Raw genomic sequence first — 72089 nt, forward strand, 5'->3', positions numbered from 1 at the left:
ATGAAACCATAAAGATTAATACTGCAAAATCATCTTCCAAATAAACTTTAGAACGTAAATAAATAAATCTAAAAAAATTGCAAGATAAAAACCGTTGGAAACAGTTATGTGTACTCACAATAATGGCTATTCCAAACCCTAGTTATCCTTCTTAAAACACAAGAATAAATTCTCATAAGAAGTTTCCTAGACAAAATAAAGACAAGAGCAATTAATCATCATCGGAGATCATCAAAGTGGCTTGAATCTTATCCATATCTTCCTTGATCTCAGGAAACTTGGTAGCAACCACACAAAGTTTTTCTTGCACACATTTTACCTTAGAATTGATCTTACACACACCCTTGTGAATTTTATGAAGAAGATTCAAGGTGGTGGGATCACAAGAACCATCAAGAGTATCACATCTTTGTCTCTTGCTTGCATTCTCCTTCATATGTTTGAAGGTACAAGGACGAACAAGCTTGGGAATTCCAATTGAGTTGCCAGTAGGAGCAATAGAATGAGTGCGAAAAATTTACTCAATCAAACAAGGATAGCCTAACTTCTTGTTGGAAAAAGTCATCGAAAGCATTTGAAGAATGATGAATCCACAAATGTCGAGACTTGTAGTACCCAATTCAAGGAAATAGTCTAACTCCGCAAACTCACGACTCCACCGAGAATTCTCAATTGTGCAGGGACAAAGATTAGATATACCAATTTTTCCAAATTCCATCAAGGCGAAGCTAAGATAATTGGTAGGAAATTTTCCTTCAATCCAATCAACACTCTCACCACAAAGACCATTAAGAATGGTTTCATAAGACGGTCTTTCTCCACTTGGCCTTGGAAGGTGAAAATGGCCCAAACAGATTTTAGTAATCTTTGAAATCAATTCTTTATTAACAAGAATCCTTTCTCTATTTAGCATGGTCTTGAATTCCATGTCCTCAGGATTACATTATGGATGTTCGCATAGAAGATTTTTGTAAGAGTATCAAAACCTTCACCAAGACCATTAAAAATGTTTCCAAGATTAAAATTTTCAAAACAAACCAAATCTTCTTTATGACAGCTAACCAAATCCAATTTCTTTTCTAGAATAAATCCACTAGAAGAAATCCTTTTCAAAGATCTTACTACTATAATCATTGACAAATCTAATTCTAATAGAATCTTGATTTTGAGGTATAGTCATGCTAGAGGATAAAAAATCCAAAAGTTTTTGAAGCCTTCTTTGAACCCTTGAAATTTTCCATGAGACCTAGAAATTGAGAGTACTAGAAGAAGGAAGTACTTACTTGATTTGCTCCTTGAAAAGGAATAAACCCTTAGTCACTTTTGAGTCTCCCAAGATAAAATCTAATGGAGATGATACATGAACCCTAGAAAAGTTCACGTACGTTTACAAGAGAAGGAAGAAGAAAGGTACGCGTACCATGCTTCTTATAAACCCAAAGATGGGCTTGGACCCGTTCATGAACCGCGACCCACAAAAGAAAAGTAAATTTTTGAAGACGTTCAATAGCCAAGGTTCGCACACTAACATGATCTGTATCGTGCAGTAAAGGGATAGTAGAAAGACTATACCACATTAAAAAACCTTGGGTAGAAGGAGAGAAAAAAATTGTCAAGGAATTTTTTCTCAAAGAAAAAAAAGATTAAAAAAAGATTAACCCAAACACACAACAAATAATCAAACCGGTACTTGCCCCATCTCAAGTATATACAAATGGGATAGAGCCAATCTTGTTACCAAGTGGAAAGATATGCAGAGAAATTCTCATGCAACTTTCCCGGTTGATATTTATGAAATGTACCAGAAGTATAATCATAGTAATGATGATACTCAGGGTTAATATAATTTTTTGAAATCTTTTTCTTATGACTAAGGAATGACTTTTTCCGACAATCGGAACCTATGTCTAACTCACCCGAACTCTTTTTTATCAATTTCACATGAGTTGGAAGTAAGCATTGTTCGTACATCATGAACACATGATTTGACAGGTACAGAACTTTTATCAGAACGATTCTTTTCCTCAATCGAATCAAGTTTTTCTAAGAATTTGAAAACGCTTTCAAAATCTCTAAATAGATCTTTGTCAATTGATCCATCACGGTAGTATTCCTCAAAAAGATTAAGAGTTAATCTAGTGAGATTCCATATTTTTGAGCGTTGACATTTTTTTTTCTCGAACGATTTTTCTTAGAAGAAGTTTTAATTTTTCCTTTAGACTGTTCCTCATCATCTAAGTTTTCCAAAATCTTAGATGGAACAAGATTATCATGAGAGACCATAGTTCTAATAGATAATAACTTCTGAACAATCTTTAAGGAATTCTGGCGTGCGTTACAGATGCCAAGAGCAAGTTTTCGAAAGAAACTTCCCATAGGGACAAACTTTAGAGATCACTCAAACACAAACTTATTAGGTTTATAGTGTTTTCCTTCTCTGATACCAATTGAAAAAGCGGGGGTCTAACAACCACACCCAATATTTCGTTATGTAGTCTGTATAGAAAACTCCAATGAAATTCCAAGAGAATCAACTAGACAGTCAGACTCAATCACAGAAAAGTATCCAAGAGTTATATCTCTATTTATCAAATTAATCTGCAATCGAACAGATAGGAATCATTGAGCCGGATCGATATGAGAAATAACTTGGATGGTACCAAAGACCAATATCCAAGTGTTAATCAATTCTTATCCAAGAATAAAGGTCGGATTAACCAATTGATTGAACTACGAATAACCTGTGATATTTCAATTATACAAACAAATATAATGCGGAAAAAAAAATAACACAGACACCAGAAATTTTGTTAACGAGGGAACTGAAAATAGAGAAAAACCCCGGGACCTAGTCCAGATTGAACACCACACTGTATTAAGCCGCTAGAGACACTAGCCTACTACAAGATTAACTTCGGACTGGAATGTAGTTGAGACCTAACCAATCTCACACCGATCAAGGTACAGTCGCGTTCCTTACGCCTCTGAATCCCAGCAGGACTCTACGCACTTGATTCCCTTAGCCGATTTCACCCACAACCAAGAGTTTCCACAACCCAAAGTCAAAGACTTATAAATCAATCTGTCTCCCACAGGTTTTTCTTTCAACACAAAGAGATTTCGACGAAGATTTTTACATTCAGAATTTTTTGAACGTACATATTCTTCTCGATATTTAAGAAGAGATTGTAATAAAGTATATCCACAATCATAACCTTTAAAGAGTTTTCTCAATTTTTTGTTTTCTTGACAGGGAGGAGTTAGAAACTCAGTCAAGCAGGATGTTGACTTCTTTTTCTTCATGAGGTTGTCAAACAACTTGATATATTGGGATACTTTCTCATCAATATTGTTTTCAACATCTGATTCAGTTCCATCTGAAAGTTCATCCAACTGTTCTTCCAGACGAGACTCCCAGTTATACACTGTTTCAGGTGAGGAAGAAGATGTGAGAGATTCCTTCGAAGAATCAAAGCTTTGAACAATGTCAGAAAGTTCCTGAACTGGGGATGAATCATTTGAGACAAAACTGTCCATAGATTCAGATTGCTACAAACACCGACTTATGAGGTCTTACCGTGTTTTCCTGCTCTGATACCAATTGAAAAAGAGGGGGTATAACAACCACACCCAATATTTTGTTCGGTAGTCTGTATAAACAACTCCAATGAAATTCCAAGAGAATCAACTAGATAGTCAGACTCAATCACAAAAAAGTATCCAAGAGTTATATCTCTGTTTTCTCAAATTAATCTGCAATCGAACATATAGGAATCTACGAGCCGGATCGATATGAGAAATAACTTGGATGGTACCAAAGACCAATATACAAGTGTTAATCAATTTTTATCCAAGAATCAAGGTCGGATTTACCAATTGATTGAACTACGCACAACCTGTGATATTTCAGTTATACAAACAAATATAATATGGAAATAAAAATAACAAAGACTAGAAATTTTGTTAACGAGGGAACTGAAAATAGAGAAAAACCCCGGGACCTAGTCCATATTGAACACCACACTGTATTAATACGCTAGAGACACTAGCCTACTACAAGATTAACTTCGGACTGGAATGTAGTTGAGCCTTAACCAATCTCACACTGATCAAGGTACAGTCGCGTTCCTTACCCCTATGAATCCCAACATGACTCTACTCACTTGATTCCCTTAGCTGATTTCACCCACAACCAAAATTTTCCACATCCCAAAGTCGAAGACTTATAAATCAATCTATCTCCCACAGAAAATTTTATATAGATAGAGAAATCTGTCTCCCACAGAAATACCTATGAAGTTTTATTCCGTCTTATGATAAATCAAGGTGCACAGGAACCAACTGAGAATCTGGTCTTATATTCCCGAAAGACAGTCTAGAAATATCAATCACCTAAGAATAACTTAATTATATGGTAGTAGAACAAGTTCTTGTAATATGTATCACTCCCCCTTAGTCAATACTTCATCTCACAATGAAAACCACTCCCTCTTACATAATGATCTGTAAACCATATGTATGTAGTGTGAACTACAAAATAGCTCTCCCCATTTTTGTCAATATAAATTGGCAAAGGTACAAAAATTATGGGATCATAATGAAATTCTCATAGAGATACTTCATGACTAAAAGAGAACATATCAACTTTGTTTCGATGATTTCACATAGTCGAAACTTATTGTATTCACCAAGGAGTTAATAAAGATATAAGATGTCTGTTATAATATTCCACAGCCGTACTCCCCGCAAAGATTTGGAATTTAAGCACAAGTTCAACTAAGAACTCTCCCCCATAAAATGTCATTCACAAAAGGAACAACAACAGCGACCTTACTTTCACAAGAAAAGAAAGATTTCTTTGGACATTAACAAATCATATGAAACATGAATTTGTATCCAGAAAACTCGAATAAATTAATCTAAAAGAGAAACTCATAGATTAAATCAATAGGAAATGCTCAACATAAGAAAACTTACGGAGCCATACAGTACTTTCACATAACGTGGATCCGGGAAAGATCAATACTGCGGAATATTCAAAGGTTCATTATATTTTTCATCACAATTTGCATAATGATACCGTAGACTTAACCTTTGACATATAATTCAAAAATTCATTCTATTTTCCATCAATATTTGCATAATGACACAATAGACTTAAATTTTGAGCATATATAGAATAATCACAGTTCATGGACGTAAACCACATATCCCGTATAAAAAATTATTTTTGCAATATATAAAACAAACCAATAAATATTAATACTGCAAAATCATCTTCCAAATAACTTAGAATTTAAATAAATAAATCTAAAAACATTGCAAGATAAAAATCGTTAACAATAGCTATGTGAAATCACAATAATTGCTATTCCAAACCCTAGTTATCCTTCTTAAAAATACAAGAATAAATTCTTATAAGAAGTTTCGTAGATAATAAAGAAAACTAAGAACAAACTGAAAGACTTCAGACATAATCGACAACTAGAGATCGAACATAAGCAAGATCTGTAAACTTCATCTCACAATGAAAACCACTCCCCCTTAGTCAATACTTCATCTCACAATGAAAACCACTCCCCCTTATATAATGATCTGTAAACCATATGTATGTAGTGTGAACTACAAAATAACTCTTCCCCTTTTTGTCAATATAAATTCGCAAAGGTACAAAAATAATGGGATCATAATGAAATTCTCATAGAGATACTTCATGACTAAAAGAGAGCATATCAACTTTGTTTCGATGATTTCACATAGTCGCAACTTATTGTATTCACCAAGGAGTTAATAAAGATATAAGATGACTCCTACAATATTCCACAGCCGCACTCCTCACAAAGATTTGGAAATTAAGCACGAGTTCAACTAAGAACTCTCCCCCATAAAATGTCATTCACAAAAGGAACAACAACAGCAACCTTACTTTCACAAGAAATGAAAGATTTCTTTGGACATTAACAAATCACATGAAACATGAATTTGTATCCAGAAAACTCGAATAAATTAATCCAAAAGAGAAACACATAGATTAATTCATTAGGAAATGCTCAACATAAGAAAACTTACAGAGCCATACAGTACTTTCACATAACGTGGATCAGGGAAAGATCAATACTGCGGAATATTCAAAGGTTCATTATATTTTTCATCACAGTTTGCATAATGATACCATAGACTTAAACTTTGACATATAATTCAAAAATTCATTCTATTTTCCATCAATATTTGCATAATGACACAATAGACTTAAATTTTGAGCATATATAGAATAATCACAGTTCATGGACGTAAACCACATATCCCGTATACAAAATTATTTTTGCAATATATAAAACAAACCAATAAAGATTAATACTGCATCTTCCAAATAACTTAGAATTTAAATAAATAAATCTAAAAACATTGCAAGATGAAAATCGGTCACAATAGCTATGTGAAATCACAATAATTGCTATTCCAAACCCTAGTTATCCTTATTAAAAACACAAGAATAAATTCTCATAAGAAGTTTCCTAGGTAATAAAGAAAACTAAGAACAAACTGAAAGACTTCAGACATAATCGACAACTAGAGATCGAACATAAGAAAGATCCTCAGTTGCTTTCTTCAGTTCAATCTTCAGAAACTCAAGATTCTTTGTTGCAATTTCAAGTTGATCACGAACAACCCCAAAATCTCGAAGAAGATTTCCAACCAATTGAGATGACATCTGGACTGGTTGATCGTTTTCTTGATCAACTGCATGAAAGCAGGTTATGGAAACATGGTTCTCATAAAATCAGCAACGTTGCTATCTTCAACTCTGTCTTCCATTTTGCATCCATCCATTGCGCGGTTCATGATATCTTAAGATGGTTAATTTACGTTATTGAGCGAACATTAATCAGAAGAATAACTTTAATGAATATATATATATAGGGAAACCCTAGTGTCATATATTTATCTTCCCAAACACGATAGTGTTGGAACCATACGTTCGGTCATGAACCATCTGCATGGACCGTCCGTGGTTATGAACCAAGGAACTGGTGGAGATTATTTTAGAAGAATGTTTTGACAAAATATAAAAACATATTCATAACAAATGACATAACATCTTTGCTAATGGAGCACTAGACATTTGTTGACAGACAACAAATCAACTGTCTTAAGGAAGAGAGAAGAAAAAAAAAACTTGCAAGCAACAAAGAAAAATAACTTATGAATTATTGATCATTTAGATTGCCAAGAGTGATAAATAACTGGAGCAAGACTCAATGTTGAAATGATCCTTTTTATTTTATAAAATTTTTATTAAGTGAAACTACAAAAAAAAAAAACTACTTTGTCAAGAAGATGATATCTTCTTGAAATTCATGTGCTTTCTCACACGGTCTCAAAGAGGACGCACAGATATAAACAGTCAAGTTATAATATGATGAGCATTTTGCTCATCAAGGGTATTGACACACTCACTTTTTATTTCTTGAGAATCGTTTGAGGAGTCGATAGAATTAGTCTCAAGAGAATTAACAAGAGGAGGAAACGAAGTACCTGATGCTGTTGTTTTCTTTTCCTTCTTGATTCTGCGCTTGAGTCTATTGATACTGATTTTGATTTCTGAAACACGATTATTGATGTAAATGTGTTCAGGAACGTTATATGTTTTTGGCCCAATAACCCCATTAACCATTAAAGGAGAGTCTAATATTTTATTCTTTCGTAGCCGCATCTTTGGAGCATCTACATAGTCATTTGTCCTTATAACATTAATTCTTTTACAGTTGTACAAATATTTAGTGTTATTTTTACCAACAAGAATTGGTTCATCACAACACTTCTCTTGTTTAAAAGTTGGACAGTTAACCCCAACAACATGAGAATAGGTTTGATGACTTCCTTAGACATCCATACAAGAATGTTATGAAGTTTTTCATTCCGCAGACGGAGCCAATATCTTCTTTCAAGATGACTTTTGTTTCCGCAGTAATAACATCTGAGAGAGACGTTATTAACTGATCTCATATGAGCTGTATTCGGAGGTTGGTGATCATGATTCTTTGGAACAGCTGCTGCTGAAGAAGGTTTTTCACTAATGCTATTAGCACGAACAAAACTAGTCACATTAGTACTTGGAGCGTCTATTCCTTCATAGCCCAGTCCTCGCGTATCACGATGACTTTTACATTCTCCAAGCATAATAGATAATTTTGTTGAGCTAATTTTAAAAAAATTCAAGTTTTCTTCCAGTGATTTGACCTTGTTGAGAGCAACCATTAGGTCAGCCTCTAATTGTTTTTCTCGAGAGAGAGGAAAACGCTTTATCTGTCATTGAAAAAAATTTGTTGAGAGATGCACATTTCTTCAGATTCTGCAAGTTTTTCTTTCAACACAAAGAGATTTCGACGAAGATTTTCACATTTAGAATTTTTTGAACGTACATATTCTTCTCGATATTTAAGAAGAGATTGTAATAAAGTATATCCACAATCATAACCTTTAAAGAGTTTTCTCAATTTTTTGTTTTCTTGACGGGGAGGAGTTAGAAACTCAGTCAAGCAGGATGTTGACTTCTTTTTCTTCATGAGGTTGTCAAACAACTTGACATATTGGGAGACTTTCTCATCAACATTGTTTTCAACATCTGATTCACTTCCATCTGAAAGTTCATCCAACTGTTCTTCCAGACGAGACTCCCAGTTGTACACGGTTTCAGGTGAGAAAGAAGATGTGAGAGATTCCTTCGAAGAATCAAAGATTTGAACAATGTCAGAAAGTTTCTGAACTCGTGATGCATCATTTGAGACAACACTGTCCATAGAGTCAGATTGCTACAAACACCAACTTATGAGGTCTTAGCGTGTTTTCCTACTCTGATACCAATTGAAAAAGAGGTGATGGATCGGATAACCGACTTTGTTTTACCGCAAGTGCACGGTGTCCAAATTGTAGACAACAACAAATGTGATTCTTTCCCACGAGGAGTGTAAACTACTTCTAACTAATACTATTAGTTTCCTAATCGATAACAATTCAAGAGGAAAGTTTCTGAAATTTATACTAAAAAATAAACAAATAAATTGGATGCAAATGGATGCGATGAGAAAAGGTTAAGGATCCGTGAATCCGTCATAGGCTAGGTTTATTTATGTTATATCTCAAGAGTATCAATTTTACTCAAGTAAAGTGGCAACACCTGGCTACTTATACATGGAAGATATGTCGTTAAGAACTCTTGATAATCGATTATGGATTGTCTCATCTCGACCTAAAAGTAGAACTCCTAATCCCTATGTATACATGGCATACAAAGTAAAAGAACGTTCGCAAATCTAATATCAGCCAGGTCTCAATGGAGTTGTTCTATAACTCTATGTAGTATACTTGGCATAAAACATGAAAAGATTTATAAGAACAAGAACTAATATCAGATACTCAAACATCAATTAAAGCTTTTGATTTAAATAAACTCTTGTTCAAAACATTAATAATCTAGCCTATAATTTCATCCTTTCACCCTAACAGTAGTTTAGCAAATCATGGGTGTCTCAAAAACCATAGAAATTGATAGAGAAAATAAACTAAGCATCCCAAAAGTAAGAAAACTCAAAACCTCGTTTCTTCCCTGTAGACCGCCTCCCCTCGTCTCTGCTTTTAGGTATCTATATATGCATCCCAATACTCTCTTTGTGACTGCTACCGGCACCTGCCAAAGCCCAGTACAGGCCAGTCCATTACCAACTCCAATTGCCAAATCCAAGCACAGCACCAACTCCCTGAACTTCTGAATTCAGGCCATACTGAGCACAGCACCAACTCCCTGAATTTCTGAATTCAGGCCATACTGAGCACAGCACCAACCAATCACCTCAAGTGCTCTCTGACCATCTGAACATTACCGACTCCCAACTTCACAATCTTTTCAAGTTCGAGTACAGCACCAGCACCTATTTTATTTCATTGCGACATTTTCTCAAGCATCAGACTCACTTGTCTCGAGCCAGCAACAAACCTTCTTTGCTCCACTGATTGCACAGCACTGCCAACGTGGTTTTCATCTCCATCAGTTAACTCAGTCACAGCATCAGCTCCATTCTGTGAACAGTTCTAGGAAACTGATTCCATCTCCATTTCCTGTTCAACTCACGCTCAAGGTCGATCACCACTGCCTGTAATTGAGTACTGAATGTGAACTGATCATTGCATCTCCATTAACACCAAACATACCCCTGAAATCCACTAATGACGTTGTTACTCACCACCACCATTAGCATCAATAGCATTAGTTTCAACTGACTCTTTCTGCAATTACTTGACAAGCCAAATCTCATTGCAGTAGCTGCTGCTGAGAAGAATTGGTTTTCATCTTAACCCCACAACACCACAGATCGAGCCCAACATCAAAACAATCAGCCATTCAAACCACATGAAAGACCTCCACAGATTTGTTGTTGATAATACCCGTCGGAGTACATCATTTAACCCCCAAAGTTCAGACCTAATTCACATCTCGAATCAAGCAAATTTCTTCTCAATCGAATATCACGAGATACAATTTCGATCTAAACTTGGATTGCATACAAGACTCCCTAATTCCTTCTTCATTTCCATCTCAAATTTCAGATCAGTCCCACATTTCAGACCACCAAACACCACCAGTAACTGCCCATCTCCGCTTCCTTGTTGCTGTCAAATCGATATGCCAAGAGTAATGCAGATTCTCATGAAACAACTCCCAGAAATTCAATCACAGTATCATCCATTCCCATTCTATAAAAATGCTGCTAAGGAAAGAGCTTTGTTTGATAAGAAATGCAGATTTCTTTTGCTCTGAAGAAGAGGATAACATTCCATAAGCCGCTGGTGGGATTGTGGTGGAGGAAGTGGCCACGTATCACTTTTCTTCCTTGCCTAAGCCGCTGGTGGATTGACACGCTTGAATACACCAAGGCAATTCCCTTGGTTCGTTTCCCTAATCTGTAGCCGTGAATGGCTAGTGGCGCGGCAAGATGAATTGATGGCTTCCCAGTCCACTAGCTCATTTATGTTAAGCTCTGGCTCCTCTGGTATTGTGAGTTCGCAAACTCCATTTAACCCATTTAGCCATTTATTCTCTGGACGAATGGATTACACTTGTAATTCTTATAAAAGGCTTAAAACGAAACCATTAGCTGGCTCACGAGACCTAGCTAGTATAAATGTGGGTATAAAAATGTCGCACTTGCGTGCTTATCAAGAGAGGGTACAACAACCATACCTAATATTTCGTTCGGCAGTCTGTATCCAAGAGTTATATCTCTGTTTCTCAAATTAATCTGCAATCGAACAGATAGGAATCTGTGAGCCGGAACGATATGAGAAATAACTTGGATGGTAACAAAGACTAATATCCAAGTGTTAATCAATTACCATCCAAGAATCAAGGTCGGATTTACCAATTGATTGAACTACGCACAACCCTGTGATATTTAAATTATGCAAACAAATATAATTGGAAATGCGGGGGTCTAACAACTACACCTAACAATTCGTTTGGCAATCTGAGAGGACTTACTCCAATACACTTTCTAGAGAATCAACTAGATAATCAGACTCAATGTAGATAAAAGTATATCAAAGAGTTTAATATCTCTAACTTTTAATTCAACCTGCAATCAACAAATATAAATTTGCGAGCCCGATTGAATATAATTAAGAGTAAACTTTAACGGTATCAAAGACTAATGTTCAAGTGTCAATCAATGTAAATCAACAACCAAAGGTTGGATATTCTAATTGATTGATCTTAAAGCACAACCTGTGATATTTCAATTATATAACAAAATATAATGCGAAAAAGAAACAACACAGACACCAAAATTTTGTTAACGAGGAAACCGCAAATGCAGAAAAACCCGGGGACCTAGTCCAGTTTGAACACCACATTGTATTAAGCCGCTACAGACACTAGCCTACTACCAATGAACTTCGGACTGGACTGAAGTTGAACCCTAATCAATCTCCCACTGATTCAAGGTACAGTTGCGTTCCTTACGTCTTTGATCACAGCAGGATACTACGCACTTGATTTCTTTAGTTGGTCTCACCCACAACCAAGAGTTGCTACGAACCAAAGTCGAAGACTTGATAAACAAATCCGTCTCACACAAGAAAGTATCTAGGATTGAATAAATCTTTCTCCCAAAGAAATACACAAGAGTTTTTGTTCCGTCTTTTGATAAATCAAGGTGAACTGGAACCAATTGATAAACCAGACTTATATTCCCGAAGAAAAGCTTAGTGTTATCAATGACCTCACAATAATTTAAATCGTATGATGGCGAAACTAGATATTGTGGAATCACAAACGATGAGACGAAGATGTTTGTGATCACGTTTTATCTTGCCTATCGGAGAAATTAATCTCGAGAAAATCTTAGAGAATATAGTACTCAAACGATAGAATCAGGCAAGATCAGAACACGCAACTACAAGAGAAATAGTTGGGTCTGGCTTCACAATCCCAATGAAGTCTTTCAAGTCGTTAACCTACAAGGATTAGGAAAACCTAAGGTTAAAGGAGAATCGACCCTAGCTTATGCAACTAGTAACACACATGAGGTATGGGGATTAGGTTTCCCAGTTGCTAGAGTTCTCCTTTATATAGTTTTCAAATCAGGGTTTGCACTCTAAGTTACCTTGGTAAGAACGTATTCAATATTCACTGTTAGATGAAAAACCTGATTCAACCAAGCTAATATCTTTCAACCGTTAGACCGAACTTAGCTTGTTACATACAAATTAAATATACCCTCATTTAGGTTTATGTAACCCAAACGTGTACATCCATGTTGGCTCAACAATGGTCAACCGAAGTTATCCATATGATAACTCTCATATCAACCATATTCATCTTATCCATAACTAGTTCAAATGACTCAAATGAAACTAGTTAAAGAGTTGTTCAATTGTTATTTTCTCATAGAAGTATACAAGAACACAACCGAAACAAAATTGGTTTGATTCACTCGAAACAATTCATGAACATTATAGTCACGGTTTGCAAATATTGCAGTCCTTATTATATAAATGTTTAAGTTCATGTACACAACCAATTTTAGAAAGTAACCCACTCAAGTACTCAAACGGGTACGTATACTTGAGTAGCCAGAATTGAGTTTGGTTATACCAGTACGCATACGAGTGCGCATACTTCAACACATTCCAAACTCCAGCAGATTTTCACGGACGTGAACTTTCCACCAGTATGCGAGTACGCATACTTGCCCAGACATCAGTAACCACCAGTACGCGGACGGGTACGCATACTTCAGGTTCCCGGTTTTGGACTTGTACACTAATGTGATTAACACACTATGTTTATATCCAAACATGGTTACATGATTCTAAACTCTTTATTTCAATCATTGAAAATTTCTTAGCGGACGTTATATAGTTGTTGTTCACAAACTATTTTTCGTCAAAGCGATTTTCAAGTTATTGAAATTATCATAATGAAACATTCCAAGACAACACCAAATGATTGTATCACACAAACCATGTAAGATGTAACTCGGCAATTTTCATATGATCTTATTCGGACTTTCTTCACGAATATAAGATGAATTCGACCAAAGAAAAATCTTGCCAACACATATTCCGAGAAATATATAAGCGAAATAAATTCAGCCAGAAATCTCAAATGTCTATAATAGAAAACTATATCGTAACACGACTTATGTCTCAATATAGGAGATAGAGTGGAAATAGACTTTCCAAGTGATAGATAAGTTTCTGTCTCTACATACCTTTTATCGATGAAGTTCCACAAGCTCCCCTTAGTAGTTCTTCGTCTTCAAGAGATGAACGCCGTGAAGTCTAAAGCTCAACTACACAATCTATGTCCTAGTTCTGAGACATCTAAATAGGCTAGAAATCAAGACTCATAGTTTTTATCACTAACATTGACAAACATGCTTGAGATAGCAACGCATGCGAGTTCGACCGAGCAATGCTCTAAAAATCTCCCTCTTTGTCAAATTTAGTGACAAAACTATCAATACGTATGGATTACAAAATAAATAAAAACTTTGTAGCTTCTCATCCAAATGCTTGATCTCCTTGGCATCTTCAACATTACTCGAAATCTTCGTCACTTCCAAGTACTCCAATGATTCCAAAGGTTGTAAGTTTAGTATCATCGTTGTTGAGGATCTGTAGCGATAACAATGAGAAAACAAATTCTTTGGATCATTGTTATACAGTGTCATAGTATTATTACACATCATCAAAGTTCAATTGCATCACAACTTTGACAACAATACTATGGTGATATGTATTACTCCCCCTTAGTCAATACATCATCTCAATATGAAAACCACTCCCCCTTACATAATGATCCGTAAACCATATGTATTTGTAGTATGAAACTACACATTAATTCTCCCCCTTTTTTCAATACAAATTGGCAAAGGTGCAAAAACTAGTGTGATCCTCATGAAATTTCCATAGAGATTCTTCACGACCAAAAGAGAACAAACATACCAACAAATTTAGATGTAATCATAAAGCCGAAGCTAAATGCATTCATCAAGGAGTTTATAAAGATACAAGATAACCCCTATAAAATTCCACAGCCGCACTCCCCACAAAGATATGTCGATTAAGCACAAGTTCATAAACGAACTCTCCCCCATAAAATGTCATTCTCGAGAGAACAACAAAGGCGACCTTGCTTTTACAAGAAAAGAAGGATTTCATTGGATATAACCAAATCACATGAATTTGTATCCAAAAAATCAATAGAATTAACCACACAAGATGACCAATTCAATTGCACATGCTCGACATAAGAGAACTTACGGAGCAACACTGTAAAAACACAAAGATGTGGATCCGGGAAGATCAATACTGCGGAATAAACAAGAGTTCACTCTATTTTCCACTACTATTTGCACAATGACATAAAATAGACAATTCTTGTATACAAAAGTCCATCCTTTCTTCCATCAATATTTGCATAATGACATAAAAGGATTAACTTTTGCAATTGTCAAAAGTTCATTCTATCTTTTATCAATACTTTCATACCGACATAAAATAGAGATAACTTTTGAACAAGTATGGGACAGTCAAGGTTCACGGACATAAACACCATATCCTATAACAATTTGCAATATAAAACCATAAAGATTAAAATTGCAAACATCATCTTCCAAATAACTTAGAATTTAAATAAATAAATCTAAAAACATTTGAAGATGAAAAAACATTTGGAACTAGCTATGTGTAATCACAATAATGGCTATTCCAAACCCTAGTAATCCTTCTAAACAAATACAAGAATAAAAATTTTCATAAGAAGTTTCTTAGACATTGAGACCTCTAAAGAATTCTTTATCGTCCCCGAACTCCTTGTCGTCAACAGCCATGGGAACATATGGTTCGTGAAGATAGGAGTCAATTCCAACAAACCTTCTAGGCTGATGATGTCGAACCAGGGCCTTCTGAATTTCAAGAGTTCTCATAACAATAGCCTTTATTTGCTGAATATCCTTTCTTGTATCATTCAACTCATCAAGAACACCAGAAAACTTATGAAAATTTGAAGGAACATCTCTTGGCTTCCTCACATTCTTTCTTTTTCTTTTCAAAGACAAAGATTTCTCTTTTTCCTTCATGATTGATGGCTTAACAATCATATTAACATCGTTTCCATCAGAAGACATGATGCTTGGAGTATCCATAAGAGTACGAGTTGTGAGAGGAAATAACAATTTAAAATCAACAAGTAGTCTCAATATAAAATGAGTTCCAGAGAAGGAAAAAGGAATGTAGGGTTACGCAACCTTTAAACAGGTTCGTACACGAACAATCCACAACCCTAAAAAGAGTAGAATTGTTGAGAATAACCCTCCTTTATTGATTGACACATAATTCCAATTTAGCAAAAACTAAGAAAAGAAGAAAAAAAAACTTTTCCTAAAGCCTGAGATGTGCACAATCTTGTCTCTTTTGAACAGGAACATGAGACAAGATACACTAAACAACACAATCAAGTTGTGATGCGGTGAACAACAATCTGTCCACCATGTTCCTTTTGGTAGGAATTCATAGAACCCTGTCTATCAAAATGTTTAGACCATACTTTCTTTTCTAATGGTCTTATCTTATCTTTGAAAACTAACTTCTTCGAAGAAGACAAAATCTTACATACCTCGGCAGTTTTTTTAGCGAGTTTAAGCTTATTTGCTAGTCGATTTGCTCTTCGTTGAAGTTTGTTGACATAAAACATTACTTGAAACACTTTGAAAGTTCATGACCCTTGAGTGAACAATAAGAGAATGTCAAAGCATATGATATTCAGATGCCCCGGATGTGCAAGATGATAGACACATGGAAGAACCTGAAAAATCAGACAAAGAGTTTCCAACAGAAAGGTCAATTATTTCTTCCAGACTGGTTGAGTCTTCTTCTGAAAGAATATCAAGATTGATGTATGTATTGCTACAATTATCAAAATCAATATTTTCACAAAGAAGTGCAACACTTGATTTTTCGTCTTCATTGGAATCATATTGATCAGACATTTCATCAAGGGTTGCACCTAGACCTTTGTTCCTTGTATTTTCTGCGGTTTGGACACTCATTTGCAAAATGACCGAACCCTTACACTTAAAGCATTGAGGCATATCCTCGTCATCAGTCTCATTAACATCCTTGTTTTTAGGAGGAATGCGATTGTGAGGTTTAACTGATGACCTGGGTTTGTCTCTGGAAAACCGTTTACTTCTCTTCAATAGAAGATCTCTAAATTGTCTTGTGATCATAGAGACTGACTTATCAAGATATACATATGATGAATCAGCCCCAAAAATATCATCCTCAGAGACATAAAAACTTTTACTTTTATCAAGTATTTTAGTGTTCTTTTGTGCTTTAAAGGCAACATCCTTACCGATTTTGGATGTACGCTCATGATCAAAGATCTTAAGCTTCCCAACCAGAGTATTTCTGGAAAGAGCATTAAGGTTATTTCCCTCAACGATGGCATGCTTCTTAGAATCGTATCTAGATGGCAGTGATCTGAGAATTTTCATCACAATGTCATTTTCAGGAATAGTCTTACCCAATGCAAAAGATGCATTAACAATTTCAGACACTTTGTGATTAAACTCATCAAATGAATCTTCATCTGCCATACGAAGTTTTTCCCAATTGGAATTAAGGTTTTTAAGCCTAGCTTCCTTTTCACTGGTATTACCTTCAAATACGGTTTCTAAGATATCCCAAGAATCTTTAGACCGAGTGCACGAAGTCACATGGTGCTGAAGATCTAGGGTAATGGCATGTATGATGGCATTCAAACCGTCGGAGTTTTGCTTTGCGGCAAGTATCTCAACAGCGTCATATGCACCAATATCCTTAGGAACGGTCGCATTTCCAACTGCAACAATGGGAGCATCATAGCCATTAACAACATAAAACCATGATTGAAAATCATGCGCTTGAAGAAAGGCACGCATAGAAATTTTCCACCACAAGTAATTAGAGTCATCGAAAACTGGTGGTACGTTTATAGAGATAGCACTTCTGTCCATCCTCAGATTGCTACAAACACAGACTTATAAGGTCTTTAACGTGTTTGCCTACTCTGATACCAACTGAAAATGCGGGGGTCCAACAACCACACCCAACAATTCGTTTGGCAATATGAGAGGACTTACTCCAATACACTTTCTAGAGAATCAACAAGATAGTCAGACTCAATCGAGATAAAAGTATATCAAAGAGTTTAATATCTCTAACTCTTAATTCAATCCGCAATCAACAAATAGAAATCTGCGATCCTGATTGAATATAAGAGGAGTAAACTTGAACGGTACCAAAGACCAATTTTTAAGTGTCAATCAATGTAAATCAACAACCAAAGGTTGAATATTCTAATTGATTTATCTTAACACACAACCTGTGATATTTCAACTATATAAAAAAATATAATGCGGAAAAGAAATAACACAGACACCAGAATTTTGTTAACGAGGAAACCGCAAATGCAGAAAAACCCCGGGACCTAGTCCAGTTTGAACACCATACTGTATTAAGCCGCTACAGGCACTAGCCTACTACCAATGAACTTCGGAATGGACTGTAGTTGAACCCTAATCAATCTCCCACTGATTCAAGGTACAACTGCGCTCCTTACGTTTCTGATCCTAGCATGATACAACGCACTTGACTCCCTTAGTTGATCTCACCCACAACCAAGAGTTGCTACGACCCAAAGTCGAAGACTTGATAAACAAATCTGTCTCACACAGAAAAGTCTATAGGATTGAATAAATCTGTCTCCCACAGAAATACCCAAGAGTTTTTGTTTTGTCTTTTGGTAAATCAAGGTGAACATGAACCAATTGATAAACCAGACTTGTATTCCCGAAGAACAAATTAGTATTATCAATCACCTCACAATAATCTAAATCGTATGATGACGAAACTAGATATTGTGGAATCACAAACGATGAGACGAAGATGTTTGTGATCACGTTTTATCTTGCCTATCGGAGAAATTAATCTCGAGAAAATCTTAGAGAAGATAGTACTCAAACGATAGAATCAAGCAAGATCAGAAAACGCAACTACAAGAGAAATAATTGGGTCTGGCTTCACAATCCCAATGAAGTCGTTCAAGTCGTTAACCTACATGGTTTAGGAAAACCTAAGGTTAAAAGAGAATCGACTCTAGCTTATGCAACTAGTAACACACATGAGTTATGGGGATTAGGTTTCCCAGTTGCTAGAGTTCTCCTTTATATATTTTCCAAATGAGGGTTTGCAATCTAAGTTACCTTGGTAACAAAGCATTCAATATTCACTGTTAGATGAAAACCTGATTAATCCCAAGCTAATATCTTTCAACCGTTCGATCGAACTTAGTTTGTTATACACAAATGAAATGTACCTTCATTTAGGTTTGAGTAACCGTACCTAAACGTGTACACCCATGTTGGCTCAACAATGGTCAACCGAAGTTAGCCATATGATAACTCTCATATAAACCATATTCATCTTATCCATAACTAGTTCAAATGACTCAAATGAAACTAGTTAAAGAGTTGGTCAATTGATATATTCTCATAGAAGTATACAAGAACACAACCAAAACGAAATCGGTTTGATTCACTCGAATCAATTCATGAACATTATAGCCATGATTTGCAAAGATTGAATTCCTTATTATATAAATGTTTAAGTTCATGTACACAACCGATTTTAGAAAGTAAACCACTCAAGTACTCAAACGGGTACGTATACTTGAGTAGCCAGAATTGAGTTAGGTTACGCCAGTACGCGTACGTGTGCGCATACTTCAACATATTCTAAACTCCAGCAGATTTTCACGGACGTGAACTTTCCACCAGTATGCGAGTACGCATACTTTCCACCGAACTTTCCAAGTAATTTTAGTAATTATTCACCTATTCAAAAGGACGAGGATTTGACTAGAAGTATCCCTGTTTTAGACGATGTAGTATCTCCTTTTTGAGAAGCCAATAATGGTTTAGAGGAAAGAGTTTACCCTGAGAATATTGTTTTAGAGTCTAGCGAGTTAAAAACGCTAGTCTTAGAAGAAGATAAACTCGTAGAGATAAGTGAGGATGTTGATTGTAACTTAGAAGAATCAATTGACTATTTTCAAGAATCTGATGATCTAGAAATTAGGGAGATTGTGACTAGTCTATCTAGAGACACTGAAAACTCTAAGTTTGGAGGTGATTATCACTTTCCTAGTGCCTTACCTTTAACTCTCAGAAAGTCCCCTCACTTAGGACTTGATATATGTGCCTCAACCATTGTGCCAGGATACCTTCATACTAGATATCCTGAACCTAATGATTTACAGGAAGAAGTTCAGTTGTTAGAAACCCATCCTCTGGTTGATGTGGTTTACCCAGGCGATAGTACCCAAATTGACTTTGTTTTCCCACCAAATATTTTTCAACCAATTGTGGGAACGCATAAGTTTCATATGTTTCAATTATTGAGTTTTGAGACTAAACCTAATTACTTTAGGAGATTAGGGTCGACACATTTGTTTAAGGAAGACCACCACGTTCGTTATGGTCAGCTGTGTAAGTCAAATTTGATTGACTTAGAGGATCCCCAGTTATTTAGGTTACTTTTATGTGCTTCTAAATTCTTAGTTGAGTATTTCCAGACTCTACAACCTGACTTTCAGGATCCTGCCTTTGAGGAAGTCCAGCCGATGAAAACCTTTTATCTAGACCCAGTTATAGAACCCGAACCTGAACCACAACTAGATATTGTTATCTTAAAGTTAAGTAAGGGTATGTTCGGTATCTTCATGGTCTATTGCAATTTTCTCTTCGTTTGGGTAACACTTTTTGATTCAGATGACCCGCAATTATTCCGGCTGCTGCTATATGATTCTTCGTGCTGACTAATCTTTTCTTAATCTGGCTGAAGACTTTAAACTTAGCACTTCCTGGGAGGTAACCCATGCTCATGCAACACGATAATATCTTTCCTTAACTATTTTGCTTCAAGTGGTAACAATTTCTCCTTGTTCATGCTTTTAATTTTATCTTTAGAACATTGAGGACAATGTTAGATTTAAGTTTGGGGGTATGGGAGAAACTTTTAGTTGCAATAAATAAACTCCAGAGCTTAGAAATTTATGCTTATTAAGGTTGGCACTAACCAATCTAAGTGGATGGGAACATCTTGGTTGTAGGAGTTAAGGAACCAATCTGATTAGATGGAAACATTTAAAGAGTCTATTCATAAAAGCACAAAGCTCAGGTGTTAGAATTAAAAAAAAACATGGTAGTTTCGCCATATCTCGTTGAATCCTAATCCTTCTATTTTTATTTTTTTAAGTGATTTGGTGGGGCACACGATTCAAGTTTTTACCTTTGCTAGGGTGGAATAGAGTGATTGAGATATACAAAAAAATAAAAAATAAAATGAGACCAGACCATTAGACCACCGGAATAAATTCAATAAAGTCGACCACTGGTGCCCTTGTATATGCCAGTTGTGTTGACCTAGAGTTATGTTTATCGACCACTGGTCCCTTTGTATATGCCAGTTGTGTTGATATTAGTCAGACCGGTATCTCAGTCCATTAGGATAGGTTCACCTTGGAAGAGGCCTTCAGACAGATATGGGAAACACCGTTCACTTTTAACCATCTCTTTATCCATCTTCTTAATCTTTCCATGTGATTGGTTGACTCCGGTTATGATGTACAGAAACTACCTGAGTAGAGCTCTGTCAGTTATATATGAATTTTAGTATGCTGAGTACAAACTCGTGTACAACAATTGGAATTTCGCATCAGGGTACTTCCTCCTGTAGTCAATGAGAGTTTGCCAACCAAGAAGATTCTTTAGTGCTTTCCAAGGTTCTGCGTAGATAGCTAGGGTCTGGAGTAAAGGTTTTGTGGTACACCTCTGGTAAACCCTCCGGAGACAACACTCCGCCACTAGGGCCACCTAGTGGTTTAACGGCTTGCTGCACGTGCTAAGTGTAGTCATTTTTATTTTCTAGATTAGATTTGCTCGAGGACTAGCAAATAATAAGTTTGGGGGTATTTGATAGACACATTTTTTTATCTGAATTGTCCTCAGTGTCTCTATTGCTAGTGCTTGATTTTTTACTTATTATGGTGTTTTTATGTTTGTGTAGGTGTTTTTGGAGAAATACACTTGTGTGGAAAAAGTTGCTCAAAAAGTGCTATTTGGACCCCTGGAGGACATTTGTTGTACAAACCCCAAATTTGGCTAAGGGACACCCAAGGTTATGCGTAGCCCAAATTCATCCTCAACACCCATCTGCTATTCGCACCCCAGAAAAGGATAGGGGCACTTCATCTTCAACATTTCAAAAATAAAAAATGGAGGGAAAAATATTCATTTCACTGGCAGAATTTCGATCGGATTTTGGAGGTGTTTTTGTGCAATTCAATCGCTGAAACTTCATGGGTAGATGTGATTTGTTAGAACAAAGCTGTTACGGGTGTTTGTTTCGATCAAATTTGGCTAGATAACCCAAGATATGAAGTCAGAGCATCACGGGTTGGTTTTCCATTCCGAGTCCTGATTGAGTGACCAAGAGATTTTCGCGTGGCTGCTGCAATGACTGGATGCGTTGAGAGTAATTTGGAGTGGGGAAACAACGTGAGAAGCTAAATCAGGGAAGAAAATATTCCCAGAATATTTTTCATCAAGGCCGAGTTAAGAGAGAATTATCTTGAGTTATAGCGAGATTTCTTGGTGCTACTGGATATATAAAGGGTTCTGGTGTTGCAGAATAAAGGACGGAGAGTTTGGGGTCGAAAGGAGAGCTCAGGAGGCGTGGATCAAGAGTTTTCAGAACTCTGTTTCTGCTGCTGCACCAAGAACACGAAGAACAAAAGACCACCAGAGGAAGTCGTTTATGCTACAGTGACAACGACAGCCACACGAGGGTCGCAGAGATACAACAACAACAGTTCTTTTTTATCGTTCTTTGCAACAGTGTTTTGCAACAATTATAAATGTTGCAAACACCCGATTTTCATTATTTTCTCTCCATTTCATCTTTGTAAACAAATTTTGAGCATGAATCAATATTTTGAGCAAGTTTACACAATGATGAGCTAAACCCATCCTCTGTGGCGACGGAGGAAGCTATTTCGCCAATGAAATGTGGTAATCTATATTTTATTTAATTTATGCAATTATTATATGATTATTTGCCTTGATAAATAAATATATAAAATGGTTTTTGTTAAGCAATTGTTATTTCAATTGATGGAGCATGCTAGCCTAGGGTTTTGATGTCCCATACTTTCGATTTACAATTGTTATTTCTAAAAAATCAACTTTTGCAATATTAAGAATCAACTTGAATGAAGGATTTGCATAATTATAATTAGAAACTATAAATCACTTTGATATTGGTAATTAGTGGAATCCATAGCTCCAATCTTCTCCATATTTTTCATATCACTTTTATTTAAGTTTTTTATATTTTTTATTTAAAATTAAGTCTAAAATCTGCTTTCACAAGTCTTGAACGAATCTTATCACTACAACAACTTTGAAAAAAACATCACTTGTCACATACAAATGAAATATACTTCATTTAGATATGGATATACTTCATTTAGATATGGGTAACCGTACCTAAAACGTGTACATGAGGTTGGCCCAATAATAGTTAACCAAAGTTAGCCATATGAATACTTTTTTCTAATCCACATTCATCTAACACATCTATATCAACTATGATGATCAAAGATACTCAATGGATCTAATTATGTTCTTCATAGAGTTGTTCAATTGTTCATATCTTATAGTAAAATACATGAACGAATCGAAGCAAAATCGGATTGATTCGAAAAAATCAACTCATGAACATTTAAGCCACGGTTTGGAAAGATTACATTCCTTATTATATAAATATATTTGTTCATGAGTATGAAATCATACTTTACCGATTTAAGAACTTGAACCACTTAAGTTTACGAACGGGTATGCAAACTTAAGTTCCGGACATTAGTCACGGGCCAATAATTTGCAAACGAGTACGCAAAATTTAGCTCCGAACCTAACTCAGTTGAAACCATTTGCGAACGGGTACGCAAACTTGGTTTCCGGACTTCAAAAAGTTAAATCAGTTTGTGAACGGGTATGCAAACTTAAGTACCCTGACTTAAACAGTTGAATAAGTTTGCGAACGGGTATGCAAACTTCCGGTCCTGAATGCTATCAAAACAGTTCATACACTAAGTACACAAACCGTAATGTATCCAAACATGGGTTTTAGCTCTTAACTCCCATTTCAATCATTGAAACATTCTTAGAAGACGACAATGGATGTCTCACACACACCATTAGCTAATAAGCAATTTTCAAGTAATCAAATGATCAATACAAAACTTTCCAAGTCGACATCAAGTCTCACACAAATCATGTAAGATGTTTAAAGGCAATTTACACATGATCACCTTTTGACATAAAGTCAAGAATAATGATGAATACAACTAAGACAGAAAGTTACCAGCACGTATTTCGAGAAATAGATAAGCAAGTTATACTCAGCTCGAAATATCAAATGTGTATGATACGAAAGACTATATTGTATAAGACTTTTGTCTCAATAGGAGATAAGTAAGAATAGAATAGACTTTATGAGGATAGATAAGTTTTAGTCTCCATATACCTTTTGTTGATGAAGTTCCTCCGAGTTCTTCAGTAGATTTTCGTCTTCAGTTGTAAGCGTCGTGAAGTCTAAAGCTCAAGTATACAATCTATCCTAGTATGAAACTCCTATAGGTAGACTAGAAATCAAGACTATAGTTTTGATCAACTAAACTTGACAAACAAGCTTGAGATAACAAAGCTTGCGAGTTCGACCGATCAATGCTCTAACACTTTCTCCCCTATAGCATCTAAAGAATTAGCAATTCTTATAATAGTTTGAAGATACACAATAATGATAGAATTACCTATATTGCATCCATGTAACTGATTTCTTAGCATACTCTTGCGTGCCATGAACTGATTCTTGAAGATGACTTCTAGATAAGACCAAATATGATGAGCAGTAGATAAACCCAATACATCACCATACATAGATGGAGTGAAAGTTGCCTTGAAACAACTCATTACATAAGAATCTACTTTCTTCCAGTATACCCACTTAGGGTTTAGAGAAAGAACCTCATTAATCAAAATTTGTTTCTCTGGTTCTACTTCTTTTCCAATAACATACCCAAACAAAGATGCAGAGTATAAAATTGATTCGAATTGATCACGCCACAAAAGAAAACTTGTTGAATCTAACTTTTCTGAAACAAAATTACCAATATTTGTAAAAGGAATAGTGAAGTTACCATCATTAGTGGCGGAAGTATGAGCCATAGTTCTTCTTCTTGTGTAAACAATCATAAATTATGAAAGATTATTGAGCAGGGAGAAAGAACCCTAAATTATGTTCTTGAAAAGATGATAAAAAATTGAATCGAAAAAGGTATTGAAAATTTGTGTAAAGTGATTCACAGAGCTGCTGTAAAAGATTTTGTAGCAGAAAATAAAAATCAGGACCTCCGAATCAGACCGAATGATACCATGAGAAATCTTGTAATGTTATTGATAAAAGAGATAATTCTTACAGACACAATCATATGCCTTAAATAAGAGATAGGCAATGATTTAGCACACAAGTTCTCCACACATTTACAATACAGAACACATAGAGTCAAGTCAACTAATGCTGACTTGACACACACACGCACACTGTTCCCACAGAAGGGTCACTTAGGATGGGCCGCAGACCGTCTTATAAGTATGTTTTCTTCCTTGGTATTTTTTCCCACTTCTTTCAAATCTGGTCTCTCTTATGCTTCACTGCCTCTCCGAAATTCCTCTGTTCTCACGCATTAGCTTTGTAAAATAAAGTGGGCCAAGAAGAAAAAGGTGTGACTCAGTATTATTACAAGAGAAAGATATACCTGTTGAAATCATCCAAAATCACGAATTCTTGTAAGTTTCTGTACAAATTTATTCTTGATAAAGAATGGGTTTCTCAAAATTGTTCTTTTGTTCATTAATATTCATTCTCTGCGTATTGAATTTGTCAATTCATTCTATAGCTTATGCTTCCAGCAATAACATCACTCGTGATGCTTATTTTCAAGAAAATGGCAGGATTTGCCTTACTCCTTATTCACCATCACAATCACCATCACCTTCATCTTCAATTGGTGAAGGTAGAGCTCTTCATAATCATCCAATTAGGTTTCTTGATCCTTGTACGAATTCCAATGCTTCTTTCATTTGTCGTTTTTCTTTTTACATCACTTCATTTTCTGGTTCTTCATCTTCTTCTCCACTGGATATTAGTGATGATCATATAGGAGTTGACATCAATTCGGTTATGTCATTTACTCCTGTTGATTCAACTTTGATGGGTTTTGATTCAAAGAATGGTAAAAGAAAGACAGTGTGGATTGAATACATAGATTCCAAGAAGATGGTGAAAGTTTGGGTCAGTTATACAAAATCTAGAACTATTAGGCCAATTCTTGCTACTCATATTGATCTTTCTATGTGCCTTGATGGGTTTATGTTCATTGGTTTTTCTGCATCAAATGGAGAGGGATCAGCACAACTCGTGGTCGCGAAATGGAGATTCAGGACTTATGGGTTTCTTCCTTCCTCTAATTCCTCTGATACAAGGGTTGAAGGTGGTGGTTTTATGCGTGTTACTGATTATGTAGTGAAAAATGGTACTGCTGAGTTACCCTCGACTGAACTAGCGTTTCTTGTCTTAGTTTTGGTTCTAATCTAGCAACTGAAACAGGGTCGATCCTAGATTGATTAGAGATAAAAAAAACAACACCTTTGAGGCCAAAGACTTTTTTCCTGTTCTGTAATTGCGTCTCCGAGTTCTTGAACACCACCAAAGCATCCACTGTTTGCCTTAACGGGGAACACAAGGTTCAGATCAAAAGTGTACCCTACCCTGACAATGTACATCAACATTGTATTAGATGTGTATATAATCTGCACCACAGCTGTGTATATAGTCCGCACCGTCGGCAGTCCATGTATAGTCCAAGTCTTCAGGAATATGGTTATTGAATTTGTTGTAAATCCGAGTCCTATGCATCTTTGGTTATTGTAACAAGCCCTGTAAACTCGTTCTATCTGTTAGGTCTTTTATTTTTTGTAACTTGTATAAATATTTAATGTAGAACAATCTGTAAGGTGTGAGAGATTAATAAAATCAATTCTTTAGAATCTTTGATGGTATCATCTTGATCCATCCTAGGACCTATCTCATCTTCCGCTACATCTTTCTCTCTATCCTTTCATCATGGTTGAATCTACTCCTCAAACACCACCAGACAGTCCTCAAGATCAGACTTCTCAACATCAAACTTCGTCTGCAACTCCAATCATTCCTGCCTCAGGAAGCTCCAGAATTTCAGATCCATATGTTATCCATCCCAGTGATAACCCTGCCACTGTTTTGTTTTCTCCATTGTTACAGGGTGACAATTATGGATCCTGGGTTCGTGGAATCACCAAGGCCCTCAACGCAAAAGGGAAACTTGGATTCGTAGATGGTACTCTTCCTCCTCCTACTGATGCTCTTGCCTATCAGTGCTGGAAGAGATGCGACGATCTGGTGGGCAGTTGGCTTCTCAACTCATGCCAACCTGATATCCGGGCAAGCTGTCTATATGCTCCTTCTTCTCATGCAATATGGAAGGATCTGCAAGTGAGGTTTTGTATCTCTAATGCACCTATTTTATTTCGATTGAAATCTGCCATAGCTGCTATACGGCAAGAGTCGATGTCTGTTTCCTTATACTACACAAAGATTAAAACATTATGGGATCAATATGACTCCCTTGTTGCTGTTACTGAGGTGTGTATTTGTGGTGCTGGGAAACACCTGCTTGAACGCCTAGAGCGTGACAGAGCCATGGAGTTTCTTCAGGGCTTGCATGATCGTTTCTCTAATCTCAGAAGTCAGATCCTGTTGATGGACCCTTTTCCAACTGCTCTGCGCATATTCAACATGGTGCAGCAAGAAGAGGAACAACAACATATCACTTCCAGCCCTCTTCCCAACATCGAGTTTGCTGCTTTGAACACCAACCGTTACGCTGCATCCTCATCTGGTTCTCGTCCTGCTACCAGCCATTTATTGCGATAATCAAGCTGCCATTCATATTTCTGCTAATCCTGTTTTTCACGAACGAACTAAACATATTGAAATAGATTGCTACTTTGTACGTGACAAACTTCTTTCTGGTCTAATCAAACCCACTTATCTACCGTCAGCTTTACAATTAGCCGATCTTTTCACAAAGCCGCTGGGAGTGGATCATTTTCTTCGCCTTTCTAGCAAGTTGGGTCTTCGTGCAGATGGTCCTCAGCCTCCAACTTGAGGGGGGGTATTAGATGTGTATATAATCTGCACCACAGCTGTGTATATAGTCCGCACCGTCGGCAGTCCATGTATAGTCCAAGTCTTCAGGAATATGGTTATTGAACTTGTTGTAAATCCGAGTCCTATGCATCTTTGGTTATTGTAACAAGCCCTGTAAACTCGTTCTAGCTGTTAGGTCTTTCATTCTTTGTAACTTGTATAAATACTTAATGTAGAACAATCTGTAAGGTGTGAGAGATTAATAAAATCAATTCTTTAGAATCTTTGACATTGAACTGAAAGGAAACCCAAGGTCCTTACAGAAGTGCTTTAAAGGAGTCCAAAACTGCAACAAGCATGTTCCCGACAAACAACTAAGAGGTTCTTCTTCATGACAGCTAAAGATGGGTATTGCGGAAGTACTAACTGATAGAAGCATGTATGGGATGAAGGCAGGTGATGGCGAGAAGCTGATGTCTTGTTGATGCACAAGCGAGACGATAAAGAAGAAAACCCTTTTGTGGGGAGGTACTTCTCTGACGTCCAAAAGAAGAGAAGTTGCCTTTGCTCTCTACAGACATGCCTGAAACAACCTGTAACCGTGTCGATAAAATTAGCAAGTATTAACTAAGCGTTATGAACAATAAGAAAAAGAAAAAAAATCAACGCTTAGACTGAAGGACCGTGAAATATGATGGGTACACAAGCACGTACCTTCCAAAACCAACAGATATGTTCATCCGACTCTTGGTAGCCACTGTAGTCAGTGTGCGCCTTCCATTCTCTAACACTTAATGCTTGATCACTTCCACATAACATAAGGTCAAGATCTTTAAGCTCCAGATATCGGAAAAAGATGCTCTGGAGATTCTGTTCACAGAGAATCTCACCAAAACCTCGGGCAAAATAGGCTACTTTTTCGGAGATGGGCTTGACATACGAATGGTGAAGAAGAAGTTTTATATATTCTTCTCTATTATTGCTATTTACAGCAATGGAATTACCATTATGGCACAGCTCCACAATTTTCTTGGTTCCGAACTCTTCAATTTCCTTGACAAATGTAAGAGACATCGCATCTGAATCAACAAAATCAGCATCCATTTCCAAAATCTTTCTGCAGCTGCTATACAGAAACGGATCTGCCTGGCAGACATCTTCCAGTGAAATCACCTCTCCAGATAGTTGTTTGAAAAACACACGATCAAACGTAATGCCAACTTGAACTTTATATGTCAAAGCTAAAGCAACCATTCGGCCACAAAAGGTAAAATAGTCGAGCTGCCGCATATCCATAGTTACTGCAAATGAGAAAAACAGTAACGAGGTTTAGATTCAGAAGAGAAGAGTAAAACTATTTGCTGTATAACAGCCAAAAATCTTACCGGGGTTGGGAAAAAACCTTCGAGGGTCGCTTGGGCATGCTAGGAAAAGGGAATTCTTTGGATCAAATAGTGCCTGGCATACAAGGAAAATCCATTCACGGAAGACACCAGGACCTGTACCCATCTCCTCTTTAAATTCCACGTTAATGCCACTACAGTACAACTTTGAGTTTACACGAGCAAATTCATCAAACGATGTTGTCAATAATTGTGAACGGTCAATAAGGATTCTCTGCCGTGTTCCATTGGTATATTCAACCCTCTGGAACATATTCCTGACAAAACTTTCTCTAAAATCAAAGTCCGTCGAATTCTTATACTGGAGAAGCCATTGGCCGTTCTCATCACTTATATCTGAAAACATGATAAGCATAGCCACTGCATAACCGTTCTGAAATATATTATTGATTGAAGGGTTTTCTTCATCTTTACATAGTTTAGAAATGTTATGGATCTCTTTAACAATTGAGTAATAATAAGACCACCTAGGATTATATTTCCACTTGAATTCTCCATATCCAATACTTGCGTATAACTTGAAGAGGCAATCATCCATTTTCTCACTCAAATTTGTAAGGACCAAATAATAGCTGTAAAAACAATGACAAGGCTGATCGAAAAAAACTTCCTTCCATTTGACATGATACTCAATGGCCTTGCGCAGATGAAGTGAGAATAGATTAAATTCGCGAAGATCACTCTCGAAACTTAATGTAGAGCAAGTAGGCAGTTCTGCGTCCGCAGATGACTCATTAATAAAATAATCTAAACCTTCACACACCTTAGCTGACAAACTACTAACTATTGTGCTTAAGCCAGAGGATACATCACACGGCGTTCCATAAATTGAATATCTTGCTTTACTTCTATAACCAATTGATTCTATTAAGGATCCAAATGTTTTACGGCAAGAGTCATATAGAGGATGCCGTTTCCCATATTGTTCGAGCAGACAAAGCTCAAGACATAGTGTTTTTACTACATGAACGCATTGATTCCGTATGGGTACAGGTAAACCTTCAATATTTGGATGAAGAAAAACTTGAATAGATTCCTCACCTGCTTCTCTTCTACTTTCAACTGGTGATTCAAGCAAAGCTACTAAATCCCAAGGCACATCCTCTTATTTTTTCTAGGAACCAGGCAGATAAATTCCTTAAGGAGCTCTATAATAAATTTCGATGACAATTCATCAGATCATCGGTTTTACAGAGATATTCTAAAGTAGTTATCAACTCTTTAACACGTTGTTTTGTATTTAACCACTCCTCCTTTTCACCAATAATACGACTATGACTAATAATTATTCTGTCTGTGTATGCTGTTTGACTCGTTTTTAAGTAAGAATAACAATGCTCAAAGTTGAACAGTTGAATCACGATAATAATCAAACAGTCACCTAAAAGAGTGGCGAATTTTTGAGAGCACATATGTACAACCATAGCAATATGATAACCCCACATAACAACTTCATCCAAATGTTTGCGAAAGCTTGAATAGTGCATCGGTTCTCCAGAGTTGTTAACAAAAAAATAAATATGAAATAATTAGTAAACAGGTGATTTCTCTCTTCTGTGTTGCGTAGAAGAGGAAGAGTAACTTTTATATTTTTAGAGATTGGTTACAGTATGAGTCCTAATCGAATTAGAAATCTCAAAAATACCCATGAAAATAATGGCGGAGGTGGTACCACTACCAGGGAGGTAGCAAGGGGCTAAAACCGGGCTATAGCCCGTCCCTTGATTCAGTATATATATGGAAATTTTCTTGTTTGGTCCTAGGCCCAAATAGTTATTTATTCCTGGGTCCAACCGAAAATTAATATTATTCTTAGGTCCACAAGATGGAAAAAACCTGGCTGCCCCTCCATGATACGTGTGAACGTCTTCTCTCTATTCGAAGTTCGAACCCACTGGTTAGCAAAAACACCTTCTAACTTCGTCTCTCTTCGTTTTTCCTTTCCCTTCTCTATTCTAAGAGAATTCTTGTGATTCAATCAAGGAATCACAAACCAAAAACCTAGATTCCGATCTTTGAGAAACCAAAACTCTAAACTCTAAACCTAGATTTCGATTTTCCATATTGAATCAAGATTTTTTTTCTAAATCTACGAAGATAGTATACTGCTCCTATATAAGAAGAAGATGATTATGAAGAATCACCAACACAAAAAACCAAATAAGCGAGCAAAAAACAAACAAACAAAAAAAGAGTATCGAAATCAGTAGCAGAATCAGAAGTACATATATGATGTACGGGAAAAACCTAATTTATTTTAACCAATATGATACATCACTGCGTATAAGATGTTTTTTTTTGGATTTTGACTGTTTAATCAGTGGTACATAACTCAAAATCTGATGAAAATCATCATAAGTGACATGCGTTTAGTGTTTGTGTTTGTAGTTTGTGTTTTCTGACATATAGATTTGTGGGTACATAACTCAAAAACTGATTGAATAACAATCAAAGTGACACGCGGTGTGTTTTTATTGTTTTCTGACACATAGATCCACCAGTACATATATACAATACCGAGGTAAAAAATCACTATATTGTTTATATACTCAAAAAAATCAATATGTTGTTTATTATTTTTGGTTGATGAGATAATGATCCACCATTACATATCTCTAGTACTTAAGAAATAAGTCTTTTATGCTTTCATTGGATTTAAGCCCTATGAACATCAAGTACATAACTCACATACTGAATAGTAACCATTATTATGCTTTCACATGTGATTTTGGGTGTTTTAGGCAGATGAGTATGCAGTACATAAGGCCAGTACTGATTATGTAACATTGATTATGCTTCTATATAAGATTGTTTGTGTTTCTTGCATGTAGATTTTTCAGTACACATAACTCAAAAACTGTTGAATAACAATCAAAAGTGACATGAGGTGTGTTTTTTTTCTTTCTTCTTTTCACTGCATACCAATACATATATGTTGTACTGAGGTATAACAGTGCTTTTGTACTATAAAATCATTATGTTGGTTTATGAGATAATGATCTTGGGTATGCAGTACATAAGGCCAATACTGATGAATGTGTTTATGTTTCCATATATGATTGTGTTTAAGTAACATTGTTTATGCTTCCATATATGATTGTGTTTCAGACATGATGATTGTGCAGTGCATAAATGCTACACTGAAATAAAATTAACTAAATTTTTGTAGGGAAGGTTGTGCCAAAACCTGGTACGAAGTTGTATAGACCTGGACTCAAAGACTTACATATTTTAGTAGCCAACATGAGATTGAGTGGATATACCTTGAGTGATGCGCAATTACAAAAGATAGATGAAGCATCGTCATTCGCGGACCTCCCTTCAAGCATTGGACGCTTATGGAAGTAAAGCCACATTCTTATGGAAGTAAAGGTGCACAATACTAGCAGTGTATATTAGTTGTACTATGAAAAAAATACTACAACGTATATTGGTTATAAAAAACACAGTTAAAACTCAAATAAATTTACATCTGAGCATTAATTTATAGTGATCACTCAATGTATGTGTGTGATAAATTTCAGTGTATATCTGCTGCACTGCTTTAATTAGTTTAAGTCTATAATTACATGTACTGGTTTAAACTCAGTTAGTATTTGTTCTACTCAAAAAGAATAGAATATATATTGATTGTACTACAAAAAAGTTTAAATTCAGTATATATTGGTTGTACTACAAAAAAAATAAAAATGTATATTGGTTGTACTACAAAAAAAAAAGTGTATAATGGAAACTTCAAAATTAGCAATAGATGCAATGAAAAGAAATAAATAAAAAATTACATAAGCTTGAGCAAAAACCAAGGCGTGTTGGCTTATTACATACTAATTTCAAGTACTTCACATACAACCAAAAAATCAGTACATCTGATACATACTGAGAAAGTGAGTGCATAATGGATGCACTGAAAGAAAAATAATGACTGAAAACACTTTCATTCACTTTTAACTCCAGGTATGCAAGGCTTTCCTCCATAATTTTCACAAGTTACCCTTCTATAGTTCCCAGAATAATGAAATTGCTCTTCCCAAATCCCGGTTTAACTTGTTTAGCAGCATCGATTGCCTTTCATGGACAACAACCAACACCAGAGCATTATTTCATGTAAAATTCAGCTACTAAAGCAAATATAACAGTGCATATACGATATACCCTCAGAAACTAAAAATCTACACTAATTGAAACCGGAAAAAAAAAACTCAGAATGTTCAGTACATAACTTACATACTGATTAAAAAACCATGCTTATACTTACATATATGAGTCTGTGTGCGTTAAACTCTTGAACCTGTAAATGTGAATTTCCAGAACATAAATGGTATATTCAAAAAGTTCCTAGTGTTTAGATTAGAACTAGACATCTTGAACCTGTAAATGTGACCAAAACCTAACAATATTGACACATCCATGATGAACAGCAGATAAAAATGAGTATCAATATGCAGACATGGAGACCAATGAGACATACTTTGGTGGTATTAGAGACCACTACATGTCAGATGCAACTTGGGTTTCTCTATCTCAGCAAGTCATGCTGCAACCAAGATAAAACCTACAATAGTAGTCAATCAACTTTCTACTCTCTAACCCGCACATATAAGAACTAAACCACTTATCATTGGTTCAAATAATCAAGCTAAAAAGATGAAATTATATGCATGCATTAATAAGACTTGTAGTATGCAGATCCTCATGAGCTTTAGTTTTACCATGCACATGTATAAACATGTATTCATCCAAACAAAAAATGTGTTATCATAAGAAATCAAACATCATGAGATTATCCTTATTTGAAGAGGACCAAGAAGCAACATCTTCTTCAGGAACTAGTGTAACGTCTTCTCCAGAAACTAAGCATATGCTAGAGGATAATAAACCTGCAAAATATAACAGTACATATATGATATACTCTCAGAAACTAAAAAGAAACACTAATAGAAACCGGAAAAAGACTCAGAATTTTCGGTACATAACTTCCATACTGATTAAAAACCCATGTTTCTGCTTACATATATGAGTCTACGTATGTTAGACACTATGAATTTGCAGTACATAAATGTTATACTAAAAACAAAACTAGTTAATCTGCAGAACATAAATGATATACTTAAAAATTTCCTAGTGTTTGGATTAGAACTAAATATCTTGAACCTGTAAATGTGACCAAAACATAACAATATTAACACGACCATGATGGACAACAGATATAAATGAGTATTAGTTCATTCCATCATCATAATACATAAAAAAATATGAAAATACAGTGCACTCATTGCGCACTCCATAAAACACACTATAAATGCATGAGAATGCAGTAAAAAAAATGAGAAATACAATACATATTTCAGTATTTCGCATATGTATTGTAATCATGTATCAAAATAGCAGTGGTCCTTGCTAGTGGAAAACTCATCCACAACCTAACCATTTTTCTCCTGCTCCATAATTGGTTCTTTGTCAAATAAGAATCGCCCTTTAGATAAGAAAATCTATATGTTTCTACGTGACAGTTGGGTTTTCAGTAGAGAATAGATGATATGTTCCGTCTAAATTTGGTTTAGCAAAAACATAGGTACTGTCCATTTGAAAAAATGGTAACAACAAATATGCTCAACAATTCGGTGGAAGGGCATTTAAAATTAATTTCCAATCCCCAACATTTCTAAAGTTTCAATATCAATAGTGGTTTTATTATTTAAGAACCAATGACATTGCTAGTTTCTTATCACTAGCAAACAATATCAACTAACAAAGTTTAACGTATAGAATCTTTCATAATCATGCTCAATACATCAAATATGCACTCAATTTATATGGTGACCACTTGCTCAATAAACTTAATCTGTAATGAATAATTGTATAAAATTTAAGGATTCTTTGTTCAGTTAGCAAGTCACAAGAGAGATTCTCACCTCTTCAGAGATTATTTTGGACTTCAAGCTTGCCTTTCCTCTGGAGTGATGCTTTTATGTACTGCTTTTATGCACTTGCCTTCACCCACTTGTCAATACATAGTTTATGCACTGCGATTTTATCTGGAGTGCTGCTTTTAAGTTATGATTGTTCAACAGTGCAGCGTATATATACTGTGATTTTTCTGCAGTGCATCGTATATACAATATGATTTATCTGCAACAAAACATAGGACCCCTGCCGGAACATTAACTGATTTTGATTCCAGGACAAAATCGCTTAAAAACCACATTTCAGTGATTCTATATCAACTATATAATACGCTTACCCACTGCATAAGCTGATCAAAGAAATTAATAAACATCATTTACAAAAAACAACGAACAAACAAATAATAATCGAAGAGATAGTTCAGTAACGCATATGTACCTATGGATTAAACAACAAGTGGTAAAACTAGAAATAAAACAGAATCAAAAGCAGTTTGTATCAGTATGACACATATGTACTGCTAATCATGAACTAAAAACAACCATATGTAAATGAATCTATCAAAAAACGGAATCGAGAGAGTCTTATTTCAGTATCGAAGATATGTTAGTTATGGATCGAACAACAACAAGTGATAAGATAAAACTAAAAATAAAACAGAATCAAAAGCAATTTGTATCAGTATGCAAACATATGTACTGCTGATAATACCCTGAAACAACAAACAAGCACGAATTGATAAAATAAAGAAGCGAAAACAACAAGATAATCAAAGCGATAGTTCAAATATGTTAAAACAACCATAATCTAACCAAAAAATGAGTAATTACGATCAAGATTCATAAAAAACAAACCAAAAAAAATAAACCTAAAACTAAGATTATGTGTACTACCATCAATAATAAAAACTAAGATCTATAATGATCTCCAACAACAAATTGAGATGAATTGAATATCAACCTAAGAATAAAATATACACCACATACCTTGACTGATTCTTTGTTGATTATCTGATCTGTAGGTAGCAACAACTTAATGATTATACGTATCCAATTGAATTTCTCCATTACAGTGAAATCAAGATCTAAATAGCTTAAAATAAAATAAAACAACATTAAAACTAACTAAATCTCGGTTAATCAAACAAAATCGAAATAATTCTCGCATTCGGCGATGAAAACCTAAGAAAAAAATTCTCTTCTAGCAGCTCTCCCGGTTTGGATATGAGAAATTAAAATGAAAACAAAAAAGTGAAATGAAATTTAGTTACCCTGCTTTTATATACATAAGGGTGTTTTGGGAATTTTAAAAATGCGCGTAGTATATCCCACACGCGTGCAGGACCTGTGCTTAAAAAATTTGGTCCATTTTCATGTTTTCTTTTAATTATGGACCTCTGATTAGTGGGCTTTAATGGGTGGACCTTCCACTAACTAAGAACACTATAATTGTACCTACTGGTAATTCCTAGTATATATATTTGGTGGAATTTCAGTATTAGCCCAGTAGGTAAATAGAAAATAGCCCAACCATATTAAGCCCGTACAAAATTTAAAATTGTGTTCTTTAAGAAAGATGTAATTGATGCACAACTTAAACTTTGATGGTCATTCCAAATTTCAATTTTTGTTTTAGCTTAGGATTTTATGTTGTCGGTAAGATTGTCAACATATATCCGTGGATGGATGGAAATCAACTGTTAGCTTCATCGTCGTACATAATTCAAAGCTAATACAGTTAGCTGCAAGTACAGGAGTTAGCTTCAACTCATGTACTTCCAGAGATTGCAGATATTAGCATGACAAAACCAGCTATGTCGGAGCCAATTCAAGGAGCCAAAACCAACGCGAGTACAAACTCTAAAGTGACGGGTCTCTTCCCCAATGGGACGTTAAGCACCAAAAAGAAAAGCTCTACGAAATCTCTTAATAGTCCTAATAAGATTTCAGCCGGTAATCTCATGGAGTTTAGTTCTATAATGGGTTAAGCTTTCCCTCTTCGAAGGCGAACCGTAAGGAAATATTTAGTGATGTAGAGAAAAATCACAAGGATTTGATTGTGGAAGAGAACGATGAAAATCCCGCTTAAATATAGCTCGCGCTCTTGTTTTAGTTCGCAAGTAATATTGGTTGTTTAGTTTCTAAGGTATGTCAAGAGGCCTTCGATGCTTTTTGATTATCCCTGGAACCTTTTGGCTTAGATTTTTTCTTTGTGTTTTCGCTTTGGTTAGGATTGTTTTGAAAATTTCTCTTCCGATTTTAGAGAATTTTTTGCCGCTAACAAGGCGCAACAGGTCCAACACAGGAGGAAGAGAAGAAATAAGTTTTCTTTTTCTTTCTTGTCTTTTTTCTTTTTCTGGCTTGTTTTCCTTTTTGTTGGCTTGGGACCTTGAGTCTTCTTAACCTAACGGAATGTGTCACTAAAAAATAAAATAAATTAGATGCATTCTTTAAATATTATTGTCTTTGTCTGCAAAAGTGACAATAACACTTTTGCAAAAACAGAGATCTTATAATTATTATTATCATACTCTCACAATTATTATTTATGCAAATTAAGATTAATACATAGATGCAGGGTAAGGGAATACAATTATTTTGCTTCACCAACCCTGCCCGTAAATAGATAAATGCTTGTAAATAACTACATTTGATCTCAACAATATATATATTCAGTAACCGGTTCTAAGGCTTGGTATTGTTCGTGGAACCGGTGGCAGCAATAGTAGATCCAGCGAACAATTTAAGTCTTTGGCTTAGAGCAATGAATTCACTGGCAACATGTTATGCAATAAGCACCGAACCTATTTGACCCGGCTAGACAACAACTCTTTTTACCACAATTGACGCCAACCAGAGATACCCCGTATTCATGGTCTTGTACTCCATTTTTCTCGGCTGTTTCCACTTCTATTACGCCTGTCTCCACTTCTATTAGAAAACAAAAACCAACGTACACAAATATATCAAATGAGAAAATAATCAGACGATTAAACAATTTTATAATAAATTCAAATCAAGATTTTATAGAATCTATGGATGTCAATGTGGTACAGCGATAACGCCGTTAGCTCTTAAGTGATAATAATGATATCAATGACTTGAGTTCTAAACACATTAGAAAATGGACAGGGAGGCTTTTCTTTCTTTGCCTAGTTAATTGGGCTTGGAAGTAGTTTAGACTTCTTCTGGTAGAAGTGTAGAACTGTAGAAGTCTAGAAGAGGTTGAAACTCTAACATAACATAAGAATGATTTTTTAGGGACCATGGTTTTTTCGAGGGGACCATGGTTTTATTAGGTCACCTTCCTTATAGTTATATGGGGTGTCCTAAAGTGTTGAAATGACTAACCTACCCTTAACCTAATTTAATTTAAAACCAACCTAATAACCACCTATATATATAACTACCACCTCTTCCCACCACCACCGCCCACCACCACCACCTCCGATTATCACCACCACCAACCACCGATTACCACCACCACCTCCTCCCACCACCACCACCCATCACCGCTGATTACCACCACCAACCACCGATTACCACCACCACCTCCGATTACCACCACCACCAACCACCACCACCACCTCTATATATATAGCTTAATTTAAAACATTAACAAAGATATTCTCACAAACCCATTACTTGTCAGTCGTTTTTGGTTGAATAAATGAGAAGTAATCATCAAAATAAGTTGAAAATGGAAGTTGCGGAGAGGTTTAATGGAGGTTTTTTTCTCAGAGAAAAGTTCGGTTACGTCGCAAAAACAAGTATCAGTCGAACTTTTAGTTCGGTTACGTCGCAAAACGTTCGGTTTTGTCGATAAAAAGTTCGGTTTTCACGAATTAATTTTTTTCTTAACCGAACTAAGAGTTCAGTTGATTCGCAAAAAATACTTTTAACCGAACTCCTTGTATTAGAACAACACAAGTCCATAAGTTCAGTTCCTTCGCAAAATAAGGATATCAACGAACTTTAAGTTCGGTTGGTAGAGAAATTTGATATGTAACCGAATACAAAAGATGTACCCAAATAAATTGTTAAGTTCAAAGTTCGGTTACCTACCATTTTATACTAGGTAACCGAATATAGCACTGTAACTTTGTTTTGTTTTTTTTTATCGGTGAGTTCGGTCAGATACGCTTTTGGATAAAAGTTTGCGAACCAACCGAACTATGTACAGTTGGTAAATTTTATTTTCACGCAAAGTTCGGTTAGTTATTTTTTGCAAAGCAACCGAACTTCTAGATCCTAAAGTTCGGTTACATTGCGGGCAAACCGAACATTACATTGAACGACCAAAACCTCCATTAACGAGCGAGTTCGGTAACCTGCGTGTTTGGAAAACGTAACCGAACTACACTTTCAGGTGTGTTCGGTTACATGTTCTTGACATATGGTAACCGAACTGGCCCAAATCTACATAAAAAATTTCATTTTCTTGAAAGTTTGGAGCAATTAAACCAACATTATCTAAGTTTGAAGCATTCCTGATAACCCAAATGCTCTTCCTCCGGTTGTGGTTGGTAATTTTTTTTCATGTTTTTCTTCTTCATTTTCTCTAACTTTACTCTTTCAATAATTCTACTTCTTTAGCTTAATCATTTCACTAATGATTTCACTAATCATTACCCAAAATTAATCAGGAGGATAGTTTAGATATTAATATAAATATCTAGATAAGGGATGACCTAGATTTACTTTTAAATGTCTTACTAAAAATAAAACCATGGTCCCAAAAAAATCATGGTCCCCAAAAAAATCGTTCTAACATAACCTTTTGGGCTTTAAGCCTTTCCAAAAGAAACATTGAGATTTCACATGATGAATGACTGACTAATGAATGGACGATTTTTGCATCTAATATTTTTTATATGGTACTCACGTGATTTCTCGGCCAGGTCCTTAACAGCTGAAACCTCGGAAGACATTAGAAGAAGAAGGGTGTTGGGGTATATATTTAAAAACATAGTTTTGTAATAATATGCCAAAGTTAGAGAGATAGTATGGCGGCATTGTTTTGAGCTCCCACACTATAGGCATGGGTTCAATTCCCACCCCACACAATTTCACTAGGGTATATACTATTTATATTATATATTATATTACATTAGTCCGGGAGCGGGGCCTTGGGGCCTTGGGGGTCCGGGAGGTCTGCTGATCCAGAAACAATTTTTTTGCTGTTTTTAACTTAAATTTTCAAAACGTATTAAGATAATTATATCATGATTAATTACAGTTAATGTTGAAATTTTAATACGGCCGTTTTTTTGCTGTTACAAAGAAATTTAATTGGCATTTAATCGAAAATTAATTTTCCATTAATTCCATTGATTCTTTTTGATTATAAAAAAAAACTGGTTTCTGGAAGAAATGATATAGAACGTTATTTTTATTTCGTCAAGTTTTTCTGAGCAAGTGTTGTTGAAAGAGTTATTATTGATTCCATTTCTCAGTGCAGAGAAATCGAAAGAGATAAGTTGTTTTATCCCATAGGGTTTCGACAAAAAACTGACTGCTAGCACAATCAAGAGGCAGAGTCGCGAAACACCTTAAAGATAGCGACCTAGTACGCGACTCAACGGTTTCTTTGTGTAATTTGATTATAGTGCTTTGTTTCCAACAATTTTAAGGTGTACGTTTCTGCTATGGAGAATGAAAAGAAGCGCGTTGATGATACCAACAAGCCTTTCAAATTTGAAGGGTTGCATTTCAGAAGATGGAAGCTGAAGATGTTCTTTTATCTCAAACTGATGAAGCTGCATATGATTGTGTCGAGTGTTCATCCTGGAACCCTGGAACCTGCTGCTGATAAGACTGCTGCTGTTGCTGCTGCTGTTGCTGCTGGCGGTGGTGCTGCTACAGATCCACCTCCTACCGGTGGTGTTGAAGAAGTTGTTTCTCAAACTCCCGAGGAAAAACAAAAGGCCATCGACAAATGGATCGATAATGACTTTGATTGCAAAAACTACATTCTTAATGCATTATCTGACGATTTATATGAGTATTATTCAACTTTTGAAACTGCTAAAGATGTATGGGATGCATTACAGAAAAAATATGACACCGAGGAAGCGGGTTCAAAGAAATATGCTGTGAGCCGGTATGTGAGATACCAAATGGTGGATGATAGATCAGTTGTTGCACATGCTCATGAACTTCAAAAAATTTACCACGAAATTGTGGCGGAAGGTATGAAAACTGATGAACAATTTCAAGTTTCTGTAATGATTGACAAGTTACCACCTAGCTGGAAAGATTTTCGTAATACTTTGCGTCACAAGACTAAAGAATTTTCTCTTGAAAGTTTGATTGTTAAGCTCAGGGTTGAGGAAGAAGCTCGGAAACAAGATAAGAAGGAAGAGATTCTCATTGTTTCTAACAATAAGACTCATCCGAATTTAAAACCTAAGAAAAGGGATATGAAACCTAACCCGAACCAGAAGAAAGGAGGAAGGCCTAATCAAAACAAGAACCAACACCCATCGAAAAATGGACAGAATTCCAATTCTGAATTTCTTTGTTATATCTGTAATAAACCAAACCACATGGCTAGGAATTGCAGATTTAACAAGGAAAAGAATAACGCACAAGCTAATGCTGTGGGTGACGTTATAATTGCCATGGTCTCTGATCCAGAGTTCTACATGGTTGGTGGATCTGATGGGTGGTGGATAGACAGTGGTGCTTCGCGTCATTGTTGTTTTGATAGGTCCATGTTTAAGACTTATGCTGAAACCAAGGACAAGAAAGTGTTATTGGGAGACTCCCACAGCACTATGGTGAAAGGTTCTGGTACGGTAGAGTTGAAGTTTACTTCTGGGAAGACACTCATGCTGAAAGATGTCCTTCACACTCCAGAAATGAGAAAGAACCTTGTTTCCGGCTATCTCTCTCAACAAGGCTGGGTTGTATCAAACTATTGGGTCTGATATTTACACTATAACTAAGAATAAGAATTTTGTAGGAAAGGGTTATGCTACTGATGGAATGTTTAAGCTTAATGTTGATGCTATGAATAAAATTGATTCTTCTGCTTATATGGTTTGCAATTTTAATGTTTGGCATGGAAGGCTTTGTCATGTGGGTAAAAAGTTAGTAAATAACATGAGTAAGTTAGGTGTCCTCCCTGAATTTTCTGAAAATGATTTTGAAAAATGTGAATACTGTAGTCAAGCAAAAATAACCAAGACTTCACATAAATCTGTTGTAAGAGAATCGAAACCACTAGACTTAATACATTCTGATTTGTGTGAATATGGTATCCTAACTAGAAATGGCAAGAGGTATATCATGACGTTCATTGATGATTGTTCTAATTATACTTATGTTTATTTGTTGAGCCATAAGAACGAAGCTATTGAAAAGTTTAAGATTTTTATTGCTGAAATTGAAAATCAATTTGGTAGGAAAATTAAGAGATTTCGTAGTGATAGAGGCACTGAATATGATTCTTCTCCTTTTACTGAAATTTATCAAACTAATGGCATTATACATGAAAAACTGCACCATATAATCCTCAAATGAATGGGAAAGCTGAAAGAAAGAATCGTACTCTTACTGAATTGACTGTTGCTTGTTTGCTTAGCTCTGGTGCTGCTTCTCATTGGTGGGGTGAATGTTTGCTGACTGTTTGCCATGTTTTGAACCGCATTCCTAATAATAAACCATGATATCTCCTTATGAACTTTGGAGAAATAGAAAACCTAATGTCTCTTATTTTAGAGTTTGGGGTTGCTTAGCTTTTGTTAGAAAACCTGATCCTAAAAGACATAAGTTAGAAAGTAGAGCTTATGAATGTGTTTTTATTGGTTATGCTCAAAACAGTAAAGCTTATAGGTTCTTTGATATTAATAATAAGGTTATTATTGAATCTATTGATGTTGATTTCTTTGAAGAGAGATTTCCTTTTAAATCTAGAAATAGTGGGGGTAATAGTGGGGGTTCTTTATCTAGTGTTTTACCTAGTGCTGATTCTGAACATAGATTAGAAGAACCTAGAAGTGCAGAAACTAGGATCACTGAAGTTGAACCTAGAAGAAGTAAAAGAGCTAGGACTGACACAAGAGATCCTGATTTTGAATTTTATGCCGTAGAGGAAGAACCTTCTAATTTACAAGAGGCGTTCAGTTCTGCAGAGTCTAGTTTCTGGCAAGAAGCTGTAGATAATGAATGGGATTCTCATATGTCTAATGGAACTTGGCGTATAGTAGATTTACCTCCTGGTTGTAAGCCTATAGGTTGTAAATGGGTTTTGAAAAGGAAACTAAAACCTGATGGAACAATAGAGAAGCACAAAGCTAGACTGGTTGCTAAAGGATTTAGGCAACGAGAGAACGTAGACTTCTTTGATACTTATTCTCCTGTTACTAGATTAACATCTATACGTGTTTTGATTGCTGTTGCCGCTGCTCATAATCTTGTTATTCACCAAATGGATGTTAAAACTGCCTTTTTGAATGGTGAACTAGAAGAGGAAATTTATATGGAACAACCTGAAGGTTTTGTAATTCCTGGACAAGAACAGAAAGTATGTAAGCTAGAAAAATCCCTTTATGGTTTAAAACAAGCTCCTAAACAGTGGCATGAGAAATTTGATAATTTAATGATTTCACATAACTTCAGAATAAACGAGGGTGACAAATGCATCTATTATAAATTTGAGAATGATGTGTGTGTGATTGTTTGCTTGTATGTGGATGATTTGCTGATATTTGGTTCCAATTTATCTGTTGTCAATGAAACTAAAGGTATGCTTAGTTCGAATTTTGACATGAAAGATTTGGGTGAAGCTAGTGTAATCTTGGGAATCAAAATAACTAGAACTAGTAGTGGTATTTGTTTGGATCAATCTCACTACATTGAAAAAATTCTGAGAAAGTATGAATATTTTGATTGTAAGCCTGCTTGTACTCCGTTTGATCCTAATGTGAAATTGTTTAAGAACACTGGAGAAAGTGTTAGACAATCTGAATATGCTAGTATAATTGGAAGTCTGCGTTATGCAACTGATTGTACAAGACCAGACATTGCATATGCAGTGGGAGTTCTGTGCAGGTTTACCAGTAATCCTAGTTTGGAACACTGGGATGCTATTGAGAGGGTTATGCGGTATCTGAAAAGAACCACAAACCTAGGATTACACTATAAGAGGCATCCCGCAGTCCTTGAAGGATTTAGCGATGCTAATTGGAATACTCTTTCAGATGATTCCAAGGCCACCAGTGGATATGTTTTTACTATTGCTGGGGGCGCTGTATCTTGGAGATCAAAGAAACAGACAATTATAGCCCAATCTACGATGGAGGCTGAATTGATGGCACTAGCAGCAGCTAGTGAAGAAGCAGGATGGCTGAAGAGTCTGTTATCAGACATTCCAGTATGGGAAAAACCGATACCAGCCACTTTGATCCACTGCGATAGTACCGCGGCTATCGGAGTAGTAGAGAACTGTTATAATAACAGTAAGAATCGACAGATACGTCGAAAGCACGACACAGTTAGAGAATTTCTCACAACTGGTGTTGTTAGAGTAGATCATGTAAGGTCTGAAGGAAATATAGCTGATACTTTGACGAAAGGATTAGCAAGAGAAAAGGTATGGAATATCTCTAAAAGTATGGGACTTTTGCCCGTGAGAAGTTGAGTCATTTGTAATGGATACCCAACCTAGAAATAGGTTCAAAGGGACTAGACGAAGTTACAAATAATATGATAGAGTCATGCATTCCCATAGCATGATATCCTGAAGTGGGAAACAGGTTGAGTGTTTAAACTCTTAATGATGTCTATAGCTCTTAAGTTAAGAGTGGGATATACAGGAGTATCCTTGATAGACTCACCTATACGAATGTGAAGGTGTGGCCGCCTTCTATGAGAACTTGGGCATTTCTCTAGATCGTTCGTTAAGAAAGGGATAAGCACATGGCCCTAATGTGCAAAATTAAGAACTTTACTCTAAGATATAGTTGTGTGTGTTGTATAATCTATTATTAGTTAGAGTTCAAGACGAGAGTCACTCTAGTTACCTGATACTTAGAAAGTTCAACACTATGTAGAGGTTCAAGTCGAAAGGCACCTTTGCTTATGCACAACTGTATAGCACTTGCTCAATGTTTTAAAATATAAGTGGGGGATTGTTGGGGTATATATTTAAAAACATAGTTTTGTAATAATATGCCAAAGTTAGAGAGATAGTATGGTGGCATTGTTTTGAGCTCCCACACTATAGGCATGGGTTCAATTCCCACCCCACACAATTTCACTAGGGTATATACTATTTATACTATATATTATATTACATTAGTCCGGGAGCGGGGCCTTGGGGCCTTGGGGGGAGGTCTGCTGATCCAGAAACAATTTTTTTGCTGTTTTTAACTTAAATTTTCAAAACGTATTAAGATAATTATATCATGATTAATTACAGTTAATGTTGAAATTTTAATACGGCCGTTTTTTTGCTGTTACAAAGAAATTTAATTGGCATTTAATCGAAAATTAATTTTCCATTAATTCCATTGATTCTTTTTGATTATAAAAAAAAAAACTGGTTTCTGGAAGAGATAGAACGTTATTTTATTTCGTCAAGTTTTTCTGAGCAAGTGTTGTTGAAAGAGTTATTATTGATTCGATTTCTCAGTGCAGAGAAATCGAAAGAGATAAGCTGTTTTATCCCATAGGGTTTCGACAAAAAACTGACTGCTAGCACAATCAAGAGGCAGAGTCGCGAAACACCTTAAAGATAGCGACCTAGTACGCGACTCAGCGGTTTCTTTGTGTAATTTGATTATAGTGCTTTGTTTCCAACAATTTTAAGGTGTACGTTTCTGCTATGGAGAATGAAAAGAAGCGCGTTGATGATACCAACAAGCCTTTCAAATTTGAAGGGTTGCATTTCAGAAGATGGAAGCTGAAGATGTTCTTTTATCTCAAACTGATGAAGCTGCATATGATTGTGTCGAGTGTTCATCCTGGAACCCTGGAACCTGCTGCTGATAAGACTGCTGCTGTTGCTGCTGCTGCTGTGTGCTGCTGGCGGTGGTGCTGCTACAGATCCACCTCCTACCGGTGGTGTTGAAGAAGTTGTTTCTCAAACTCCCGAGGAAAAACAAAAGGCCATCGACAAATGGATCGATAATGACTTTGATTGCAAAAACTACATTCTTAATGCATTATCTGACGATTTATATGAGTATTATTCAACTTTTGAAACTGCTAAAGATGTATGGGATGCATTACAGAAAAAATATGACACCGAGGAAGCGGGTTCAAAGAAATATGCTGTGAGCCGGTATGTGAGATACCAAATGGTGGATGATAGATCAGTTGTTGCACAGGCTCATGAACTTCAAAAAATTTACCACGAAATTGTGGCCGAAGGTATGAAAACTGATGAACAATTTCAAGTTTCTGTAATGATTGACAAGTTACCACCTAGCTGGAAAGATTTTCGTAATACTTTGCGTCACAAGACTAAAGAATTTTCTCTTGAAAGTTTGATTGTTAAGCTCAGGGTTGAGGAAGAAGCTCGGAAACAAGATAAGAAGGAAGAGATTCTCATTGTTTCTAACAATAAGACTCATCCGAATTTAAAACCTAAGAAAAGGGATATGAAACCTAACCCGAACCAGAAGAAAGGAGGAAGGCCTAATCAAAACAAGAACCAACACCCATCGAAAAATGGACAGAATTCCAATTCTGAATTTCTTTGTTATATCTGTAATAAACCAAACCACATGGCTAGGAATTGCAGATTTAACAAGGAAAAGAATAACGCACAAGCTAATGCTGTGGGTGACGTTATAATTGCCATGGTCTCTGATCCAGAGTTCTACATGGTTGGTGGATCTGATGGGTGGTGGATAGACAGTGGTGCTTCGCGTCATTGTTGTTTTGATAGGTCCATGTTTAAGACTTATGCTGAAACCAAGGACAAGAAAGTGTTATTGGGAGACTCCCACAGCACTATGGTGAAAGGTTCTGGTACGGTAGAGTTGAAGTTTACTTCTGGGAAGACACTCATGCTGAAAGATGTCCTTCACACTCCAGAAATGAGAAAGAACCTTGTTTCCGGCTATCTTCTCAACAAGGCTGGGTTGTATCAAACTATTGGGTCTGATATTTACACTATAACTAAGAATAAGAATTTTGTAGGAAAGGGTTATGCTACTGATGGAATGTTTAAGCTTAATGTTGATGCTATGAATAAAATTGATTCTTCTGCTTATATGGTTTGCAATTTTAATGTTTGGCATGGAAGGCTTTGTCATGTGGGTAAAAAGTTAGTAAATAACATGAGTAAGTTAGGTGTCCTCCCTGAATTTTCTGAAAATGATTTTGAAAAATGTGAATACTGTAGTCAAGCAAAAATAACCAAGACTTCACATAAATCTGTTGTAAGAGAATCGAAACCACTAGACTTAATACATTCTGATTTGTGTGAATATGAAGGTATCCTAACTAGAAATGGCAAGAGGTATATCATGACGTTCATTGATGATTGTTCTAATTATACTTATGTTTATTTGTTGAGCCATAAGAACGAAGCTATTGAAAAGTTTAAGATTTTTATTGCTGAAATTGAAAATCAATTTGGTAGGAAAATTAAGAGATTTCGTAGTGATAGAGGCACTGAATATGATTCTTCTCCTTTTACTGAAATTTATCAAACTAATGGCATTATACATGAAAGAACTGCACCATATAATCCTCAAATGAATGGGAAAGCTGAAAGAAAGAATCGTACTCTTACTGAATTGACTGTTGCTTGTTTGCTTAGCTCTGGTGCTGCTTCTCATTGGTGGGGTGAATGTTTGCTGACTGTTTGCCATGTTTTGAACCGCATTCCTAATAATAAAACCATGATATCTCCTTATGAACTTTGGAGAAATAGAAAACCTAATGTCTCTTATTTTAGAGTTTGGGGTTGCTTAGCTTTTGTTAGAAAACCTGATCCTAAAAGACATAAGTTAGAAAGTAGAGCTTATGAATGTGTTTTTATTGGTTATGCTCAAAACAGTAAAGCTTATAGGTTCTTTGATATTAATAATAAGGTTATTATTGAATCTATTGATGTTGATTTCTTTGAAGAGAGATTTCCTTTTAAATCTAGAAATAGTGGGGGTAATAGTGGGGGTTCTTTATCTAGTGTTTTACCTAGTGCTGATTCTGAACATAGATTAGAAGAACCTAGAAGTGCAGAAACTAGGATCACTGAAGTTGAACCTAGAAGAAGTAAAAGAGCTAGGACTGACACAAGAGATCCTGATTTTGAATTTTATGCCGTAGAGGAAGAACCTTCTAATTTACAAGAGGCGTTCAGTTCTGCAGAGTCTAGTTTCTGGCAAGAAGCTGTAGATAATGAATGGGATTCTCATATGTCTAATGGAACTTGGCGTATAGTAGATTTACCTCCTGGTTGTAAGCCTATAGGTTGTAAATGGGTTTTGAAAAGGAAACTAAAACCTGATGGAACAATAGAGAAGCACAAAGCTAGACTGGTTGCTAAAGGATTTAGGCAACGAGAGAACGTAGACTTCTTTGATACTTATTCTCCTGTTACTAGATTAACATCTATACGTGTTTTGATTGCTGTTGCCGCTGCTCATAATCTTGTTATTCACCAAATGGATGTTAAAACTGCCTTTTTGAATGGTGAACTAGAAGAGGAAATTTATATGGAACAACCTGAAGGTTTTGTAATTCCTGGACAAGAACAGAAAGTATGTAAGCTAGAAAAATCCCTTTATGGTTTAAAACAAGCTCCTAAACAGTGGCATGAGAAATTTGATAATTTAATGATTTCACATAACTTCAGAATAAACGAGGGTGACAAATGCATCTATTATAAATTTGAGAATGATGTGTGTGTGATTGTTTGCTTGTATGTGGATGATTTGCTGATATTTGGTTCCAATTTATCTGTTGTCAATGAAACTAAAGGTATGCTTAGTTCGAATTTTGACATGAAAGATTTGGGTGAAGCTAGTGTAATCTTGGGAATCAAAATAACTAGAACTAGTAGTGGTATTTGTTTGGATCAATCTCACTACATTGAAAAAATTCTGAGAAAGTATGAATATTTTGATTGTAAGCCTGCTTGTACTCCGTTTGATCCTAATGTGAAATTGTTTAAGAACACTGGAGAAAGTGTTAGACAATCTGAATATGCTAGTATAATTGGAAGTCTGCGTTATGCAACTGATTGTACAAGACCAGACATTGCATATGCAGTGGGAGTTCTGTGCAGGTTTACCAGTAATCCTAGTTTGGAACACTGGGATGCTATTGAGAGGGTTATGCGGTATCTGAAAAGAACCACAAACCTAGGATTACACTATAAGAGGCATCCCGCAGTCCTTGAAGGATTTAGCGATGCTAATTGGAATACTCTTTCAGATGATTCCAAGGCCACCAGTGGATATGTTTTTACTATTGCTGGGGGCGCTGTATCTTGGAGATCAAAGAAACAGACAATTATAGCCCAATCTACGATGGAGGCTGAATTGATGGCACTAGCAGCAGCTAGTGAAGAAGCAGGATGGCTGAAGAGTCTGTTATCAGACATTCCAGTATGGGAAAAACCGATACCAGCCACTTTGATCCACTGCGATAGTACCGCGGCTATCGGAGTAGTAGAGAACTGTTATAATAACAGTAAGAATCGACAGATACGTCGAAAGCACGACACAGTTAGAGAATTTCTCACAACTGGTGTTGTTAGAGTAGATCATGTAAGGTCTGAAGGAAATATAGCTGATACTTTGACGAAAGGATTAGCAAGAGAAAAGGTATGGAATATCTCTAAAAGTATGGGACTTTTGCCCGTGAGAAGTTGAGTCATTTGTAATGGATACCCAACCTAGAAATAGGTTCAAAGGGACTAGACGAAGTTACAAATAATATGATAGAGTCATGCATTCCCATAGCATGATATCCTGAAGTGGGAAACAGGTTGAGTGTTTAAACTCTTAATGATGTCTATAGCTCTTAAGTTAAGAGTGGGATATACAGGAGTATCCTTGATAGACTCACCTATACGAATGTGAAGGTGTGGCCGCCTTCTATGAGAACTTGGGCATTTCTCTAGATCGTTCGTTAAGAAAGGGATAAGCACATGGCCCTAATGTGCAAAATTAAGAACTTTACTCTAAGATATAGTTGTGTGTGTTGTATAATCTATTATTAGTTAGAGTTCAAGACGAGAGTCACTCTAGTTACCTGATACTTAGAAAGTTCAACACTATGTAGAGGTTCAAGTCGAAAGGCACCTTTGCTTATGCACAACTGTATAGCACTTGCTCAATGTTTTAAAATATAAGTGGGGGATTGTTGGGGTATATATTTAAAAACATAGTTTTGTAATAATATGCCAAAGTTAGAGAGATAGTATGGTGGCATTGTTTTGAGCTCCCACACTATAGGCATGGGTTCAATTCCCACCCCACACAATTTCACTAGGGTATATACTATTTATACTATATATTATATTACATTAGTCCGGGAGCGGGGCCTTGGGGGTCTTGGGAGGTCTGCTGATCCAGAAACAATTTTTTTGCTGTTTTTAACTTAAATTTTCAAAACGTATTAAGATAATTATATCATGATTAATTACAGTTAATGTTGAAATTTTAATACGGCCGTTTTTTTGCTGTTACAAAGAAATTTAATTGGCATTTAATCGAAAATTAATTTTCCATTAATTCCATTGATTCTTTTTGATTATAAAAAAAAAAACTGGTTTCTGGAAGAAAGAAATATAGAACGTTATTTTTATTTCGTCAAGTTTTTCTGAGCAAGTGTTGTTGAAAGAGTTATTATTGATTCGATTTCTCAGTGCAGAGAAATCGAAAGAGATAAGCTGTTTTATCCCATAGGGTTTCGACAAAAAACTGACTGCTAGCACAATCAAGAGGCAGAGTCGCGAAACACCTTAAAGATAGCGACCTAGTACGCGACTCAGCGGTTTCTTTGTGTAATTTGATTATAGTGCTTTGTTTCCAACAAAGGGCAACGACAAGACCCAGACAAATGAAAACCTTAACATTTTTTGCACCCATTTTGTAAGCACTCTCACTCTTTCAACTTAGCTAGTAGGAGAAAATTTATGAGATTGGAGTAGAGAATTGGTGATTTGGTGATGAAACTATGACAATTTTGTAGCTCTCTATTTATAGAGTGGAAGGCCAATTACGTATTATTGCAAAATGACAAAATGGGGTCCCAAAACCATGCCCCGTACTTGTTTCTATAATAGAGGTGGCTAAATTTCTGTATAACTTGACTTCAAATCTGTAAGGCTGCTGCAAGGGGGATTGCTAGCCATTGAATGTACAAGAAGATCCCTTTGAATCGTTTCTTTTAGATAGAGTGACAACTGTTGGCTGCTATCGAAGAATATATGCACTCCTAAGTTCATAACAAGATAAGCTCACTCCTCTAAAGTCCCATGGAATAGTATTTCAAATATATCATTAGTCCAGTGCTCCGAATCTTCAATAATCAGCAATAATATGTGCTCGAAAACAAAATGGGTATCTGCAAAACATTAAATCCACTGGGAGAAACGAAAAACGGCAATCTTCATCACAAGTAAAAAATAAAATAAAATGGATAGTGAATCCCATCGTAAAAAGAGATGCCAACATAGCTGAATGCGACAATTTTAGTGAACTAATTCCATACCAGTAGACCTCTAAAATCATTTTCTAATTATTCTCCAGAAATATATAACAACTAAAAACCACTACGGAAAAGCTAGCTTAAGTGGCTCTCAGACCATCATGCTTGATATTTTTGCATGTATCATGTATTTATGTGTTCGGATATTCTTGGGCTTCTCGCCTTCTCATCAAGAAGTCATTATGGTCCGGCTTAACCGTATGCCGGAGGTCATGCCAAAAAATTCCGAGGAAGGAGAAATATGTGACATGTCTATTCATTTTTCCATGATCCCTGGCCTGGACATTACATTTGTGATAAGTCCAACATAAACATCCTTCTTTCAAGATGTTTTAGGGTTTCAGATTTCTTTACGTAGTAGGAATCGGGGAAAGATAGTTAAGAAGACAGTAAGAATGGCGATGAGAGTAGTTTTGACCAAGATATCTCCTTTTGCTTCTTTGAAAACATCATCATTGGGTTTCGTTGAAGGAGCGCAAAGGGTTCGTCTAGGGCTGTCAATGGATAAATATCCGCCGGATATTGGCCATACCGATAAGGTTAAGGTTAAGGGTTATCGGATATCCGATAAAATCCGACGGATATCAAAAATCCAATTCGATAAGGTTAAGGTTAACCTATCGGATATCGGATTTTTATCCGTTAATATCCGGTTTTGTTGGACAGAAGCAAAAGCTGAAATTTAACGGAATTTTCAATTGTTTAACTTAACTGAAAGACAGAAAGCCCACACAAACACTACTCCAGTGTCTCATTCACATCACACATGAAAAAAAAAACTACAAACACCCAACCAAACAGTCTGCAAACTAAAGTACACAACAGCAAAAAAGAAAAAACCATGTCTTCTTGTACACAGACTTAACAATAATGTCAAACAACTTGCTAGTGATGATCTTCCTTGGCTGCCTGGTTACATGTTGCATCATTGCATCAACTTCAGTCGATGACTTCCATATCTGCATTCACAAACAATCAATTAGAAAAGAAAAACATGAGAGACATCTTCTACATTGTAACACCAAAAACTGGATTCAAAGCAGTGTATATTTAGGTTCTCATATTATTGGTTGTTCCAGTACTGGTCTCTGCGGAGTGTTCATGTGACGGAAATGGGGAAAAACGAAACAAAAGAGAAGCTCTGAAATACAAATTAACAGCAATAGCATCAATATTAGTAGCAAGTGGAATTGGTGTTTGTATACGAATCCTGGTAAAAGAGTATCAGCATTAAGACCATAAAACAATATATTCTTTATGATAAAAGCATTTGCAGGTGGAGTTATACTAGCAACAGGGTTTATACATGTTCTGCCAGATGCTTTTGAGAATTTAACATCACCATGTCTGAAAAAATCCATGGCCCATGGGGTTTCCCATTTACTGGTTTTATAGCTATGATGTATGCTATTGGTACATTAATGGTGGATACATTTGCAACTAGTTATTATAAGAAAAATCCATTACAAGTATTATCCAATAAAAGAAAAATCAACAGATCAAACAGTTGAGCTACATGAATAAACTTGATTGAAAATTTTAACCTAACAACAAACATTCAATCTGAATTAACTTGTAAAAGTTATTAAAATTAAGCAAAACCCACTGTAAGATTTATTACCTTGCAATTATCCAAATCAATCTTCAGAAAAGAAGCTTTGAATATCTCAAAAGATTGTGCAACTTCTGTAAGTTTTGGATCCAGTTAATAGTGATAAAAAATTCAAATCAAACATGAAATTGAGAACATAATTATCGAAAATAACCACCAAACAAGCAATTCAGTATATCAATTGATTCAATTCTAAATCAACATGATGATCCCTAATTTCCAAAAAGCCCCGAGTATTTTTGATTTCATAAACCCTAGTTTTAATTTCGTATCATTCTAATACGTAACATAATAATCAAAGAAGAATAAAGAGAGAATATCATATAAATTACCTATTAAGTTATTTCTTTTACTGGTGTGGTGGTGAACTGGTGATGGTTCATGATTCGGCTGTTCTGTTGTGGATCTGTGATTGGCTAAATCGAAGAACAAGAAGTAGAAGATGAAGAAGAAGAAGCGAAGAAGGAGAAGAAGGAAAGGTGGTGATTGAGTGGTGCGTTGAGAGAGATGGCGGTGAATATCTTCACTGAGAATCGAGAAAGGAGGAGTAGCCGAGAGAAAATAAAATGGGAAAGAAAGACGAGAAGATAAACATGTAAACTAATAGCCTAAAACGGATGGGTATGATAACAAGTACACCCCTACGCTATCGGATGTCGGATATTAACCTAACGGAATGACCCCAATCCGATTCCGATTCCGATAAGAGGTATTATCCGATAAGCTATCGGATTCCGATATCCGATATGTCGGATTAAATCCTATAGGATGTCGGATTTTCGGAAACGGATATCGGATTTCGGCTATCCATTGCCAGCCCTAGGTTCGTCGTTACATTTTCAATTTAGATGCTTACCGCAGTGGAAAGATCAAGGTCTGAATTTTTTACTCTAAAATCTTAAATCTCATTTTAGTTATAGTTTTTGTGTTTTGTAATTTGATCGATTGAATGTTTCATCTCCTTTTGAAGGGGGTGGATTTGAAGGAGGATATGACTATCGATGAATTGAAAGAAACGTTCGCCGCGATGAGTTGGGAGGATATACGCAAAGTAAATTGGGACAAATATTCGAGAAATGTACGTCCTATTGAGTTAACTAGGACTGGGGAAAATGGAGAGGGTAATTCAGAAGATGATGGATAAGGAGTTTGAGGATAGGGATGATGAACGCATCGATGTTAAGCTGGATGCAAAGGAAACGGAGGCGGTTGAGAAGACGATGCATGATGATATGAATAAGCAGTTTGAGGATAGGGAAGAAAAAAGAATCGATGATGAGACAGATGCGTAGGAGATATGGAGGATGAAATTGCTGTTCTACGGTAGGTATTGTTAACTCTGATCAACTTATTATTTACTGTTCATAATCATGATTTTTGAAATAAAAGTTTTTGCAAGTTGAGTTATCTAAAGCAATATGAAAAGTGAAGCCCCCATATGCATTCACAAGTTACCCGTGCTTAATTGTCTTTGTAACTTGGTAATCAGGTCATGTTTTGAAATTTTAGGACCCCCACTCCCTCGGTTGTAAGTAAGTTTTCATCTTGAAGAAATATAAAATGTATGTTCTACCTTATACTCTTTGGTGTCACTAGTTTTAATTTGTAAAGATCATAAGGAACACTGAATCTCGGGTTGTCTGGCTAGTAAATCATTGGAAGTTGGTGCGGTTTCAGATGTATGCATGTTGTTAATCTGACTGAGTTGTTTGAGTTCAATATTTTCCTTATCAGCAGCGCAAGTGAAAATGCATTTCTTACCTGAGACATGTTTTTGGTTGGTTTTTGAATTAGAATTTTATGCAAGATTCCTTTAACTTAACATTTTCTTAATGCCGACTAAAGAGAAACAGTTATAGGGCTTCTAGTAAGCTTATAGGAAATATAGGTGCATTCAGTGCAATATTAAGCCAGGACAGAAATATAGAATCTGGTAGTTTTAAAATGAGTTCTAAGGTAAAAAGTCAATCAACCCTGGTCTTGCCTAGCAAGGTTAATGGTACATGCTACAAGCTATCCAAATGAACGCACTCCCAACTGTAGACATGTTCAAAAGCATGCCATTGATGTGTGGAACTACTTCCAAATTCAGCTTCTACTACTCAGTGTAGAATGTGCATAATGTCATGCATCGGTGTTCCGTGGTTACTGTATAAGTACTATAGAGGTTTTAATTCTTGCAAGTTAATTCAAGACATGGTTATCCTTATGCCTTTGGCATGTATCCTTGCTACGCATGTTTTAATGTTAACCACAATCAGTATATGTATCATATTCTTGTCATTGATTGTTGTCTTAATTTGTGGAATATGGATGGTAGTTGATTGAAAATTAACATCTTTTTTGTTGCGATTAGGTTAATGGGTTGCACGTAGTCAAGTCTCAAGAGTTTGATGTCAAAAGGTCTGTTCACTACGGTCCTGTTATGGTAGCGGCCTGAGCCACAAGTCCACCAGGACCACCACGCTTTGAGGAAATCATCAATAAATTAAAGCTTGCTTGTTGGTTGTTCTAGCGCTAGCCCAAAACATACCTGACTGTGATTTATATAGTTCTCGTGTTGTTCTTAATCTTTTAGGTGCTCATTTTCTAGAACTTTTTGCATTTAACTTTATTTTATAGAACTCCCGTGATTTCTCAGCCAAGTCCTTAACAGTTGAAACCTCAGAAGACATTAGGAGCTTGGAAATGGGATAACATAGTCCAGGATAGTGTATCTTAATTTGATTTATGATAACCTTGATATTGATCAGTTTTAGTGTTGTTTGTCTAAAATTCTATCCAGTCTTAGATTAACTCAATTTGTGTTTGTTTGGCACTCAACCCAATAGTAGATTAACCTTGAGATTGATCATTTTTAACTCAACTTGTGCAAGTATATCAGATATCTGAGGTTAACTAGTAGGAGTAAATGTCAAAATAGTCTTAAAAATATTTAAACCGTGGAGTTTGTGGCTCTATCCCAGGTTGGGAAATGGAGAGAACATGTTTTCAGGAGAATATCATAAACCCAATTTTTTGGCCTCCTAAAACCAAAGATGGATTAGCTATCCTTATACTAACCTGGAATAAGAGGTAAACAAACACTTTTCAACCGTCTTTTTGGTGATAACCCAACCTAGATTGGGATATCCCAGTTCCCAAACACTACCTAGAAGAAGTGAACCAACAACACCCAGCCAAATGAAAACCTCAACGTTTTTTGCACCCATTTTCTAAGCACTCTCACTCTTTCAACTTAGCTAGTTGGAGAAAATGCATGAGATTGGAGCATTGAATTGGTGATGAAACTATGACGATCATAAGTCTAATTGAAGGCCAATTACATCTACGTAATTTCTCCAAACTCAGACTTCAAATCTGTAAGGCTTCTGCAACGGCGATTGCTAGCCGTTGAATGTACAAGATCCCCTCCCTCTCAGGCCATCTTGCTTGATATTTTTGCATGTACGTTCGGATATTTCACACGATAGCTCTACCTCTACGAGTCAACTCTCCCTAGGGCTTTCTCATCAAGAACTCAAAATGGTCCAGTTAAAGAGGTCAGGCCAAAATTTATGTCAATGCATTTTATCATGATCCCTGGACATACCATTTGGGATAAGTCCACCATAAACCATCGTTCTTTAAGATGTTCTAGGGTTTCAGATTTCTCTACGTCAATAGTAGAATCGGGGAAAGATAGTTAAGAAGACAATAAGAATGGCGATGAGAGTAATTTTGACCAAGATATCTCCTTTTGCTTCTTTGGAGGCATCATCATTAGGTTTCATTGAAGGAGCACAGAGGGTTCGTCGTTACATTTTTGATCCAGAAGCTTACCGCAGAGAAAAACTCGACAAGGTCTGAGTTTCTTACTTCAAAACAATCTTAAATCTCATCTTAGTTTTTGTTTTTCGTGTTTATAATTTGATTGATTGAAGGTTGCATTTCCTTTTGAAGGGAGTGGATTTGAAGGAGGATATGACTATCGCTGAATTGGACGAATTGTTCAGATCATCGAGTTTGGAGGATTTGTGCAAAGTAAATTGGAACAAGTATTCAAAAAACAAACTTAGTTTTGCGGAAACTAGGACTGAGAGTACGAAGGAAATGGAGAGGTTAGTTCGGAAGATGATGCTTGATGAAATGGATAAGAAGAAAAAGAAGTTCGTAGATAGGGAAGAAAAACGAATCGATGATGACATGCGTAAGGGAAATTGATGATGTTTGAAAGAATGGGTGCTGTTCTACGATAACTATAAGGTATTCTTAACTCTGATCAGTTTATCGTTCACTGTTCATAATCGTGATTTTAGTTGTGATCTTGAGCAATATGAAAAGTGAAACCCCCATATGCATTCACAAGTTACCCGTGCTTAATTGTCTTTTTAACTTGGTAATCAGATTGTGTTTTTCTTCTTTTTGTTCCGGAATTATACGACCCCAGTCTCAGATGTTTTACCGTAACTGTTCATGTATGTTCTTGGTGTCATTAGTTTTAATGTGTGAAGATCAAAAGGAACACTGAATCCCGGGTTGTCTCACTAGTGAATCATTGGAAGTTGGTGCGGTTTTAGATGTATGCATGCTGTTAATCTCACATTATTGTTCAATATTTTCCTTATCAGTAGCGGAAATGAAAATGCATTTCTTACCTGATACTATTTGTTGTTTTTGGTTGATTTTCGAGTTGGGGTTTCTTGCAAGATTCCTTTAACTTAACATTTTCCTAATGAAGCATAAAGAGAGGGGGTTATGCTGATACTTGCAGGGCTTCTAGTAAGCTAATAGGAAAGGTTAATATAGAATATGATAGTTTTAAAATGAGTTTTAAGGTAATAAGTCAACTACAAACTAGCCTTTAGATCTTGCCTAACAAGGTTAATAATAGGGTTGCCTGTTTTCTTTCCAGGGTTACAATCATAGGCCCGTTTCTTTGAAAGTTACAAATTTAGGACGATTTTGACCGTTTTATTGAGAAAACGGCTAATGGTGGTTATCCACCTTTTTGGCACCGTTAGTGTGTTAGGAAAAGACTTTTAAGCCCTTCGACTCATTAAACTCACCGTGTTAATCTTTGAATCGTCGATTCTGCACAGGGACTCGGTGCTGACTGTGTAAACACGTGTACACGTCATAGATTCTGCCACGTGTCAGTAAAAATGTGGCCCCCACAATACCCAACGGCTGGATTATCTCCAATAAAAGCATATCTTCTTCTCTGTCTCATTTTCATTCAGATCTAAAAATGGTTGGTGGTGTTCATCCTTCATCAAAATGCAGCAAAAGAAGTTGTAATTGAACATTTCATAAAATGTAATGAAACAGAAGTTGTAATTGAACGTTTCATAAAATGTTATGCAAAAGAAACTTCCAACATAGGTTCAAACTTAAAACTGCACCAACAATCCAAAGTAAAAAAGAAACTTCCAATATACCTACACCAAATGAAACTCAATCAACATAACCAACTTTTGCTCTTTGGATCTGACACTGTAAAGGTGACATTGCTGCTAACTGAACCAATCTTCTTGAAATTCTGATTCATACATGAGGTTTGAGAAGATCCAACTTTTGCTTTTTCCTTACCCTTAACACCTGTTCCAGATCTTGCAGCTTTCTTAGATGATTCACCAACACAACTTTGGCTATTGCTTAGATGATTCATCAACACCTTCTAAAATCCCCTTCTGCTTGTCAGAGATGAAGGTAAATGATCATCACCCAGCAGCTTCTTCAAATCCTCTAAGAATATCTTCCAATTCTCTATTGTTTCATTCCTACATACCATTATACCTAATGGAATTAATCCATTTTGACCATCCAGTCCAGTTGCATGTAACATCACACCACCAAACTTCCCATTCAAATTACAAACAACATTACCTTCTTGTTCCTTTTCAGACTCAGAATCCAGTAAGTCCCCATAACGGTCTTCTGCAATTAAAGTAAGAAAACAAAAACATTAGAACCCATTTGCAATAATCAACAAATATAACAATCAAAAAAAATGACAAACAACAAATGTAAAGAAACATCATTACCTTCTTTGTCATTTTCCACCTCAACTTCACCAAAGTCTGGATCCCCATCAACACTATCAGAATCACCTTCACCTTCACTCTCACTGTCACTTCCCTTGTCAGATAAATACCCATTCTCAACCTTCTTCAAAAACTTCTTGTACTCCATATCATCTTTAAACTCTTGTTCATATCCATGGATATTGTTGATATCCTCATCAGGATAGCACTCATCTTCTTCAATATTTGGAAGTTGAACTACAAACTCATCACTCTTCTTATATTCTTCACTCAATCTGTAAATATCTTCAAGAATACTTGCTTGTGTAGTGGCTTCAACCCAGAAATCATGATTAAACTCTTCTTCTGCCATAGTTGTTTGTGTTGTTCTTTGAGGAACAAATTCATCTGGATAAGGCATGTTTTCAGCTACACTTGTATGTATTGGTTCTTCACAGAATTGAGGAACATAAGCTTCTGAAATAGGCATGTCATTATCCACATTTGACTCTGCTACTTGAGTTTCTTCACATACTTCATCATCTGAGATTTCAACAAACAACTTCTTCTTAGTTTTTCCTCCAATTTGCTTCTTAAACAATGCTTCTAGCATTGGGCTTCTTCTTGAACTTCTAGGTGTACTACAATCATGATTAAATACTGCTTGAGTTTCTTCTTGAGTTTCTTCAGATACTGCTGCTTTCTTTGGTGTGTTACTTATTTTGGATAAAGGCTTCTTTGGGGGTGTCTTCTTTACTGGTGTAAAGTACTTGTGTGGAGGAATTGTACCAACCTCACCATCCTTACTACTATCCATCACTTGCATATAAACCTGACTCCAACCATTCTCATCAAACTCAGCAGTATCCCACAAAGTCTTGAACTCTTCTTCTCTCTCCAATGACATTGGAGTACAAGCATCATCTGACCACAATATGTCTATCTTCTCATCACCCTTCAGTCTCAGCTTTGGCCTGATCATGTCCTTCAACCTATCAAGACCCATATCTTCTCTAGCACAGTTCCTAAACTCTAAACTCTGGCAAGTTCCTATCACATTTACCTTAAAACTTCTGAAAGGCATCATGTCAACAACAACACCATTTCTACAAGAGACATTAATTCAATTTAGAAAAGAAAATTAAACCCTAAATGTTCATTCCTACTACATCATTCAACTATCCTCAGCATATTAAACATATTAACTATCCTCAGCATAAACATATCAACATAACTAAAAACAGAGTGAAAAACAGAGTTAAAAATGATTCACAAATAAAGAAAAGTCAACAGATTTTTAGGTCAAACAAGCCCTAGAAATCTAACACAAACCCTAAAAATCTAATACAAATCTTAGAAAAATCAATTCATAGAGAAACGAAAATCAACAGATTCATCTAAAAATCAAACAACATAAACCCTAGAAATCGAAAATACCCACAACCCAAAGAAATCGAAAAACCCATAAACCCTAGAAATCGAAAATACCCATAACCCAAAGAAATCAAAATACCCATAAACCCTAGAAATTGAAATCTATTGTAACAATAAATTGAACAAAATACAATAAGGGTCTCGTTGTTACCTTTCGATTCGTGTTCTACTTCGCCGTTTCTTTGTTTTCTTTATTTTTTCCATCTTCTCTTTAGTCTCTGAATCTATCTTACTTAGTAGTATCTTTGATCTATTAGGTATACCCATCTTATTGTTTACTCAGTAACAGAAACCAGTGATTATTCAGACGACTAAAGTGAAAATTGCAAAGAAGAAAGAAAATTGCAGAGAAGAAAATAAAGTTGCAGAGGGAAAAAATGGAGAGAAAAAGGGAAAATGGAGAAACTGAAAGATCTTTTCTCTCTACTCTCTCCTTTTCCCGAATTTATATTTCATCTCAGCCGACCCGATACATCGAGATCGAACGAAATTGAGATTAAAGACTCAGATCTCATGATGGTGTCGTTAATTGATAGACACATATTTGTGTCTGAATTGTCCTCAGTGTTTCTATTGCTAATGCTTGATTTTGTACTTATTATGGTCTTTTTATGTTTGTGTAGGTGTTTTTGGAGAAATACACTTGTGTGGAAAAAGTTGCTCAAAAAGTGCTATTCGGACCCCCAGAGGACATTTTCTATACGGACCTCAGATTTGGCTAAGGGGCAGCCAAGGTTATGCATAGCCCAAATTCATCCTCAGCACCCAATTACTAAGGGGCACACAACCTGCTATTTTCACCCCTAGAGCGCCACCTGCTACTCGCACCCCTGGTTTGGTTAGGGGGACACCTTCTCCTTCGTTTAAAAAGAAAAAAATTGGCGGAAAAACTTTGTAGTGAACTGGCAGATTTTAATCAAGATTTTGACGATGTTCTACAGAGACTAAATGGCTGAAACTTCGTGGGTAGTTGTGATTTTTCATAACATGCATGTTATGGGTGTTCGTTTGGATCAGAATTGGCTGAATCGTGTCATGGAGCAAAACAGGGAAGTACGTGCAAAAGGGAAAGATTTTCACGCGTCTGCTGTTGCTGGAGAGTTTGGAATGTGCTGGGGGAATGCTAGAGGCGTGTAAGAGTTAAACAAGGAGAGTTTGCAGCTGTAAAACGCGTAAGAAGCTAAAACAGGAAAGAAAATATCCGAAAATATTTTCTTTCACTGCCGAGAATTTGTGAAGTTATGGAGGAGATTCGATGCATCTTTCGGGTATGAATAGAGTCCCTTGGGTCATATAATGGGGGACGGATAATTTGGGAGAGTTTTGGAGAAGACAGAGGCGATAATCAGAACCACCAGAAATATTTTTATGCTGCTGCTCATCTGAAGAACACGAAGAACAGACTATCCAAGACAGCCGTTTTTCAACAGTGGTAAAATCACACAGGCGTGGGTCGTAGAGCTACAGAATCAGCGACAGTATTGTTCTATCGCTCTTTTCAGTTTGTAACAAATAAAACTGCTACAAACCCGGTTTTATCATTGTTTCTCCCATTTCATCTTTGTAAACACCCTTTGAGCAATAAAAATGAATTTTGAGCGTGTTTCTATGATGATGAGCTAATTCTCGAGCAACCAAGAAAATGGATGAAGCTATCTATGCAAGAATGATTGGTAACAATTTTATTTTCTCTAATTTACAATTTATAATTCATTCAATCACCGCTTTTGCGGAGTTCTAAATGTTCACACAATTTTCTTAATTACTTGTGATTCAATTTGATAGATTATACTTTGTTTAATCGATTGATAGTCTATTCTTGGGGAATACAATTAATATTTGTGAATATGTTTGATTATGTGTGAATAAAGAAATAAAGGACTTAAGGGATAGTTAGAGTTTTGAAACATATTTGGTATCGTTCATTCATGTGTAATAGTGAAATCTAGGGTCTTGGTTACTTTTAATATCTTGAAATCAATTTTACAATAAGTTTTCTATTTTTAAGTTTTATGAGTAAAATATTTTGCTTTCACAAGTCTCAACGAACTTATTACTACAACTCAATTGAAAATCACATCAAATGCCCCCAAACTTATTATTTGCTAGTCCTCGAGCAAATCTAATATAAAATGACTACACTTAGCACGTGTAGCAAGTCGTTAAACCGCTAGGTGGCCCTAGCGGCGGAGTGTTGTCTCTGGAGGGTTTACCAGAGGTGTACCCACAAAACCTTTACTCCATACCCTAGCTATATACGCAGAATCTTGGAAGGCACTAAAGAATATCCTTGGTTGGCATACAATCATTGACTATAGGAGGAAGTACCCTGATGCGAAATTCCAATTACTGTACACGAGTTTGCACTCATCACACTAAAATTCATATATAAGTGACAGAACTCTACTCAGATAGTTTCTAGACATCATAACCGGAGCCAAACAATCACATGGGAAGATTAAGAAGATGGATAAAGAGAAAAATAGATGGTTTAAAGTAAACGGTGTTTCCCATATCTGTCTGAAGGCCTCTGCCAAGATGAACCTATCCTAATGGACTGAGATACGGTCTGACTAATATCAACACAACTGGCATATACAAGGGGACCAGTGGTCGATAAACCTAACTCTAGGTCAACATAACTGGCATATACAAGGGCACCAGTGGTCGACTTTATTTGAATTTATTCCGGTTGGTCTGATGGTCTGGTCTCAATTCTCTTTTTTCTTGGAATCTCAATCATCCTATTTCCCCCTAGCAATGGTAACAACTTGAATCGTGTGCCCCACCAAGTCACTTAAAAAATAAAAACAGAAGAATTAGGATTCAACGAGATATAGAGAAACTACCATGTTTTTTAAATTCTAACAATTCTAACACCTGAGCTCTGTGCTTTTATGAATAAACTCTTTAGATGTTTCCATCTAATCAGATTGGTTCCTCAACTCCTATAACCAAAATGTTCCCATCCACTTAGATTGGTTAGTGCCAACTTTAATAAACATAAATTTCTAGGCTCCGGAGTTTATTTATTGCAGCTAAGAGCTATCAAAAAGTTTCTTCCCCACCCCCAAACTTAAATCTAACATTGTCCTCAATGTTCTAAAGATGAAATTAAAAGCATGAACAAGAAGAAACTGTTACCACTTGATGGATGGAAAAACAAATAAGGAAGGATATTACCGTAAGCATGACCGTGGGTGCCTCCTTGGAAATGCTAAATTTAAAGTCTTTAGCTAGACATCAAATACCTCAAAAAGGATTGTCACCTTCCAAAGTCATATATCAATAGTCGAAACAATTGTGGGTCAATAAGACCAAATAGAGCTGACACCAGCATGAGACAACTTCACTGGTTCAGAAAAATGAAAAGAAGGAGCACGTACTCATCTAAGGTTTCTGTCAAGACAACTGGGTTTATCTACGTCGCAGAATTGAACTTCATATGTGTGTCTCGATAAATAGATTCATCCAAAAAATGGGTCTCTAATACCTGGGTTACCTCCTGGACAGTATCAGGAGGATCGGGTTGCGGATTCTGAAAAGGCTCAAGTAATATCTCAGATGCACAAGGCTCGAGTCCCAAGTTAGGGACTCTAATCAGGGATACGAGACAATCACAAGAACCATCACTACCACCAAACCTAGGGTTTACAGACAAACCTCTAATTATTGCTTGAAATTCCGGATCTTCAGAGTCCTTAAAATACTCAAGAGATTCTTCTAGTTCTCTACCCCCAAACTTAGGGTCATTATTATTCTCAGAAAAACCTAAAACTATTGCCTGAATTTCTGGGTCCATAGAATCTTTAAAATACTCAAGAGCTTCTTCTAAAGATTGATCACATATCTGATCTAAGAGAATGGTTTCCTCAAAATCATCTAAAGAATCTACCAGTAAAGTGTCAAGCCAATTATCCTGAACCAAATCCTGAACTAAAGTGCTAATCATATTCACTTATTCTAAAGCATCGTTCTCAGAAGGTTTTCTAGTAACATTAAATACATTTAGTTCAGTGGTCATATTACCAAAGGATATGTTCATAAGCCCATTCCTACAGTTGATGACAGCGTTAGCTGTGGTTAAAAATGGGCGACCTAAAATCACTGGGATTTGACGACTTGGGTCCTGAACAGGCTGGTTGTCTAGAACAACGAAATCTACTGGATAAATAAACTTATCAACCTCAATCAGAACATCCTCTATGACACCACAAGGGACTTTGACAGACCTATCAGCTAATTGTAGTGTCATTTTAGTCGGTTCAACTTACCAAGACCTAGCTGGGTATATACATGATACGAGAGTAAGTTAACACTAGATCCTAAGTCAAGTAAAGCTTTATCGACCATGTGATTACCAATCGCACAAGATATGGTGGGGCATCCAGGGTCCTTATACTTAGGGGGGTTTGGTTCAGAAGAATGGAACTTACTTGACCAGCTAAAAAGGCTTTTTTATGGACATTATGCTTACGCTTTCGTGTACAAAGATCTTTAAGGAACTTGTCATAAGCAGACATCTACCTAATTGCTTCTAATGACAGAATGTTTATGTTCACCTGCTTAAATGTTTCCATTATTTCGTTGAAAGTCGACTCTTTCTTTGTTCGGGCTAACAAATGTGGATATGGGGCTCTAGGCACAAAGGTAGACCTATCAGGAATTTCTTGGGAATCCTTAGAGACTGTTTCAGTTTCCTTGTCTACGGGCTCCTCTTGGGAAGTAGAAGGTGGAACTACAGTATGTCCACTAGGCATGGCTACCTTATTGTCTACCGTTTTACCACTCCTAAGGGTTGTTATCGAGTTCACATGGTTTGATGATTTCTCACCAGCTAAAGATATTTGATGGACTCCCTAGGGTTGGGTTGTGGTTGACTAGGAAACTTTCCTTTTTCTCTCAATGTATCATTTATCTGACTAACCTGGGTTTTCAACTCGGAAATAGCCTGAGAGTTAGCCTGACCTATTGTCTTATTTTCTGCTAAACCTTGAGAAACAGATTGCTGAAACTGCACAGTGTTACGAGTTAACAAAGCAAGAGACTCTTCTAAACTCATAATCTTCTTATCCGAAGGGTTCTGAAATTGTGCCGGAGCTGAAGGATTCTTAGTATAGCCAAAAACTGGGGGAACCTGAGAGTTACTAGACTGACATTGATTCTGGCCCTTAGACCAAGAAAGGTTGGGAAGGTTTCTCCAGCCAGGGTTTATAGGTTTCTGAATATGGGTCAAACTTCTGAAGATTATCGAATCTAGTGTTTTTATAAAGAGCATTGGCTTTCTCCTCAACAGTATGGCTCCCAAAAAGGCTATATTCTACCATTATTACCACTAGAATGACCTAATTCTAAGGCTTCTAACCTGTTGGCTATGGCTGCTATTTTAGCATCTGACTCATAAGATCCTTCTACCCTATTGAAATTTCCTCTACTTAGAAGAATTGTTTTCTGGGGTTCCCTACTATTTTCCCATTGTTGGGTCTTATCGGCGATTTCATTCAAAAATGCCATCGCCTCCTCAACAGTTTTATTCTCAAACCCACCTGTGCATAAGGACTCAACCATGGTTGTTGTTGAATAATCTAAACCCTCGTAGAGGATCTGAACTAACCTAACCATCTCTAAACCATGATGAGGACATTGATATATTAAGTCATTGAACCTTTCCAAATACCTATATAAAGATTCTCCCTCTTGTTGATCAAAAGTACAGATTTGTGTCCTAATAGACGATGTTTTGTGCCTTGGGAAAAACTTCTGTATAAAGGCAGATGTAAGTTGGTCATACGTTTCAATTGACTTAGAAGCCAAACTATACAGCCAAGATTTGGCTTTATCTTTTAAGGAAAAGGGGAATAACCTAAGTTTCAATGTCTCATCACTAAGGTTTTTGATTTTCAGAGTACTACAAACTTCCTCAAATTCCCTAACATGAAAATAGGGGTTCTCATTCTCTTTTCCTAAAAATATTGGGAGCATATGTAAAATCCCAGGTTTGAGTTCATAATTTGCCTCAGTTTCAACTAACTTGATACAAGACGGACGAGAGGTCCTAGTTGGGTTTAATAAAGCTTTCAAAGTTGCCATTTCTGGCACTACCAAAGGACCAGGAGTACTTTCTTCACTAATTGTCAAGTTTTCAAAGATGGAATTTCCAAAGACAAGGCTCTCAAAAGAAGAGTCTTCGAGCTCCCCGCCTTCACAAGAAAAACTGCTAGGTTTATCACTAATCAAACGACCTAGAGTGTTTCTTTTCCAAGCCTGCTCTCTAATAATCTTGGGAATACACTAGAAAAACAAAAGAAAAAGAAAGAAATCCTAAAAGGAAGGGAGGTTCTATGCAAACACAAACAAGGCTGACTCCACCACAATAATCCTACTGATTTCTAGCAAACAAAAAGCATGATGGCTCTACTTAGATTGTTTCTAGACCAGCTTCTAATCCTTCGAAAGGGAATTCGTTATAATTTAAGCAAACCCCTCTGGAATCAATCTGAGTTAGAGTAAGTTGAATCGAGACGAGGGAAGCTCAATGGAGCTTTGATACCCAAGGCCTCACTGGCGTTACAAGGCGGCGTATTCAAGTCAGAGAAACCATCATGGACTTTGAAGCATGCTTAAAAGAGTAACCAATATTTTTCGAATGACTTTCCTATTAAGCTCGTTACCCTATAGGTCTCGTTCGAGTCAAATTTTAGGCTTAGGTTCGCGTTTGGTTTTGTTTACCTAAGGCGGGCAAGAAGGGAACGGTGATGAAATCCGAACCCTTATCTTGTATGGATAGTTCTTGCCCTTTACTAGGAAATTAAAGCAGTCGTTTTCAAATCCTCAGCATATATGCATACGAAGGAATACAGTAACTCGCTGACAGGGGATTCGCGAGCGTTTCGACAAACTTACCTCCCGTACCAGATGGGGGATGAACTTTTGTAGTCGACTCGGGCCACGACTCCTATGTCATGTACGAACCCGAGGGGCCGAGACGATATCGTAATCGACGTCCTTCTCTGCAAACAATTGATATTTAAACTACCCTTCCGTGGGGTTTAAAAAAAAACAAAGAATGTCCAAATGTCCAAGTCCAAAGTCCAAATAGGGAAGTGCAAAAATAAAAAGAAAATTACAAAAATAGAGAATATCCTAAAACAAATTCTAAAAACTAAAAAAAAATCAAAAAGATAAAAAAAAAATATAATAAAATTTGCTCTTTTTTTATTATTATTTTTTTCTTTCGCTCTTTTCGCTTTGTCTGTAACTCCAAATCTTTAAGTATTCACCAAAAGCTTTGGCAAATTTTTCTTTCGCTCCAAATTCTAGAATTTGTAGGAAAAAGACAAAAACCCAAAAACGTAAAGTAGAACAAACAAATAAAAAACGTAAAAAAAAAATAAATCTAAAAACTCTAGCCTAAAGAAAAATTCGCGTCGGCGGCGCCAAAAATTGGATTTTGAGCGTGTTTCCATGATGAAGAGCTAAACCCAATCCTTGGGGCGATGGAGGAAGTTGTTGTTTCGGTAAAAGTGATATATCTTTATTTTAAATTAATTATATCAATTCTATTATGATTTTTGCATTGAACTAAAAATGGATTATATGATTTTGATTAGTTAGGTGTATTTTCTCTTGATAGAATATGCTTGCTTTAGAGTTTTAATATTCTATGCTTGGATTAACATCTATTCTTTTAAAAATCTACATGTCTAGGCAATACTATTAGAATCAATTTGAATGTTGAGTTGCGAAATTATTGTTTTATTAAATCACTAATATCGACCAATGGTGGAATCCTAGCCCCGGTCTCTCCAAAATATTCACATCACCTTTTTATTTGAGTTTATTATTATCATTTCTAAAATTTAAGTCTAAAAAATCTGCTTTCACAAGTCTTGAACGAACCATCTTACTATAACATCATTGAAGAATACCATCATCAATTACGAAGTGAAATAATCTTGGCCTTCCATTTTTCCGACCATTCTCGGATGACCACCATGTGTCTTCGATTACACGTGTATAGAGGGCCTATGGGAACGTTACACGTGGCTACTTCACACTTTACAGCTTACACGTGTATAGAGGACAAATGGGTAATTGCGCGTCATTAACTCATCTCATCTGATGAGAAATTGACCTTGTTGACCGAGTAATTGACAAAAGTAACGGATTTGGATGGAAACATGGATAGAGGCCTAAATTTGCAAATTTGAAAAAAACAGGCCCACGATTGTCTATCGGGTTGAAAATCATGCCTATATCTGTTTATATTCCTTAATATTACATGCTACAAGCAATCCAAATAAAGAAAATATGAACAGTGGACATGTTCAAAAGCATTCTATTGATGTGTGGAATTACTTCCAAATTTAGCTTAGACTACTTAAGCTTGAAGACAGTTTAGTGTAGCATGTCCATAATGTCATGCCTCAGAGTTCTGTGGTAATTATTGTGTAAGTTAGTTCTCCAAGTTAACCCAAGAGAGTTATGAATGTCTTTGTAATGTACCCTTGTCATGAATGTTTAAACCACAATCAGTATATGCATTATGTTCTTATTACATTGTATATATTGAAAATAAACGTTTTTTTGTTTGTCCTTTTTATGTATCAGGTTAGTGGATTGCACGTATAATCACGAATTGGATGTCAATCCATTCGCTACGGTTCTGTTACGGGTAGCCTGCAGATTTACACCTGAGCCACAACGCTTTGAGGAAATTAACCATAACAACTTTCTTGTTAATTGTTTTAGCACTCAAAACATACCGACTGTGATTTATATAGTTATGCTTCGTGGTAACATCAGAAACATCAGCTCCTCCATTAACATATTTCTGAACCCTAGAACTCAAATTTGAGCTGATGAAGACGATGGTGGTTCAGAGATAACCTAACTGATTGGTTTTCATCGTCTTCAAAATCAAATTATGTTTCAATCGAATTACTTAATCATTCCATGTTCAACAAAGTTACTCAATTAGCCTTCATTCATTTGGCTGATGAAGGTATGTGTTAAATTTCCCAATTTCAATCTTTTATAATACTGCAAAACTGGGTGTTATATGTGTGGTTTTGAATGAGAATGAATATTAAATTTCTCAATTTCAATCTTTTAGTTGATGATTAACAACCATAGTGTCATGCTTGCACTGATTTCTTAATTGTTAAGTTTGTAACAAAACAACATTATTACATGGATTTTTCACATGCGCAACAAGTTTACAAGTTCGTAACTAAGTTGAAGAGCATAAAACAGAATCAAGTTTAATTGTTGATTCTGCAATTGCAGGTCTATCTCTTAGTACGTTACTGATGCAGCTATACTGAGGGTTATGGTGGAGGATTTCTGGACCGTCAACAATAGAAGTGTTTAACAATTCAGTGTAAGTAAGTATGTTAACTAATTAAACTATAAACTAATTAGCTCAAGCTGTTGATATTTAAGGTTAAATACTACATGTCATGCTCAAGTAAGTATAAATGTTTAGGATGTGTTATTGGTGGACCTATCCCTTCTTAATGAATACCATTTGAAAGGGCATATCAGATTGATAATATCATTTTTAGCTTGAATTTGCTTGATCAGATTTGGAGTTTTCGGATGACTATTTATTGTTACTCTTTGTTTATTGTTTCTTTTTGAGATAACTTTTTAGAGGTATGCACAATTACTGACAGAGGTTGATGTTGTTTACATGGTGTACGGAAAATGCATGGATGGTGGATTCAAATCCGTCTTTTCCATCAAGTTTTTGAAACTTAATAAAGGTATTTGTAAATGATCACAATATATAGTCGAACGTAGTCTTTAAGGAAAGAGCATATTGTGGCATGTAACTGGATGTGCTTGGGCCTAGAATCTCTTACAATATGTGTTCCCCTAGAACAGTGGTGATTGAAAGAACAGATTCACCTAGGTGACGAGCTGGGGCAAGATAATGTTCTTCATTTTTTTGTTTTTTGTAGTGCATCCTTTGCTATATCAAATTGAATTGGCTTATACCGATTTCATTCATATGATATGCATGTACCATTTCGTTTACAACTTCATCCAAATGGTATAAAATATTTTCCCCAAACAGGTGACTCAATATGTAAATAGATAGGAACTCCAAATCCAGTTTAGTTGTAGAAACTGCCTTTGACTATAATCTGAAATATTTAGATTATTGAGAAATTCATATGACTCCTGTTTTTTGTGAAAACATACGGCGAATGCATGGATCATTGGTTACGTTATGTGCCACAGGGATACTTCTTTCATCGTTGTTTTTTTGCTCTTCTCCCCTTCCCTTCTTCACGTATAGTTTAGTAGTTTTGCCAGTGGCACTCATTTCAGTCTGTATTATCTGTTTGCCTAATGGATTTATCTACACTCATGTAAGCACTTTCCCAGATTCGCTCCAGCTCTTCGCAGTGGCTACCCAAGAACTCTTATAGGACTTTGATCATATAACCCAGTCGAGGAAGGTGTGACCTGGATGACCCGGGTTCACATCATTCAAAAGTGATATAAGCTTGATTCCGTATGGCCTAATGATGTGACCAAATTGGATATGCTTTATGGATGATAATATAAGGAATGCCTCCCACTGTTAAAATTTCCATGGTAATGTTTGGTTTTGTTAGGAGTGGCCATTTAAGTGGGTAAACATAATACTGCAGTGTTATTGTTTGGTAATTTTGCAAAGTGCAACATAATCAATGCGTAGATTCGGTTTTGTTGCAAACTGCTGTGGCTGTGTACAAATGAACATTAAGTGAAAATGTTTGCCAATGTGCAACGCACGTGCATTCTACTTGTGCATATAAAACGAAAACACTTAAACTGGGACAAAACCAAAGACAAAAATTATGGTCCAGATATGGGACAAGAAGGAATGGAGAGAGAAAGTGTTGTGGCGCCCATCCATGGCTGCACACAAAAACAGTCCCCTGTAAATCTATGGTCCCAAGGGCCCCACCTCTTGTCCCATATCTGGACAAGCCCAGTTATCCCAGCTGTAGCAGCTCCTGAGCTCCCCATATAAAATCATAGAAAAGGCAAAAGATAAGGCCGAGACTCGACCATAAGATGGATACTCAATCAAATCCAACTATCAAATTGAATATCATGGATAAACCAATTAAACCTTGGT

General features: G+C 36.1%; 4 protein-coding genes, 1 long non-coding RNA gene and 1 pseudogene across 5 annotated transcripts; 4 read left to right on the forward strand and 2 right to left on the reverse strand.

Annotated features, from left to right (window-relative positions):
* The first annotated feature begins 25548 nt into the window (after nt 1–25548).
* LOC113338444 (L-type lectin-domain containing receptor kinase S.6-like) lies at nt 25549–26322 on the forward strand. The gene has a single exon (XM_026583869.1). It carries the CDS (start codon nt 25549–25551, stop codon nt 26320–26322), a length of 774 nt encoding a protein of 257 aa, XP_026439654.1.
* Nucleotides 26323–26850: 528 nt separating this feature from the next.
* On the forward strand, nt 26851–27699 carry LOC113338445. The gene has a single exon (XM_026583870.1). It carries the CDS (start codon nt 26851–26853, stop codon nt 27697–27699), a length of 849 nt encoding a protein of 282 aa, XP_026439655.1.
* Nucleotides 27700–28337: 638 nt separating this feature from the next.
* LOC113338446 (E3 ubiquitin-protein ligase UPL5-like) lies at nt 28338–30805 on the reverse strand. The gene is made up of 4 exons (XM_026583871.1): nt 30511–30805; nt 29301–30398; nt 28630–29216; nt 28338–28508 (listed from the first exon to the last, which is right to left on the reverse strand). The coding sequence occupies exons 1-4, from the start codon at nt 30803–30805 to the stop codon at nt 28338–28340; spliced, it is 2151 nt and encodes a 716-aa protein (XP_026439656.1).
* Nucleotides 30806–33980: 3175 nt separating this feature from the next.
* On the reverse strand, nt 33981–36234 carry LOC113338345. The gene is made up of 3 exons (XR_003354734.1): nt 36209–36234; nt 35231–35447; nt 33981–34195 (listed from the first exon to the last, which is right to left on the reverse strand). It is a non-coding gene; the product is annotated as an uncharacterized LOC113338345 (long non-coding RNA).
* A 20836-nt stretch (nt 36235–57070) lies between these two features.
* On the forward strand, nt 57071–58696 carry LOC113338498. Its single transcript, XM_026583908.1, has 3 exons — nt 57071–57356; nt 57456–57758; nt 58595–58696. The coding sequence occupies exons 1-2, from the start codon at nt 57216–57218 to the stop codon at nt 57714–57716; spliced, it is 402 nt and encodes a 133-aa protein (XP_026439693.1). The 5' UTR covers nt 57071–57215; the 3' UTR covers nt 57717–57758; nt 58595–58696.
* Nucleotides 58697–66578: 7882 nt separating this feature from the next.
* LOC113339116 lies at nt 66579–66678 on the forward strand (annotated as a pseudogene).
* The last annotated feature ends 5411 nt before the right edge of the window (nt 66679–72089 follow it).

The sequence above is a fragment of the Papaver somniferum genome, unplaced genomic scaffold (genome assembly GCF_003573695.1).
Source record: "Papaver somniferum cultivar HN1 unplaced genomic scaffold, ASM357369v1 unplaced-scaffold_19, whole genome shotgun sequence".
Lineage (NCBI taxonomy): Eukaryota > Viridiplantae > Streptophyta > Magnoliopsida > Ranunculales > Papaveraceae > Papaver > Papaver somniferum.

Bases quoted from the DNA above. Each gene is read 5' to 3' on its own strand.
- LOC113338445 (XM_026583870.1), top strand. From the start codon at position 26,851: ATGGTTGAATCTACTCCTCAAACACCACCAGACAGTCCTCAAGATCAG.
- LOC113338498 (XM_026583908.1), top strand. From the start codon at position 57,216: ATGGCGATGAGAGTAATTTTGACCAAGATATCTCCTTTTGCTTCTTTG. The intron at 57,357-57,455 runs GTCTGAGTTTCT...TTCCTTTTGAAG, and splicing joins GCAGAGAAAAACTCGACAAG to GGAGTGGATTTGAAGGAGGA.
- LOC113338446 (XM_026583871.1), bottom strand. From the start codon at position 30,805: ATGCACTATTCAAGCTTTCGCAAACATTTGGATGAAGTTGTTATGTGG. The intron at 30,399-30,510 runs GTAAAACCGATG...GGGATTTAGTAG, and splicing joins AACTACTTTAGAATATCTCT to CTTTGCTTGAATCACCAGTT. The intron at 28,509-28,629 runs GTACGTGCTTGT...ACACGGTTACAG, and splicing joins ATATCTGTTGGTTTTGGAAG to GTTGTTTCAGGCATGTCTGT.
- LOC113338444 (XM_026583869.1), top strand. From the start codon at position 25,549: ATGGGTTTCTCAAAATTGTTCTTTTGTTCATTAATATTCATTCTCTGC.